The following is a 64,939-nucleotide window of genomic DNA, read 5'->3' as shown; positions in this document are numbered from 1 at the left end:
CCACTCCCATCTATCTTCGTGCTCTAGTTACTTGAAAAATTCTGATCAAATCGTTCAATGGATTGCATCCCTACGCAAGGATGCCACGCATAAATTAAGAAATGGATCAAATTTTTCGAGAGCTGGATAAAAAAAAGTAGTTGTTAGATCGTGTAGATTTTAGAAATATCAAAGACTTAGTTACGGTAAATTACAGAAGATTTAACAGGTAGTAGGGATGAGGTCAGATTCTTTGGGTCAGGATCTTTTGGACCAAGGAGGTCTTGCAAGTTCATCGATGGGGTGAGTTGGATCCTATCTATGTAATAGGTGGGATACAATCCATTTAACTAATGAATGGACAAGGGTTTAGGATTAGTCCGGTAATCCTAGACCAGAGGATCTTTGTCGAGTAGGGCACATCTAGAAATTAGAGAAGAGTGAAATGGACTTTTGGTGTAATTTTACTATTCAATTAGTTTGATTTATCTCCGGATCCAGATGCTTGCAATGATGAAACCATCACAATGGCTAGTAAACAAGCATCGATAAAGCAAAAAGTGAAGCTCTTTACACAATCTTAAATTGTTCACAAAAGGAGCAGAAATTGCAAGGCCCTATCACTTGACTTCTTCCTCTCTTTGCCACAGCTAAAGAAATGTAATGTTTCATCGTTAACCCAAGTTTACAGTGTCTCACATGTGGGTCTTTGTTCAAAGCTTGCCTTCCTCTCTAGGGATAGTGTTTCCTAGCACCGACCCGACTAAACCTATCGACTAGTTTGTGTGTTTTCACAATTAAATATATCAATGTATACACTACTACTTCGACCAGAAGATTTAGCGTCTAAGAGAGCCATAAATTTTCGAGTGTAACTAGCAGAGGCGAACGACCGATTTACCGATCGACTACTTGAAATGTCACTATATATCCGTGATTGATCTTATGTCGATTGTTCACAATTGATCGATAGGGATTGAAAGAGTTAAGTTTCATCATACTATGAACCACTAACTAAAATTCGAGTTCTTTTCTATTTACTTCTTGAAGAGCAAAGGAAGATCTCTTCTTCCTTTTAGAATGGATACGGAGAGTATTAAAAGTTATCACGAGTACAAATGAGGGTCAATCGGATGCTCAGTTGGATTAAAGTCGAGCAGGGTTAATGGGACCACCTCTTTTTGACTGAGCCGACCTGCCAAGGTCGGCCAGGAGAGCCGATCCACCAGTCTACTTGCATGAGCTAACCCACTAGGGCCGGCTGACCTACTAATCTACCTGCATAAGCCGACCCTCTAAAGCCAACTGACAGACTTCCCAGTAAAGGTAGATCTGTCAATCTTCGGCTGGTCCTATCCAGGGCTCAGCTCCCTGATCGGATATACAACTCATGTCCGATCGACTATGCCGATCGAACGATCTAGCTCACCTCCACTCCAATCCGACAATTCTCCCAGGCTCAAATACTCAGATGTTAGAGCATGTGGACTGGTGTGACACATGGAGCAGCATGTTGGATGTAACGTGATCCCAAGAGATCCTCTATAGTACCAAATATGAGTGATACGACCCCTTAATCCAGTAATAGGACATCTTCTTTACCAAGACATAATATCTTGTCAGAAGTACACCATCTCCTCTGACAACCACGAATGTGACACATCACTCCTGCGTGCTATAAAAAGTCTCACACCCGCGGACCAAGGTACGTTGGATGCTTATTACTACATGCACTCATATTTCATTACTCAACTACTGTTCATCTTCCCCATATTTTTATATCTCCGGAGATGTAATTTGAGTATCGGAGTCGAAATCTAGGGCAACCTGGTCTCCATTCTAACGCCCTCTCTCGTTCTTTTACTCTTCGTAGACTCATCCGACAACGAGGATAGTTCACTAACCTCTCTGGCAACCCCACCTTCCTCCTAGTCATGGATACTTGGTCAACACGACCCCGTGGGTCATCCGAGAAGGCATGGGGCGGAAGTTGCTACAATGAGGCCACCGGGTCGAAACTCAGTGGCAACTGGGGAATAAATCCCCTATCCCTGTATCCCACCCGGTCCGTCCCATGTTAGCTCGGGTGCTGCGATTTATCTCCCTCACAATGACCGTGGGTCCGGTCAGTGGGGGCACTGGGGGCAAGGGTTTCGCCTTTTGCTGCAATGGAGACTTGGTCAACACCATCAACACTCCACGGGTAGTCCAACTTTCACCCACCGATTTCAGACTAAATCAAGAACAATTACATAGATAGTGAACAAAGGATTTCTTATTCACCCAAGAGTTTCAAGGCAACAAACAAAAAACACAAACTTTACTCAAAAAGAAAATGTAAATCTCATCTTAGATCACGATCTCAATGTGCCACCGCCGTCGGATTTAGGGATCAAGGTAGCTATTGAAGAATTTATAGAGAACAAACAAAAAAGCAACGAGTTTAACCAAATAAAAAACCTCATCTTGGATCTTGATCTTAGTATGCATCATCGTCGTCAGTGGCGAATCCAGAAATTCAAGCATGGAGGAGTGATTTTTACGTGAAACAATGGACGATATCTTCTATCTCTACCGGGAACCCCATAATATTAGGGGTTCCACTGTCGGCAAGGGGGCCCCAGCTGGATCCACCCCTGATCGTCGGATTTTAGAAGGCTTGCGGTTGCATGATGCTTTGGCTACGCAACAGCAGGAGGCGACTACGAACAATAGAGAAGAGAAGAAGAAAATATTAGAGTTACCTGTCCCTGTACTCATAAGTCTTGATCTCAGAGAGATACCTTGTGAGGGTCGATGCCAATGTCATGGAAGTGGAATATGAGTGGTTGAACACTAGGCAGTGCGCCTTTGCGATGTCATCGGAAGGCACGGGCTGCATGCTAGATATCAAGAGCGACGACGCAGGCCTTATCCTTTAAGAGATACACAAAATAGAGGAGGAGAGATACGTAAAATAGATGTTTCTCTTAATTTTTTTTTTGACTGGATTATAGGCTGGCCTTGTAGCTAGGGATGTAAATGAGCCGAACCGAGCCGAACAGTATTAGACTCGAGCTCAGCTCGTTTAAGTTATATTCGGGCTCGAGCTCGGCTCGATCTCGAATCGAGCTTTTATCACAAGGCTTGAGCTCGGCTCGTTTTAGAATTATCAAGCTTGCGAACAGTTCGAGCTCGGCTCGTTATTAGCTCGATTATCAAAGTTAACGAGCCTAACTCGTTAAGCGAGCTCGGGCTCGTTTTCGAGCTCGTTTTTGACTCGTTTTAGAGCTCGTTTTTCGGCTCATTTTAAGGTTCGTTTTATAGCTCATTTTTTTGGCTCGTTTTAGAGCTTGTTTTTTGGCTCGGTTTAAGGCATGTTTTAAGGCTCATTTTTTTGGCTCGCGAGCCTATAAATGAACATGTCCGTGAGCTCACGAGACGAATATCATTAAGCTCGAGCTCGGCTCGATAAAACCGTCAAGCTCGAAATCAAGTTCGAGCTCGTCTCGATAAGATAAACAAATGAACTCGAACGAGCTTTTTACCGAATCGAGCTTCGAATAACTCGCAAATCATTTGGTTCATTTACATCCCTACTTGTAGCGGGCTTGAAAAAATGGGTTGTCTGAATAGAACGCCAAGAGCGTCTTTCGATTTACCTTAATGCCCGATGGAAAATTTTCATGAAACTGAACTAGTCGTCCCTTGGATTAGTCGGTTGAACTGGATATACTTGGTGTCAACTAAAAAAAATGAGAAAAAAAAGCTGGGTGAATTGCAAGGGTTAGGCCTCTAAGTGCAGATCTCAAGAGTCTTAGGATTGAGCTCAACTATGACAAATTGAAGGAGATTTCCCCTTCAATAAGTAGCGAGACAGAGAAAGCAGGTGGTCATCAAGATAGAACACCACGAGTATCAGAGTCAGTTGGTATACAATCCGTAAGTGCATGATTGTCGTCAAGTAATAAAAATATTGATCTCACATGGACTATTGACTAAGCACTAGTTGATTTCACACAGTGAATTATTTAGACAATCGAAAGGTGGTTCACAAACATTTGAGAGAGATTGAGAAAAGAGAGAGAATGAAAGAGAGAGTACACAGAGAGAGAGAGAGAGAGAGAGAGAGAGAGAGAGAGGGAGCATGATTGAAGGTGAGGTTAGATTTGAAGGTGAGAGATGCTAGGACTTCGATTTCACTATGACGCTAAGTAATATCCCTATGTATTATTCATCTCCTTACTCCATGTCTACACTCTTGTAGCGTTTATAACTAAAGTCCAGCACTCTGTAAAGATTGCGCCGAAGAGTTTATCCAATTTTAAACACTATTAATTAAAGAAGCAACTCTGAAAAGTCTGGTTAAAGGATTACCCTAGGGTCCCCCGGTCATACAATTCTAGAGTTAATTGATTTACTTTCTAATGGTAGATTAGTGCAACTAAGTAGAAGAGGTAACTTAAAATGTCCGATTAAAGGGTTATCCTTTGTCACAAAGCCTGCTAGTCATACAAATCTAGATTACACAAGTCACTTCCTAACATTACCTAACATTAATTTGGGAGAAACTGTTTAAACTTTAATTAGCTTCTCTTGTAAAGAATTTTCCTCCTTTTCAAGGACAATATCCTAGAGAGTAAGAGATATCCTCTTGTTAGGTAGCCCGATGCGGGAGCGTGCTAGAATACATTTCGTAAACATATGCATCAGAAAATAAAAATAATAATAATTTCTAATTATTACATCACATACACCACATGCATACAAGGATACAATATACCAGACATAATCGCATAATTAAAATTTTACGGAAAGAAAATTTACGCTAGGTATACCTGACAGATGATACGTAGAAGATTCCATCAGATGATCTGGAGTTGGAAGGAGATCGACCAAGTGACACACGAGCCTCACCTCTACTTGTATCCACTTTGAGCTATCTTCGAGACGACTTCAATAAGTTCAAGTCATGTCTATGCTTCAGTACTAGCTGAAGGTGGGAGACGGTTTGATCCGAGAGAGGGATCACAGTACGATTTGTACCCAGCAACAAGTGCATTCAAGCGGCACAAATCAACCTATTTGTAGTCGTTGTTCGGAGGCTGAAACCTCACCTCCCTCAAGGAATAGCAGTTCCGATGATAGCAAGATTCCGACAACAACTATTACTGTCTGGAATAGTACTTCCGATAGCGGATCAAGGGCACAACGTGGACAACAACTTCCACTGCTGTTCGACGGTGAATCTCGCTGCTGTCGGCGGTATAGTCGGTGGAAAGAGTGTCCGGGGTCAAGAGGTGACCACCGGGAGGAAGCAGATGGCCGACGTCGATGCTGGCCGGTGACACATTGGCGATGACGCGCACACATAGCAGCAGTTTGTTGTTGTTCGCGCTGTGCGGCGGCTGACCGGTTGGCATCGGATGTTTGTCAGTCTGAGCTGCTCACAAATGGTGATGGAAGCCCTTGAACAGTAGCAGCAAGTCCTGCTTGTCGGCATGCAGTGACGGACAGCAAAGAGGCATCGCCTCTTGCTGTTTGGGCGACAACATATACCTCTATCTGCGTCAGGGCAGCTATTGGCTAGCGGGAGGGCCACTGGCTGGCATCAGACGCTGGCCGACGGAGCTCGTCGACGGCGGCGACACAGAAAAGGGTAAAGCCTTTTCTGTTCGCTTGCGTGAAAATGAAACAGAAGAGGAAAAACGTGATAGGGTTTTTTTCTTTTCTCAAAAAAATCCATCGTTCGTGAGGTAAGAATAATTGACCTAAGGGAGAGATCTAAGGGAAGAATAATTGATCTATAAAAAATAGTTTTAATTTTTAAGGATTACCTCTACTTTTATTTATTTAAGTGAGGTAAGACTCTAATAGTTTTATAATTTTATACACCACTAAAGCGTGGCTCCACCCCTACTTGCGTGTGTAATATAATACATGAACGCGTGCGGGTAATATACTGTGCACCAGACCCATGCAATAGTGCAATGCTAGGGTGACGGTCAAGAATCCCAATAGTAAATTACTGTAACAGATTTTCCCTTATAAAAAATGAATTTAATATCATACTTGATCTTAGCCAAAAAGCTGAGAAAAGTATGCTTTCTAATATCACCGGCTCAAGGTATTTATAAAATCTTCTTAGCTACAGTGTTGCCAATTCTAACATGAAAGACTAAAGAAAACTCTAGATTTCTAATTGATTAATGAGAAAAATTCTCAATAATACGCCGAAGGCTCGAACTCTATATATTGATGCACGTACTTTCATTTCGAGCTTCACTAAACCAAAGTTAGTTAGTAAAAGGTGAAGATTTTTAATAAAATAGTAGAAAAATATGCTTTGTAACATTGCCAACTCAAGGTATTTATAGAAGTTTCTCTACTCATAGTGTTGCCAATTTTAAGATATGAGACTAAAGAAAACTCTAGATTTTTAATTAATTAATGAGAAAAATTCTCAATAATACGCTGCAGTTGAGTTTCGAACTCTAGATCACTGATTGATGTGTTTGTGAAAATTACTAATAAATCTTAGAATTATTTTTGGTGTGAATAACAAAAAAGACATTAACGACTTTTATTTTGGGATTCTTAACAAAATTGTAAGATTCTTAACAAAATTGTAAGTTAGTAAGATACACATATGACAATATATATTTCTATATATATAAATCCTCTTAAATATATATATAAAAATATATATATATTTCTTATTTGTTTGGATCAAATCAAAAAAACCCACAATCCATACCATTAGCCTTAAGTTTAGTTCAAAACCAAACCATGTTTGGTTCAAAACCAAAGAATCCCTTTTAATTAAACCAAATCAATTTGGTTTATAATTAAACCAAAGAGAGTCTAACTCGTCTTCAAAAGACGTGACTCATCCGTGCTTCTATTGCACCATTCTGATTTCATATTTGCCCTTCGTCTGGTCCAACCAGACTTAATCTCTTTCAATCTAAGAATCTAATTCTCAAACTCGTTTTATGTCTTTTAGATAAACTCGTAGTATGTGTGACCTTATAGGTTCCTGGTTATGCCGGTCGTTCATAATTAACCATCAATTATAGAATGATCATGAGTGACACCTAGTAATACATCATGATCTCTAATTAATCAAAAAATTATAGGTTGATCTCGAAACCACTTTCAAACCTTTCAGCAACTATACAGTTAGTCATGCCATGTTCCTTTCACTCGTCTTATACCCATTTAGTTTAGGACGTAGTCTATGTGTCAGTCCCACTAGGCTGACTATGTCACACCTAGCCCAAGTAATACTTTCTCATTCTGCGGATTCAAATTACTTTGACATATGTCTAAGAGTCTCGTACTCTTGACATGTGATGCTTTGACCAAAGGCTTTGAGTAATAATCCTAACAAGTGACCATAGGATATACGTTTACTCGCAAGAAGCGACGAATCCTCTGTGGGCTATCCAAACACCTTCTGACACTTTGACTTATACCCAATCATTCTGGGTCTACACCTCAATGAGATGTTTGCTTAAGATGTCGAAGTATAAATTTCCATGACCAAGATGACTTGTATATCTTAAGTCGAAAGAAACTTGCACTCGAGCTGCAGTAATAACTTCACAAACATTATATATATATATATATATATATATATAGAACCATATGAAGTTTTACAATAGATCACTCCAATGAACTAGTTATCATAACTAGCATCCATGTTTAACTCTTGACATCCCCATGTCTTCAGCTAGTGAGAAACAACTGCTTGGTTAGACCAAAGAGTATAGCCCGTGCTAGTATATCAGAATTGATGATGTCCGAACTCATCAATTCATCGACTAGGGAATATTCCAATACATTTATAATTGCACATGTAGAGATACTCACAAGTTGTGATCCAATCACAAGTTTTCTCATGCTATGAATCGTATTGTGGACATTCAATACGTGAGTTTAAGATCCAATCATACACAAATAATGTGCACCCAAATAGTGAATCTATATTTATCAAATAAATAGAAAAAATCATAAGGCGATTGCTTTAAGACATCCCTAAAAAACTACCTCTGTCACAGGGTCCCAAGTTAAACAAACCAAAGTATCCCCTATACACAGTGACCAAAACTCTACATTTAAATGTATTAACCTCATACACATTTTGTCAAACACATACAAGACACAACACATAAGAACAAGTCTATAAAATATATCATCACATAAGAAAATATCCAAATACTTAGTTTATAAATCAACAACGTATTACAATTACTTCTTACATTCTACATCTGAAGATCTACTTTATTGTGTAGGACATATAACCAAGAGATAAGAAATTAAGCATCCTATAATCCAAAATACGAGATAGAGAAGAGAGGAATGCTTATCTATGCATCACTAATCTTCTTAGATGGTATTCTAGCTCCGGAGGTGGACAGTGTTGGTGCAATCGACCTCTAGGGTTTTGATGTTTGATGATTTACCTTAGTCTGGTCAGTTTAACCAAGGGTTTAATGTTTGAAAGAGAAAATTGACTAGCAAGGGTAAGTCCTAATCAAAGGATAGGCAGGTGAGAAGTCTACTGAGTGACTAGTCCTAATTGGAGGTTAGGTAAGAGGAAGTCCTGGTTGTTGGTGCAATCGACCCAAGTTTGATCGGTACGATCATGGTTTTGATGTGTGTGTCAAAGAGTTTAAGTTAGGCTTTCATATGTGTTTGATATGTGTGTTTGAGTCTTGCAGGACTTGGTGAAACACACATGAGGAGCTTGGTGCAGGTAAGCTTGGGAAGCTCATCCTAGAGCTCAGATCCTTGAGTCGATGAAGGATGGTGTGGAAGGCATCCGAGGGACCGCCGGACGAGGAGTAACGGAGTGGAGCCGAGGGAAGTGGACTTCAAGGAAACGTGAAGGATGGCATGGAGAGGAGCCATGGGCTCGGGTGCATCTGAGGGACGAAGGCCGAGGAAGAGGACTTCAAGGGTGACTCCGGATAGGATAAGTGTGTATGTGCAGTCTTTGTAGTCTTAGCAGTCGACTGCTAGTTTTAGCAGTCGACTGGCTACGAACAGAAACATTCTGTTCGCTCAACAAATAGCTACCAGTTGACTGCTAGTTTTAGCAGTCGACTGATAAATGACCGTTGGCATACCGTTGGTGTTGCAAAGTAGCCGTTGGCTACCTCCAACGGTAACACCAGTCGACTGATAGTTTTGCCAGTCGACTGGTGCCAAGATGAGTTGATATGATGATCAACTCTCTTCTCTTATTTATAGGAAGCTTTGGAGCTTGAAGGAGGTTACTGATTATTATTGAATCACTCCTTAGCAATTGTCCAAAGCTTCCAAGCTATTCTCTTCCTCCCAAACCTAAACTTCATTATTGTAAAGAGAAAGAGAGCCTTGTGAGAGGTTGTACTCCACCGAGAAGGAGTCAACTCTAGCCGGATATTACCGGGGACTGATGCACCGAAGGATCAAGGGTTCATCCACCTCAAGGACATGCCGTGGAGCAGGAGCAAGCAATCTCCGAATCACGTAAAGTAATTGTGTTAGCGTTTGTATTCTTGCCTATCTTTATTGCTTTAGTTTTTGTATTTCCGCTTGCGTAAACTAATCTTGTAGAAAAGAAACGAATTTGGGGGTGACCTAGCTATCCAACCCCCCTTCAAGCCGGCCACCGATTGCCTAACACTGGTGAGTGAAGTCGGACCATAGTGAGTGAAGCTAGGTGGTGGAAGTCCTAGTGAGTGAAGTCGAGCCCTAGTGAGTGAAACTAGGTGGTAGAAGTCCTGGTACATGAAGCCAGGCCCTAGTGAGTGAAGCTAGGTGGTGGAAGTCCTAGTGAGTGAAGTCAGACCCTAGTGAGTGAAGCTAGGTGATGGAAGTCCAGGTGAGTGAAGTCAGACAATGTAAGTCCTAGTGAGTGAAGTTGGCCATCCCTAGCGGGAGGTAACCCTGGTAATATGTGATCGACCGGACCAGCGAAATATTAATAATGTTAACAGTATTTTTCCTTACCATTTTTATATCTATTGTGCTAACTCAATGTTGCAGGCAAGTCATAGTAGATCAGCTTGATCAGATACTAAGCAAGGTCAGAGAAAGTCCAAACAGGTCTGAAGGACCAGATGTTTGGCAGGTAAGTCACTAAAGGAGAGTGACTCGGTGAGGATGAGTTCCCCGTTGAGGGAACTATAAGTGTCGATCCAACTTAGGCCCATTTGAGAAACCTAAGTTGAGATCTTGACTAGATCCTAGTCTCAAGGAGACAAGATCTAATTACTACCCTGTCTGCTATGTTCTGCTAACTCTGTTTTGTAGGATAGATATAATCTTTGATTGTCCGGACTAACCTTTTCTTGTAGGAAGAAGGATGCTGGAGAAAGGACTCTAGAATCCTGGAGCAGGCTTGCCTGAGCGCAGCCGCGTGCACCTAGGTTGTCCGACGCCCGAACTCGGTCCAGGCGCTCGAACCTGAAAACTCATCCACAAACTTACGTGGAGCGTGTCGATTGGCCGAGCCATGTGTTCCAGGTGCCCGGAGGGGTTCCAAGCACCCGAAATAGAGCTATTTAAAAGCCCTCGACCCGGAGCTTCACAACGACAATCACTATAAGTGTTCTTCTTGCTCAGTGCTCCGAAAAGTCTCCTGCAATGCTACTACGCTCCACTGACAACCAGCAACCAAGACTTTTTCATTTTATTGTTATTGTTGGTAACTTTTATTTCCAGTTTTTGTACTTAACTCCTGTAATCTTTTGCGAATTGTTAGTAGATTGCCCAGCAAAAGCACTCGATGAGTGCGGGCCTTGGAGTAGGAGTCGTCAAAGGCTCCGAACCAAGTAAAACTCAATTTGTTAGCATTGGTTCATTTTTTCTTCCGCTGTGTACTTCGATTAATTCGCTATCGATTTTCGTGATCGCTATTCACCCCCTCTAGCGTTCTTTCCGATCCTACAAGTGGTATCAGAGCAGGTACCGCTCTGAATGGGTGCAACCACCAATCATGTAAGGGGTGACTTTCAATTCTTTTTACATATCTCTTTCAAGTTTTGAGTTTTTTTAATCCAAATTGGTACAATTACCTCTTTGGATAAATTTTTCGTTGCAAAATACTTTGAATTGGTGCAACACCAATCAAATTTCTAAATACCTTTATTATCTCCTACACTACTAATCCAAGACCTAGTCTCGAGACATTGCTCTTTTTTTTGTGAGATATTTGAAATGGAGCACAACGAGAGGCTCCGGCGAAATATCAACGAACCACCTCCATATGAGATGTACAAGAAGGACGAATTCCACCTATGGATGATGCAAATGGAAAGCTTCATCATGATGGACGACTTTGACTATGGAATAGCATTGAAAAGATCCACCAAAAATTCAAAAGCAAAACAGAAGGTAATAAACTTTTTTTTTAGAATCATTGCCTAATAAAATTGTGTGCAGAATCAAAGAATTCAAATATCCCTACAACTTTTGGATCTGGCTAAACAAAGTTCACGAGGATCTGTCACAACTGGAAGATCAAGTCAAACTTGAGCTCAGATCTGAATCTAAATCCCTAGAGTCATCCTCAGAATTAAACTTAGGAGAATTAGACCAAACCAGCTTCATGGCATTAATGGCAAAAGAGGAGGTAGAAGAATCTGAATCAGAGTCAGAACAAAAGTCAAAATCTGAATATAAGATGACAGTGAATAAGAAGGAGAATCCTAATGAGGATTCAAAAGGTAAATTTGTAAACTTAAAAATTAAAGATTATATAACATGCTTTAAATATAGTGAAAGAGTGTATTACAAATGTAAGTGCCCCACTTATAAGACTCGAACCACACAACCGAAAGCCAAGGAGAAATCAATGCCAAAAGTCCAGAAAGGGAAGGAGCACATCCAATGTTTCAAGTGTAGACAAATGGGTCACTACAAACATCAATGCCCATAAAGAAGACCCAAGGATCTAGGGCGAGCAAAGCTCAATAAGTTTACAGTACATGAAAATCCTATTTTTTCTACACATGGTAATAACTTAGATAATTATTATTGCTCTAGTCTAGATTTTCCTCAACAATTAGATATGCATGCTCAACCCAATACATTAACTAATAAACACCTAAACAATAATTTAGAAAATAATTCTTTAATATTTAAAAATACATATTTAAGGTTTAGGAAATTAGAAAAACAAAACAATATTTTGAAAAATAAAATTTATAAACTAGAAAAGATAATTGATTATCTCACGAAATCATTAAATCTTGAGTACAATTCTAAGCCAAATCTAAAACCAAGATATAATCAAATATCTTTTTATTATGAAATTAATCAATAACAAATCTAATCTAAATCAGAAACATAAATTCAAATTCATAAAATCTAGATTTAACTTAATTAAAATAATGAAAACTTCAATAAATCTAATAAGATATTTAACAATTTAGGGGGAGATTCCAAATTGATTGGCACCTCTAAAAATAATAGTTTATCCAGCTGGGTAATTATGATTAGGTCAAAAAGGGATAAAAGTTTAACTTGATCAACAGTACTGGTGAAGTTTTGGATGATAGTAGGTTAGGAAAACTCTGTCTATGCATATTTAGGAAGATATGACTTCGACCTGATATATATTTAGCTTAGTAGAACTAACTGAAGCTACCCCTTACGAATCCTAACTAGTTAGACCAAAGTTTTATACTAAGTTCAATGAATAAGACTATTTGGAAAACCTCGAAGGCATGATTATTTTAATTATGTCCAGGTGACTCACCATAGCCCAGAAGTTTATCTAAACAATGTCTACTTGTTGAACCCAAAGCTAAACTTGAATCTAATATAAAGCTAAATCCAACCCTGAAATTAAACTTAACTCATCTCACAAAACTATAGAATTCTCTGATTGAAAACATAGATCGGGTGAGATGATTAAGGATTTCAAATAAAATAAAATAAAATAAAAATTAAATTAAATTAAATAAGGATTAAATTAAACTAAATACCAATATTAATTTAATTAAACACCAAAATCAAAATTGAATTAAACATATTTTAATTAACGTATCATATATAAATTATTTAAAAAAATATTTTTTTAAAAAAAATCTATTTTTAAATTTTTTTTAAAAAAAATATTATTATAAAAATATTTTAAAAATTATTTTTCAAAAATACTTTAAAAATTATTTTAAAAATCTTTTAAAAATTCATTTCAAAATTTATCTCCAAAATCTTTTAAAAATTATTTGAAAAATCCTTAAAAAGCATTTTAAAAATCTTTTTAAAATTATTTTAATATTCTAAAAATCCTTTTAAAACTTAGACACCTAAATTAAAACTTGATTATACAAATAATTAAATCAATTAAAATTTAATTAACTTAAACTTTAAACTCAATTAAGAAATTAATAAATAAATAAATAATTAATTAAAGTTTAATTGTTTAGTCTAACCTTATTAGTACCCTAATTTAATCAAATTAAAACATTAACTTTACTCTAATGCACTTTAAATCAAACTTGAATTTATATGTTGTGGCTTAACTTTTATTTAACTTAATCAACTTTAATTTCAATGTTAATAAAAAATCTTAAATTTACTTTAATTAAATCATAATTTATATTAATTAAAGATTGACTCAAATTGAACCTTAACTTGTTTACTAACTTTAATAAATTTAACTCTGAATTAATTCAAACTTACAGCTTAGTTAATCCTAATTTTAATCAATAATTTGTTTAAGTTAAACCTAATCAAAATTTAAAATTAAAACTAATACTTTCATTCATTAGTCAAGTAACTCAATCACTCAATATGAAATGTAAAGTTATTTTAATTAAATAAATATTAAATTATTGAATTGAGTCATGTAAAAGTTAATCAATAAATCATTGATAATGATTAACTATTATTGACTTAATAACAAATTATTTCATTTAACCTAAAACTTAATTTTAACTTAATACACCTAAATCTAAGGTTTTTTATTAATAATTTAAACTTAACTGAACAATCATAATAAGATGTAAATCAAATATTTGATGAACATTTGTATTACGAATAGTAAATTTCCTAGGCACTAAGATAGAAATTCTTGTTGCTAACAAAAATAACTAGAAGGTGCTAGGTTAAGGGGGAGTAAGGGTCTTGAAAATATGTTCAATTTAATATGTCTAAACTATAGTACAAATTAAGGGGGAGTGTTAAATTCAGGGGAGGACATTTGAAAATTGTTTTTAAAAAATGTAAACATTTAAAACTTTGTTTAATGTATTTTATATCCCGTTTTTAATGTATATGATTGAAAAATTACCTTGAAAAATATTTTAAATACTTGTAAATTACTTAGTCATCAATTTTTTTTTTCAAAACCCTGTTTCAAAATTTTTTATTAGTATTTCAAAAATTACTCCCTAGAAGTCTCCTTGAAAATGGTGTGCAAAAACACTTTGGAAATTATTTGAAAAATATTTTAAAAATTCACCTTCAAACTTTTGATAAAATAAAATTTTCAAAATCCTTATGAAATCTTTCTTTTGAAAATTATTTTGAAAATTCTTTAACAAAAATATTTTAAAAATGCTTTTGAAATTAATTAAAAAAAATATTCTAAAAATACTTAAATATTCTTTTGATGTGGATCAACTCTCAAGACACATAGGAAGTGTTCTTTATAGTTAACAAGAATTCCTAAGGACGTGTCATATTGAGGGGGAGTCTTGATTAAAATATTAAACATAATTTTCTAAACTTCTTCAAACATTAGTTTTATAAATCTTTGAAACTATCCTTAAAAAATATTTTATAAAATTCTATGTTTGAAAATTATGTGCAACATGTCTTTGAAAAATACTACTAAAAGGATTTTTTTAGTCTACTGCACCACCTTGAAAATTTATTTTGAAAAATTATGACTTTCAAATATTATTGTTGGTGCAAAAGCTAATGTAGAGTAACCTTAAGTTTATGTCTTTTTTATGTGTGTCAAAGGGGGGGGGGGAGTGATCATAAGTTAGAAAAGTTAAGATCTTAAGTGAGAAAAAAGTTACGAATATTCCTAATCTTCTAATCTCTCAAACTTTTCGAATCTCTCAAACTTTGAGAATTAACCCGAATTAACCCTAAAGATCCAAGCCTAACTTAAGAAAATTGTCAAACATCAAAAAGGAGGAGATTTGGTGCAATCGACCTCTAGGGTTCCGATGTTTGACAATGTACCTTAGTCTGGTTAGTTTGACCAAGGGTTTAATGCTTGGAAGAGAAAATTGACTAGCAAGGGTAAGTCTTAATCAAAGGATAGGCAGGTGAGAAGTCTACTGAGTGACTAGTCCTAACTGGAGGTTAGGCAAGAGGAAGTCCTGGTGAGTGAAGTCGAACCCTAATGAGTGAAACTAGGTGGTGGGAAGTCCTGGTGGGTGAAGTCGGGCCCTAGTGAGTGAAGCTATGTGGCGGAAGTCCTGGTGAGTGAAGCCGAGCCCTAGTAAGTGAATCTAGGTGGCGGGAAGTTCTGGTGAGTGAAGTCAGACCCTATTGAGTGAAGCTAGGTGGCGGAAGTCCCGGTGAGTGAAGTCGGACCCTAGTGAGTGAAGCTAGGTGGTGGAAGTCCCGGTGAGTGAAGTCGGACCCTAGTGAGTGAAGCTAGGTGGTGGAAGTCCTGGTGAGTGAAGTCTTACCCTAGTGAGTGAAGTTAGGTGATGAAAGTCTTGGTGAGTAAAGCCAGACAATGGAAGTCCTAATGAGTGAAGCTGGGCATCCTAGGAAGAGGTAACCCTAGGTAATATGTGATCGATCGGATCAACAAATTATTAATAATGCTAACACTATTTTTCCTTACCATTTTTATATCTATTGTGCTAACTTAGTGTTGCAGGCAAGTCTTAGTAGATCAGCTTGGTTAGATACTAAACAAGGACATAGAAAGTCCAAACAGGTTTGAAGGACTAGATGTTTGGCAGGTAAGTAAATGTAAGTCACTAAATGAGAGTGACTCGGTGAGGACGCGTTCCCCGTTGAGGGAACTGTAAGCGTTGATCCAACTTAAGCCCATTTGGGAAGTCTAAGTTGAGATATTGACTAGATCCCGGTCTCGAGGAGATAGGATCTAATTACTACCCTATCTATTATGTCGCGCTAACTCTATTTTGTAGGATAGATATAATCTTTGATTATCTGAGCTAACCTTTTCTTGCAGGAAAAAGACTGTTGGAGAAAGGACTCCGGGCGTCCAAAAGGGATCCGGGCGCCTAGAGCAGGCTCGCTCGAGCACAGCCGCGGGCACCCAAGCGGTCTGGGCGCCCGTACCCGAAAACTCATCCGCAAGCTTACGTGGAGCGCGTCGATTGATCGAATCACGTGGTCCAGGCGCCCAGAGGGGTTCCAAGCGCCTAAAATGGACCTATTTAAAGGCCCTCGACCCGGAGCTTCACAATGACAATCACTACAAGTGTTCTTCTTGCTCGGTGCTTCGAAAAAGCTCCCGCAATGCTGCTACGCTCCACTGACAACCGACGACCAAGACTTTTCCATTTTATTATTGTTGTTGTTGGTAACTTTTATTTCCAATTCTTGTACTTAACTCCTGTAATATTTTGTGTACTATTAGTAGATTGTCCAATGAAAGTCCTCGACGAGTGCGGGCCTTGGAGTAGGATTCGTCGAAGGCTCGGAACTAAGTAAATCTTGGTTTGTTAGCATTGATTCATTTTTCCTTCCACTGCTTACTTTGATTAATTCACTATCGATTTTCACGATCGCTATTCACCTCTCTCCCCCCCTCTAGCGTTCTTTCCGATCCTACAGAAAGATCGTCAAAATCAACTGGAGATGGAGGCTCTAGGATTCCTCCAAGGGGGAGAACCCTATATTAGAATACAAGTGTTAAAATTATATGCCCTTAAAACAATTTCTTTAAATATTATTCATGTGTATATTATATTTATGGGTACATTTTAGTGGTATGTGATATCAATTGGATATTACTTGGATATTTTTATTAAATTATACTTATGATTAAGGGTTAGTTTACTTAGGAGAGTGGAAAGCAAACTAAAGAAAAAATTCCGTAGTGGAAAGGTTTCTGTCATTACTTTATTAAAATTTTTAGATGGAAGATAAATGTAATCTATCAACGGATAATTTTTGAGCTAAAATCGATCATCTCAAAATTGGATAGAAAGCAACGAATTGGAAAAAAATAACGCATGTGCCCCTTTTTATTCATAAAATTATGAGCTATGATACGTTCAAGGAAAAATCTCAATAAAATGCTCAAGGATAGACACATAAAATGTGTCTATCCTTGAGCAATTTATTGAGATTCTTTCCTTGAGTATATCATTTTTCTAAATTATATCATATGCCAAAAAAAAAATAACGTATGCACCCTTTTTAACTTATATTACCCTATGTACTAAAAAAAATAATACATGTACCCTAACTTACATTACCTTATGTACTAAAAAAATGACGCATGTACATTTTTTTATTTATAAAATTATATCGCATATATCCATCTTCCCCTCTCAAGATAAACAAGCAAGCAAAGGAAGAGATTTCTTCACCCTTTCTCTTCTCTTCCTCTGAGGATAATTTTCCACCATAAATTTATTTTCCTTTCTTTTATATATATATATATATATATATATATATATATATATATATATATATATATATATATATATACACTTGTTGTGCTCCTATGAGATAGAATGATTTACTTACTCCATCATGAAGGTAGTGATCTTAGCCAAACAAGTGGGTGCAATGTAAGTTGTACATGCATGGATCAATTAAAGAATATATATATAAGTGTTATTGTCAAAAATATATTGACGAAAGAATTTACACATATTATTAATGATAGTATATGATATATATAAATATCATTACAAGTAAAAATAGGAAAAGATATAAATTAGGAAAATAATAAGTATTTTCTAATAATAATTATTCTCTATTAACTAGGAAACAAATAACTATTTTCTAATAATAATTATTCACTAATAACTAAGAAATAAATAACTATTTACTTATAATAATTATTTCCTAATACGCCATTTCAAGATGGTGCCCCAGAAATGACACCAATCTTGTTACAAATAGCAAACAGTCGAGGTCAAGAAAGCGACTTGGTAAGTGCATCAGCCAACTGATTCTCAGCAGAAATATGAGTAACTCGCAATTCGAAGGCCCAAATTATCAGTGAAAGCACAACAGGCGTGGTAACCAGAAGAAGCAGATTTGTCAAAAGTGACTTAATCCATTGGATCTCAGATGTCGCAGAGGCAATGGTGCGATATTCAGCCTCAGTCGAAGAGCACACAACCGTGCATTGTTTGGAAGATGAATCAGGAGTATTTGTGAGAGATAGCCGGCGAGTGATGTCGTTAGCGACAATCATTGTAGAAGGCGACCGATGGGTATTTTTTTAGAGCAAAATCCACCAGTGCGATCAATGAAACGACAATTTGTTGAACTTTGCCTTTGATGAAAGAAGACAACAACTAGAAGGAGATGAGGTGTTGTTGTTTGAAGGCTGGAATCTGATTTGTCATCAGAATAAGAGCAGCAGAGAGAGTAGGGATGTAAACGAGCCGAACCGAGTCGAACAGTATTAGGCTCGAGCTCGGCTCGTTTAAGTTATATTCGGGCTCGAGCTCGGCTCGAGCTCGAATCAAGCTTTTATCACAAAGGCTCGAGCTCGGCTCGTTTTAGAATTATCAAACTCGCGAACAGTTCGAGCTCGGCTCGTTTTAGAATTATCAAACTCGCGAACAGTTCGAGCTCGGCTCGTTATTAGCTCGATTATCAAAGTTAACGAGCCTAACTCGTTAAGCGAGCTCGGGCTCGTTTTCGGGCTTGTTTAGAGCTCGTTTTAGAGCTCATTTTTTGGCTCATTTTAAGGCTCGTTTTAGAGCTCATTTTTTTTGGCTCGTTTTAGAGCTCGTTTTTTGGCTCGGTTTAAGGCTCATTTTTTTGGCTCGCGAGCCTATAAACGAACATGTTCGCGAGCTCAAGACTGAATATCCTTAAGCTCGAGCTCTACTCGATAAAACTGTTGAGCTCGAAATCGAGCTCGAGCTCGGCTCAATAAGATAAATGAACGAACTCGAACGAGCTTTTTACCGAATCGAGCTCCGAATAGCTCGCGAATCGTTTGGTTCATTTACATCCCTAAGAGAGAGAAGACTACATTTTGGTGACTGCATATGCTGGAGCAGATGTAGAAAATCTGCTATTGAACAAAACTTGGAAAAAAAAACTTGCTATTTGGCCTATCAGAAGATGACTAAAATAATACTCACGAAGGAAAGACTGCTATAATGCGGCTGCTGCTTAAAAAAAAAAACAAACAAACAAAGAAGGGGAGGAAGAGAAGGATGAAATTTGATGTCTTTAAACTTAAGAAAAAAGATAATAATATTGCTCTTGCTATGAGAAAAAAAAACAAGAAGAGATAGAGAAAAGAGGAGGAATTGAACCTCGCTATTAATGGACCTTTTGAAAGAATAAAACAAAATTATTATACAGGGGAAAAGAGGAAGTCAGAAAAGAGAATTTTTTTTAGGACAAAAAAAACATAAGAAAGGAAAATGGGGGAGAAAGAAGATTCTAAGAAAGCTAAAGAGATCACAGAAGCGGCCGGACAGAAAGCCCGAGAAAAAGTGACACCGATGAAGGAGGTGTCACAGGATGGACTTGAACCCGTGAAGGAGAAAGCGAAGGAAGCGGTGGAGTAGCTAAATTTGTAGGGAAAGGGGGGCTAGTCATACAAGGACGTTGACGACGGAGGGATAGCAAGAACTTTTTTTTTTTTTGACGGCAATAAGGCTGATGGTGGGCTGCCTTTGGACGACAATGCCTCCTCTGACCGCAGCAACATGTGAACAGTAGAAAAGACGTGACAACGACGAATCCCGTTGACGTCAGTGGCAGAGAAAGGAGAAGAAAGCTAAGGTTTTTTTTAACCGTGAGAAAAGGAAATGCGGAAGAGAGGAGAAAAAGAAAGAAAGAAATTAAAAAAAGATTGATGTTAAGTTTATCGCTCTGATACCATGTTATGATAGAATTTACACATATTATTAATGATAGCATGATATATATAAATACCATTACAAGTGAAAATAAAAAAAATGCATAAATTAAGAAAACAATAAATATTTCATAATAATAATAATTATTCTCTAATAATTAAGAAATAAATAACTATTTTCTAATAATAATTATTCCCTAATAACTAAGAAATAAATAACTATTTACTTATAATAATTATGTCCTAATAAAATATATTCTTTCATAATTTTTTTTTATCGTTAGACCCGAGAGATTTATATATATTTAATTAAAATATGCATGATTTTAATTTATCAATTGTTGATGCTAATTAAAAGCTATATATAGTTTATTGGGTCGTGTATGTGATAATTAAATTATACAAATGCTCAACAAGGAATCCGTCATTCTTCATTAAAGATAAAATATATTCAATTCAATTTTCATTATCGATAAGAGTCAAAGAAAACTGGCCGATGCTATTTTAAATTTTTTATATTTATAGTTATATATACAAATTGTTTCAAAAAAAATTTGGAGTCAAATTCAGTTATGGAAATTATGATTGAATAAATTATATAGGTAAATTCATTTTGACAATAACCCATATGGAATATAGTGTGGTTGGAAGGATAAGATTGTAATTTTGTAGGTAAAGGATTTTATCAATATCTATTTTAATCTACAATACGTTGATGGAAATAATTGTAGGTCGATGGATATTTAATTATAAAATGTAAATAAGTAATAATAGTAATCATGGATATTGATCGATAATCATTTATAATTTGAAATTTAAAATCCCTAAGGAATCGTTATTGTTGTTGCTATTATTGTTGTGTAGATTAGCCATGAGAATTTTATATAACAAAATTATTCACAAAAGTTAGAAAGAGCGTGAATACCTTGGGAGGCAAGACAGTTGAGTTGCTTGAGAAATCAGAAATGTTTGAATACATTATTAACCTTATTCAAATATTCATGATTTATTTTATCATCAAAAATTATAATTTGATGCGATTGATTGAATTAAACTAACAATAATATCAGTCAAAAGGGGGAAAAGCTCCTTTTATAGGCTGGGGTACGATCCTTGTCTGGTCCGTGTCATGATCATGCCCCTAAGCATGGCTAAGGTGTATGTCGCCACTGGATGGGGAAGCACGATTGTGCCTCTCAGGCACAACCCCTACCTAGTTCTTCTCTAGAACTTTGACATTACTTGACTTTGATCGGGCTTTGGAAGGGGGGCACGACCGTGTAGTTTCACACAGCTAACCCCTGGACAGTTGTTAGTGGAGGCACGACCGTGCCTCAAAGCATGACCTGCTCCTGGTTCTTCTTTGGAGAGGAGGCACAACCGTGTGTGCTGGTACAATCTACTCCTGGAGAGACACACGACCATGTCTCATGGCCCTGGTGAAAGACATGACCGTGTCTTATGACCCTGGTAAAAGACACTGACATGTCTCATGACCCTGATGAAGTAGACATGACCTTGGTAAAGTAAACATAGTCGTATCTCATAGAAACATCTTTTAGCCCATCTAAACTTGAGTTTCTCTAGTTGAAGTCTCAAGGAAAGTTATATATCTTGAAATTATCTATATTTTGATATGTGAAACAACTTGTAACTCCAATGGAGCAAAAAGTTATGAGAATTTTACTTTCGGTCCGCAATGTAAAAAAAATCACACGACCGTGTTTAAAAAAAGACACGGTCATGCCTTGGGAAACACTAGATTGTGTCAGATTTTCTCACAGTCGTGCCTCATAAGCATGACCCAGATATTTTGGAAGCTCTATACTCCATTTAAGTTTTATTTTTGCTCCAAATCGTGCCCTGTTAATGAAAACAAAGAAAGAGCAAATCTCTGAATAAAATGAGTGGAAGTATGACATAATAATGAAATATGGTACAATAAACATAAATCATACTTATGAAATACAAGTAAATATGCGTTCAATAATACTTAAAAATATATATATATATCAGTAGCCCTAGGTGGTCAAGATGGGGCCGCATATAAGGCCCTACCTCCGACGGAGTCCATATTTTTTTAATAAAATTGTTAATAATTTTTTTAAATTGAAGGTTAAGTTTATAAAAAAAATTAAATTAAAAAGTGGGCACTTTGTTTTTTTTTTTATTATAATTTTTTATATATTTGTTTAAAGTAAATGCTAAGGTTAGAAAAAAATAAAAAGAATTTAATTATAGAATCTAAAATATTAACGATTTTTAAAAAAGTGAAAAAAAACCTTGAGCAGATTTTTCTTTCTCTTAAATCCTAAAATCCTTAAACATAAATTTAATTTATATGTTCAATTAAATTTTATTATTTTTTATATAAATACAAAGAGCCTATTTTTTTACACAAGATCCTTCAAAATCTATGGTCTATCCTAATGAGTACCTCCCAATTTATCCTGATAGCTAATAAAAAATTTGTGTGACAATGGACCGTTTGAAAAACTAGAAACATGGTGTCAACTACCAAAAAGAAAATAAGGAAAAAAATTAAGAACATTAACCGCTTAGATGAGTTTTTACGAACACATCTCGATTTATCATGATAGATGATGAAAAAATTTTATGACACTAAACTAGTCATTTCCTAGATTAATTGGTTCATTTCCTAGATTAATTGGTTCAACAAGTTAATATCTGAAGTACTTTAAAAAATAAGGAAAAAAAATGATTTTTCAGATTTATCAATAAATGAATCAGGGTGACCATCTATTTCTATCTCCGGAATAATTGTGTAATGATTAGACTTTTCAAGGATAATTAAAAATTTTAAAGTTTTAATTTTTCATTTAGTGAAAAATAAGACTAAGAATGTTAATTTTCTAGATGAGCTTTTATGAACCCTTCATAATTTATTCTAATAATTAATGAAAATATTTATAAATCTATCAACTTTAAAATTAATCTGTTCTAAAAATTAGATATCTATCCATTATAATAAATTATTTATTCTTTTGAAGAATCGGACGAAAGTTGAATATCTGATTTATAAAAAAAAAATGATGGCACATAATGCCCACTAACCAATTTCTTCTTAAAAAAAAACGAAATGAATAGGATAAATAAACATTAACGTTTTCTTTGGACCGCACACCTACCGTACTTTGGCTTTTTCTTTACCACCCTGATTGAAACGTTTGGGTCATCTCAAAGCTTCCTCTTTATTTATTGTTGCCCTTTTTTTCACATCCCACTTCTAGTTTTGGTTTTTCACAAAATCACACCCCGCATTAGTTTGGACAATAATTTAAGGGCAATGGTTAAAAAGTCATCTGAGATGATCAAAATCATTAAAAAATGTTGGATATTGGGGTCTTAAATAGACCAAAAATGATTTTGAGGAAGGAAGCCATCAATTGTTGAAAGTCGTAATTGACTTCAAAATTGAAATCTACGATTTGCGTAGATAGATTTAGACTATTAATTTGCTCAAAACCGATTAAGGGTGAATGAGAAATTAATGTTTAAAGTCGACCCAAAATAACATTTATTATTCATTAATAAAGTGCATGGGAGAATAGTCCCACATCGGAAATTCTCGATGTGTATTCTCTACTTATTAATGAAGATGTGTTAATGGAGTTAACACAAAAAGGACAGGTGCTCCCTTAGCCCAGGGCGAGCGTGAGCCCGCCACATGCGCAATGGGCGCTTTGTAGGTGCACTTTGCACGTATGCATCGTCGCGAGGAGCATTGAGGTAGCGGAGCAATATCGTTTACGGAGATAATGTCGAACACTAGCCTCGACGATCAATTTGCATACTTCAGAAGTTATCCGGGAATAACAAAAAAAAAAAAAAAACAAGGTTGAAAAAATTAAGATAGCATTGTGGTCGTACTAACTGCTGAAATATTTATTTTTTTAAAATAAATTTAATTTGGTAAATAAATAATATGCATAAGTTTATGATACCTTCATAATTATGATCCACTATTGAAGAGTTGGAAAGTTTGAAAAGTTGAGATATGTGGACGGACTGAAGGATGGATTAAGGTCGGGTCGGGTCAGGAAAAACTCGGAAGAAGAATAATATTGTGTTCAGCACTTGATTTCGAATATCGTATGGTACTCTGATGCTCAAGATTCAGATGTACATAAGAACTTAGATCGTTTGGTGTTTGACACCCGTAATTCAAGCCCAAGAGAATTCATGAATATTTAACATGAAGATGAATATTTTTGGAATGGGATGATTAGTAATGAAGGTGATGGTACTGATAAACGCTAGTTGTTACGGAGGAGTAAACGCTGGGACTGTTATAATAATATGATTGAGTTCAGACAGTACTTTTACTGATAGAATCTAATTTGTAGGATTCAAATCTCACCGTACATTAATGGGAGGATGTATGAATGAAAAATAAAAAATGTACAACAATCTTAAATAAGTTATCGGATAATAACCATTATAACAGTTGAAATATATTTTTTTTTAAAAAAAATTCAGGATGTGGTGTATTTTTAATTTTATTTTTTAAAATTTTAATAGTTTTTTTTATTATTATCAAGAGCATTCAAAGGCAGTTCATCCTAAACTTTAATTTGATCAAAACAAATTCTTAAAACTTTTTTTAATTTGTACTAGTTTTAATAATTTGTACTATATATTCAGTTTCGATTAATTCAGAAAGTGATCGATCTTACTCCATGAATAGTTCCCATAGATCTAGTCAGAAAGCACTCATAATTGATGACATTCTTAGGTTAATTCTTAAATGGCTAAAAAAAACCTAAGGCGCATGACTGGACAACCCTTAAATTTTTCTTAGGGTATATTTAATCAAGAGATTGAATGACTTTAATTATTTTTTTTTTAATGATAGACTTTTGTGGAGTTCATAGATTTTTATTGACTTTTATAGAATCTTATATAGTTGTTAAAAGAATTACATGGAGTTCTATATACTTTTTTACAAGACTTTTATATACATTTGTAAATTTTACAAAAACTTATAGATTTAAGGGGTGTATTCAATCTTAGAAAGCCATAGGCGGTCATGATTTCACACGATTTTTATTTTCAAATAAAACCTAAAATACCTAATTAAACTTATTTTTTTAATAAAATAATAAATAATATATTTGTCCATAGAAAACTTTATCAACTTTTTATACTTTTATCTTGTTTTGGCTAAAAATAAAGAAAAGATAACGTCTCACTTTAATAATATAATTTTAAATCCAACAATATTATAATAATTTTAAATATTTTCATTTATATTTTTGATCCAAATTAACTTGAAATGTTGGTCAAACTCTTTAGTTTGGTCAAACTTTTAATAAAATGTTAAATTGATAAATTTGATTAGTAATAATATTATTAAAATAAATATATATAAATATATAAATTTTATTTAGAAATTTTTAAAATTTAATAAATTTTGTAGAATATTTTTAGATAAAATTTTATTAGACTTTATTAAATTATCTATTTATTATATTGAGAATTAATTTGATTTATTAATAGATATTTTATATTAAAAACTACTGTCTCAAGTTTCTCTTCTCTCTTCGCATAGTGTTGCTATCTAAATCGACTTCGACTTAGACCTGCTCGCAAGTAGTCGATAGAAGCATCACCGGCCGCCTCAAATAATTTTTCTATTTGTTTTCTTCCTTTCCGGCGCACCGCAAGCTTCACCAGATGACACTCATTGTTTCCCATCACAAGTAATCGGAGAAAAAAATCTCCACCTGCAACCCACCGCCATGAGTTGCCGCCGAAGAAAAGGCTACAATCGACTGTTGTTCCGTTCCAGCCATTTCGATCTATTCTTTTGCCATTATAACGTCAGAGAACGACATTTCAGAGGGCTCTTAGCTTCGCATGAAATGCATGCTGAGAGGTTGATGCAAGCCGCTAAGAGGTTAAACGAGGACAGGACCTTTAAAATAAAAGAAATAATCAAAATCGAGGAGTGGAAAAGAAAGAACTATTTTATAAAAAATTAAAACGATTTCAAGTCTATAGAAATCTCAAGGATGAGGAGAAGTCTTTTTATTTTATTTTTAAAATTGTACCAAGTGTTTTGAAGAGTTCTTATTGGTTAAAATTTATATCCAAGGATTTCTAAAAGAATCCATGAAAATCTATTGAAACTTTGGATACCAAAAGATTTTCATAGAATTTTAAAAAGTAAAGTTTGAATACCACATGATTTTTTAAAACTCTATAAAAATCTAATTTGGATACCACTAGATTTCTATAAAGTTTATAAAAATTTAGATTGAATACATCTAGACTTTTAAAATACACAAAAGTCATTTAAATAATTAAAAGTCCAACATTGAATACACCCACCCCCTTAGATGATGACATAGCTAGAATTATATGATTGATTTTGGGAGATTCAATTCTATCAGTGATACAACACATTGTGAGTGACTCCAAAGGTAATATGGAGTCGATAGTCAAGATGATGTGGTGGTCAAAGTTAAGATGAAATGACAGTCAAAGTCTGGGTACATATATCCAAATGAACCACCTCTCAGATGTAGGGGTTCCAACATAAATCCAAGCGGCCCTAGAGCCGACCGAGCATATGAGACTTAACTCTCCACTTCTCCTATGTAAATTTTTCATCATACAACCGGTCGGACCTTAGAGCTAGTCGGGCACATAAGGTTTAGCTCCCTACTTCTCTTGTATAAATCTCTCAGCATACAACTGGTCGGGCCACAGAGCCAGTCGGACTTACGAGGCCTAGCTCTCCACTTCTCATGAACAAGACTCCCAGCATAAACTCGAGCGGCCCTAGAATCAACCGGGCATATGGGCCTTAGCTCCCCACTTCTCCTATGCAAGTCTCTCGACATACAGTCAATTGGACCTTAGAGTCGGCTGGGCATACGGGGCTTACCTCCCAACTTCTCCTGTGTAAGCCTCTTAACATGCAGTCGTCAGACCCTATAGTCGGTCGGACATATAGGGCTTAGCTCCTCACTTCACTACTCAAGTCTCTCAGCATACAACCGGTCGAGCCCTAGAGCCAATCGGACATAAGGGTCTTAGCTTCCCTGCCTTTTTTCTGTGCAAGCCTTTTAGCATACAACTAATTGGGCCCTAGAGCCGACCGGACATATGGAGCTTAACTACCCACTCTTCCAATGCAAGATTCTCAGTATAAACTTGAGCGATCCTAGAGCGACCCTAGAGCCGGTCGAACATATGGGCTAAACTCCCCACTCATGAACAGGACCTCTAGACTTAGTTTCTCGTCTCTTCAGGGCGCGACTCCTAGCCTATATCCGCTCGATTTTAGAGTCGATCGAATCTCCTCTAGAAGACAACATTATTAAAAAATTATAATAGCTTATCAAATAATAACAGCTATTCATCCGAGAATATTCCTTTATTCTAGTATGAGGAAAACTATCGTATGTTCTCCACCACCGGACATATTCTGACACAAGTCATTTTTATCGTCTCATTACTATAAAAGTTATGAGAAATGGTATAAAATGAAAATCCTCGTCGTTGACCTCAAATGCTCACACGTACACATACATTCATACTACCGTTCTATTATTCATCTTCTAATTTTCAGTCCACTACTATTTTGACATGAATTTCAGAGTATCTCTGGGAGAGACCCCTCCTTGATTCTCAATCTAACATTTCTATTGGTTTTGTGCACAGATCCACAGATTCTAGCTCTAAGTCCGCGCAGCTCCCTGCTCAAAATGTTTCCTCCGTCAACATTCATTTAGTCAGTGCGTCTTCTCCCCGCGATAGGATCAAACAATTTATTTACAGTTGGGAGAATCTCACGAGATCGATGCAAGAAGAAAACATCCTTTTCCTTCCAGCAATTCTGAGGTCGATCTGATCGAGACGATGTTCTGGTGAAGAAAAAAGACGACGGATACGATACGAGAGCATAATCAAAGAAAGAACACCCTGCTAAGACCGATTTGTGGGCTTTGGGATCGCTCGCTTGAATGCGACGGTGGGAGCGATGCGGCAACTCCTTCTCCGGTGCTCCAGCACGAGCTCCCCGGCGAACCAGTCGAGCTTCTCCATATTCGTCTCCTGCTTCACTCTCTTCCCGGCGAACAGCACAGATTCCACGTTCTTCTGTCTCAGCATTTCTTCAGATGCCTGCGACAGCGCCTTGACGTCGCAGAAGTCCGCGTCGACGCTGATTCTCCGGCCATTACCCTGCCGAAGCATCCAAAAGCGTGGCTACAGATCAGATTTCAGAGGCGGAAGCGAGATTTGGCGCGCGCCTACCTGCACGCGAACGTAGTTGGAGCTCCGGCACTGGCCGAAGGCGAGCGCGACGGACTGGTCCACGAGGTCTGCGGCGCCGCCGGCCGCGATGCGCGAGACAGGGACAGTCCACTCCCTGGCCCCTCGCCGGCCATCGACGGCGTCCCCGCATCCGAGGGAAAGCACCATCAGGTCCTCCACCCCGCGCACGAAGGGGAACTCGTACTTGTTGTGGAGCACGTGCGTGATCGCCGCCGCCGTAGGGTTGCTCATCGTCAGTCCGCCGTCGACGCCGACGCAGGCGGTGGTCCCGTCCACGGAGCTGATCTCTGCGGGAGCGAACAGCCCCGGCTCGGCCCACGTCGCGCGGCAGACCTCCCATAGCCGGAAGTTGAAGCCCTCGCTCTCCACGGCGTCGGCGCGCGAGAACACGAGCGGAGCGGAGGTCAGCAGGTCGTAGCAGGGGATCAGCACCGGCTTCACCGTGTCCCGAAGGGTCAGGTCCTTGCCGAACGCCTCCTTCATCGCCCTGTCCACGCCCGCCGTCGTCGACGCGCCGCCGCGGAGCGAGAGGCAGCGGAGGAACGCGCTGCGCGAAGACGATGCCTTCCGCAAGAGATTCTTGCCCTTGTCGGCGAGGAAGCGCCAGGTGTCGTCGGCCTCGAAAAGCGGGCGGACGCCGTCGCGGCTAGCGAAGAGCATGGCGACAAAGACACCCCCGACGCCGGTGCCAGCGGCGAGGTCGAAATAATCAGAGATTCGCGCGTCGGGGTCGCCGGACTTGGCCTTGAGAGCCTGCTCCAGGTAAGAAACGGCTTTCCCAGGGAGAATACCCCGCATGCCGCCTCCCCCGCCGCCGTCGATGCAGAGAACGCAAACCTTGCCCCTCTGGTTCCCGAAGGAGGACGACTGCATCGCCTCCTCCGGCGCAGGCGGGGCGGAGTCAGCCACAGACGGAGCGGCGGAAAGCCAGAGCTTGTTGTGGTCGTCGTAATCAAAAAGGAATTTGCTTTCTAAAATAGAGAAGATCTCGTAGCTCAACTTGTCGGCGTCGATGCTAGGCTCCTCCGCCACGGCGGCGACTGTGGCTTCCTCATCAGCGCAGCGATGCATCTCCTCCTCCTCCTCCACCTCAGTTGACTCCATCCGGCTCTCCATTTTCCTTCCCATATGGGCGAAGGAGAGCAGCCCTAACAAGTACCAAAACCGCAACTACGGAACTGCTACAACGACCCAGCTCAAGAGGGCGATGTCCGTTTCCACTCCACGCACTCGGACTCGGTCGCTGTGGCTCTGCCTCCTCACCTTCGCCATTTTCTTGTTCCTTTCCAAAAACAGTTCTAGCATAGAAAAAGACTGCAACTTGGTCGGAAGGGAAGGGAAGGGACACCTGTCGGAATCATACATTAATTTTGTATTTTGGAGGTTGATGATTTTTCTTTCTAATAAATTTATTTTAATTATTAATAAATATTTATTTCATTTGAAAAAAATAATTTTTTAGTTTTTTATTATCTAGATCTTTAAATTTCATTCTATGAAATTTAATCCAACAATCTTTTCCTTATGCATGGATAAGGATAGTTTGATGTACGAAATTCTCATCATACAAGATTTCGAGGAAGAATTTATTATATACAGTCTTATTCTATTTTTTGTAAGAGGTTATTTTCAGTGTCTAGTTGCGTACAATGAATCTTTTCCCAGAATCTTGTACGACGAAAGATTCGTGCACCGAGTTACCCTATGATCTTCTCCTATACATATTTAAATGTTGATTTTTAAAATATTCATCCATATTAAAATTCAAATATACTATGTTTTTTTTTCCTCGAAACTTTAGGATACTAAAATGATATATATTTCACATTGCTATCTACTTATAAGATTTTGTATGAAGTTTCTAGGTCTTCAAAAAAATATCTGAACAGATTGGAAACCTATTGAAGTATTTACCAATAGAACGAGGTCGAGTGTAGAGTGGAAACAAGAACGGATTAAAAAAAAAAGATATGAAACAAAAGAACACAATCACAACCACTAATTGAACAATCCATGATTAATAACTATGGCTTTGGTGGTTCCACTTTGATTAATAATTATTGATTTAACCTAATGTATTTAGATCCTAATTATTGATATGCTTTATCTTTCTTAAAAAAAAAAGAAGTGATATTGATTCGGTTGAAAAGTCATTTTCATTTTGATGAGAAATATACCTGAGCAATAAATTTCTTAAATTCTGTTATTTTCTCTATTTACTGATAAAGTATTCAGAGGAATAATAAAAGGATTTGGGATTAGTTAATATCCAAATGAATCAAATTGTAGGTCTAACTACGAAGATAGAATCTTTCGAAGTGAATCTTGAAAATCACCAAGACAAATTTATACGACCATTACAAGCAATGCATTTGCCTTCTTTCCAATACAAAATATATGCAAATGTCAAAGAAGATGGAGGTTGTTGGCTTCTTTTAATGGATTATTCTCTCATGCACTTAACCTTCTCAGCAACATCAATTCCCTTGCACAGACTGAGGCCTTTGTGGCTAGTCTATGGATTCCTTCACCTGTTTCTGTCACTTGATGGAGAGTCTCTGATAATGCCCATCTCCTTTTAAAAGGGATTTATGCAGGGCAATATTATGGAACGAATATTTCCTTCTAAAATGCCATTTCAGATGCTTCAGAGCACTCAGGTTTAAGCATAAAGTGGGCAGCAAATTGTTTGATTTTCACTCTATTATATGATCGACTGTTGTTATTGTTATATGTGCTGCTTTAGTTTATATGCATCGGAAGCATACAACTTTGAGATGAACTCAAGCAGTGCACAGTTTTTGTTGAATGCCACAAACTTTCAGTAAAATATGCTTTTCTCTGTCTGGTTTTTTGGAGGCAATAATGGAAGACACAAAGATGAGCTCCAGTTTATGATTTACAATCTCCTTGTAAGAATCGTTTAGATCTCGAGATATTTAATTATTGTATCAACAGTGGGATCAAGTGGATAACTTTGTCTTCCAAAGTTATCTTCTTCTTTTTTCTTCTAAACAACACAATCCAATGCTTTAGTGGCTAGAAAAAATCTCCAAAAATACAGATTGAGGAAGAGATCGAGTGTTTGATCAGTAAGAAATGATGTTTTCTCCAAACAAAAGAAGATTTTTAAGGAGTAATCCATGTATCAGTTCTCCCATACAACAACATATATATAAAAATATATATGTAGGAAAAAAAAGGGATTTTGAGTGACAACAAAAAATTCCCTCACAGTTGTAGTTTCTCCAAAATGCAGCTAAAAATGTGATTTTTATTCGAGTTTCTTGCATTTTTCCCGGCAGGGGAAGTGGTGGCGAGAATGGCGTTGTCAGTCCTGGAAGCCGATCTTCTCCCAAATGGCGTTGCGGACGCGGCTGAGTTCGCGGCCTTTGAGGGTTCGCCCGACCCCCTCGTGCACCGAAAACGGCGATGTCTGGCTTTGGCACGCCAGCTCGTGCGGGGGGATCACCGGCCCCGGCGAACCGCCGCCGCCCCCTTCTTCCTCCCACCATCCCCTGTTCCTGCCGCTGTTTCCGCCGGCGTAGTGGCTCCCGAGTATCTTCGACCAGTCCGGTATGTTCACCGGCAACGAAGAAGACGCCCTCCTTCCTCCGCCAGGGCGATCCCCACGCTTGCCGTCTCCCGCCTGGCCCCGCGGATTGGGAAGCTCGGCGACGCGGCGCGGCTCGACGGCGCACCCCCAGACGTCGGACTCCTCGAACTCTTCGATGTCGTAGCCCCCGTCGGAGATGGAGGCCGGCGCCGCGAACAGGCGGTGCGCTCTGTGCTGCTTCCGCCCGGCCATCATCGGCGTGTTCCGCCTCTGCTATTCTTTCGATAAACACCTCCCTTACAAATTAATTTCACAAATAAGCCCTCGGTTTCAGCTACTACGCGAGGCTTGAAGGCGCTATATCAAAAAAGGAAGTTTAAAGAGGGTGATAAAGAGAAAAAAAACAAGAAAAAGTTAGATCCTTTCTCTTCTCCGGCTGTTGATAATGATTTCAATAAGGGAAAGGGATTCATTTATAGAGAGAGGTAGTTCGCTGTGGATAAGGTTCAACTTTCTCTCTCCTACTCTGACTATTCTACCCTTATTGGACGTTTATATTGACAAAGATGACATTGAATCTAACCGTTGGATTGAAATTCGTAGGGCTGGATGAAGAAGATTCGATAGGGGTAGTAAAGTAATTGTACAGTTACGTGGCGACAATGCGCTGCGCGTGGGTTGGCGGGGTTGTGTCGCAAAACGGAGGGCGGGACACGCGTCGAGCAGGCAGTGGCAGCGCGCTTTGCGCTATGCGAGCTCGGAGGGAGCACGCGGAGTGGGAGCTCCTCTTCTTCTCACCAGCCACGAACCTGATTGGATGTGAGAGGATAGGAATGTGGGACCAGAGGTGGTCCACCAATGAATGGGAGAAGATCGATGGCGTGTGTGGGTGAAAGAGAAAGGGATACGTGGCGCGGCGTCACTGGTTAGCGTACGTGGACGAGAACCTCGAAATCTACCAATATCTTTTAAATAATGTTAGTAATTTAATGGGGATAGCACCGAGTGCTCCGATCATTTTCGATTTCTTTTTCATATGTTGAAAGATCGAACCACGCTAACTTAAATAAATAAAATCAAACTTAAACAACGATTTTATGTGTTGTCTAATTTTGAAAAATTTCGACCTCGTTTGCTTAATCTGCAGTCCCGATATTAACATGTAAGATTTTAGGATATATCTTTGTATTTCACTATTTACATCACCATATCACCTGGAAGCGAGTTTTTTTTTTTTAAAATTTATTATATAATTAATAAAATTAAATATAATTAATTTGTAATTATTATTTTCTTTATATTTATTTATAAAATATTTAAATGTTATTATTATTTATTATAAATTTATAGAATATTTAAATGTAATTATTATTTATTATAAATTTAGATTAAGTATATTTAGTAACATATTTAAATTTTATTATATATATTTGTAAAGATTTAATTAATTAAAACTATTAATTTTTTTAATATATTAGTTAGATGGTGAATTTTAAAAAAGTTAACCTATCAAATATTATCGAAGTATTAATTTTAAATACAATAATTACTATATAAAAATATTAATAAATTTAAACGTAGGTGGATAATATGAATAAAAAAATAAAATATTTCTTTTTGGTATAATACGATATGAAATAGGAATTGAAATAATGTTTGATGTGAAAACTATAAAATACGATGTTAAAGATTAGAGATGGTCTAACACAATGTATGCTTACAAAGGAAATCAAAGAATATAGATGATACCGGTGAAAACTTTTCATAGAATAAGACCGATTGAAGATTAACTTCAAACGATTCAAAAAATTAAATATTTGATATTAATTTTAAAAAATTATAAATTTTGCTCTATGACAATCATAATTAAAAAAAATAATGATTGATGAAAAAAAATTGCTAATTGCTCACGGAATAAAAAATGTAAAGAAATTCTTAAAATTAAAACTCTTATTTCATCCCTATAAATATTTAACTGGCACTCTCATTCAAACACATTTTAAAATTTCAAATTATTCTTGATAAAATAATATCAACTACAGCAACCAAGCAATAAGTATTAAGAGAATAAATGATGCAGTGATGCACCCAATTTATATCATTACCTTGCCAAATTACACATGAAAAGGAGTTGCTTTCTTTGATTGCCATTTAGTGAGAAATTTGCTCGTCGATTATGACAGAGACAGCAACGAACCCAGAGTACAGGACGGCAGAGGCTGTAAGCAGTGATACCGCCACTGATCGTCTGGCTCATCAACTACAGTAGCAACTCCGGGCAATAGGATCAGTGGCGTGTGGAAAAGGAGTTTTTTAAGTAGTATCCTTTAATTTCTGCACTTCAAACATTATTGGCAATTCTGACTCTATAAGGAAAACCAATACACTAGAAAATTAAGGCCAAACCCTGCATCGTTTGGACAATATTTCATTGTTGTTGCACGAACTTGTCGAGTGCTGATGTTTCCAGAGCAAAGAACTCTTTAACAGCCGCTTGAACTGCGAGCCCCAGCTTCACAGCATCTTCCTTGCTAGGTGCCTACAGAAAAAAGGAAAAAAAAGGGGGGGGGGGTTCAATTATGAGGATGAAGTGAAATATTTTGGATATAGACTGCATGTAATAACCTCAATGTTGAGAGGGAGAACTGGATCATGGAGTGACAGCCTTAGGAGAAACCATCCACCATGTCCTGATACTCTGACCTGTTCCATAAGCATGAACAAAACATCAGTTAGATTTTACATTATTACAAGTCCCCCATCTGATTTGCAAGAGGAATTTTACTTGTATTTGAACAGTAGGATAATCGAATTCAGAAATTGGAATGTAAATAGCTAAATAAGTAAAATAGGATAATGGTGTATTCTAAAGACTGATCTGAAATCAACCAAGAGGTTGGTAACTGCTTTTAAGAAAAACCACAAGAAGAACAAGCTCCTGATATGAAACTAGGTCAGCTTCTAAGAATTCAGCAATAACAACAAATATATAGGTCAACTAATCAGTCTTGAGATTTACACTGGCCAGCTCTATCATGAAATGCATTCCTGAGTTGAATCTTCAGGTTCACTCGTTTTTTTTTTTAAAAAAAAATAAATAATCACCCTTCAATATAATATTTCAAGGGACACCATAGAGATGCAACTAATTTTGTTATGTTTCCTAAGCTAAATGGCCAAAGTCCATAACCACAGAAATTCAAGGTGCCTCCTGAATCCACAATGCATTTCCGTAGACCATTAAAAGCTAGAACCATCACATAGAAAGTTGACTGAATATGCCAAAATCAATAAAAAAGAGTAACTCATCTCATAATAATTTCTTGGGCAAAAAAGGGGTAACGTACTCCTTCATAATTGACAGGTGCTTTCTTCAAGTTTGGGTCCAAAGTTATTATATTCTCCAAATGCTTCAAAACTGCTTCTCCATAATCATGGAATGATCTGGAACCAGAAATATAGAGGAAATCAACTTATTAATGTATCTGCTACATCAAAATGTCAAAAGAAATCAGAAATCAACAATTAGTTAAGAGAACAAAGCTTTTCATCAAAGATCACAACCTAATCGTTTTCCATTCATTCATTTCACATTGCTTCCACTGAAAGGATATAGTTCCCCATGCTTTCCAGAGAACTTAAATTCAACTCTTCAATATATGCATCATTCATCTTTTACTATGCATGATCTTGTTAGTCTTGCCTACTTTACACTCTTGATTATGGAACAGAGAAATCATGAGGTAACTTTCCGAACAATAATTATCATGTTCCTCAGTCAAGTGTTGTCTACCAGATTACTTATCTCTAGTTAAAATTGAAAAGTAGAACGAAAAAACTAACATCCTAATTGACCCTCTAAATCAAATATGGCAATAATAATAAGTTTCTTTGGTACAATAGATTGATGGGGATGGCAGCAGGTGGGCTCAAAATAAGAACGTAAGTAAACATTTTTAAGTGACTCCCATAAAGATCATCTGGCAAAGACATACCCTCTAAGATCTGGATGGTTCAGATCAATCTTCAACCTTAATTCAGCTGCGACAGAAGGTTCTTCCAAACCCTCAACCAAATCAGTCAACACTTTGCTACCACTACTTGAACCTGAAGCTTTCTCAGAAGCAAGTTTGTTTAAGAGCTTGACCTGCATGCAGTATAGAACTTTGAGAGATAGATTAGAAAACTAGAAACAAGTATCAAAATTGTCCCTTTTCATCAAATTAATCATGTCTTGAGATCTAGGTGCTATACCAATCTAGGTGCACACTGGAACTCTGACTCACATACTTTGTCTTAGACTCTTTAGACATAAGTAATTTAGCTGATCAGGCTGGGTATAAGCTTCAACAGATGCTTCTACAGGTTTCTCTCAGCAGAACTAGTTATCTCTCAGTAGGACTAGTTAAGTCAGCTAAAACAGAAAGGATCCAATCCATTTAAAGAACTCGACCTTGAGCTCTCGATCATGATGTGTTTGCATTGGTTGGGACCATGGTGGAAAAGAGAACAGGATGCAGAAGACGTAAATTCTTATCACACTAATAAAGTTACCCTATGGTAAGCTTTTTAAAAAAATGTAGATCCGCTACATTAACGGCTCCCCTAATGCCGACCCCATGGATATGGAGGGAGGTATATAGGCACCGGACACATAGTGGGGTAAACTCCAGATCGTTAGTTACTGAGAATCGACCTCTAGCCATTACGCCAGAGATGCCATGTGTCCACCGTCTGTGCTATGCCCTAGGGGCATGGTAAGCTTTTTAAAATTTACACCTAATAGTGGCCTAGTATGGTATGCCAAAGACAGCAGTCTAAATAATAACTATGCTAACTTCATACCAGCAAACTATTTGACAACTATTTTTTTAGAAAAGATAACTATGAGAACCCTCAAGCACTCACATGAGCAAAGGTGGATTTTGAACCAGATTAGCAACGACCTCCAAGACCCTTACCAACTAAGCTAGTTGACACTTTCATATATGATTAAGATTGTTGTTGTTATCGTCTTGTATTGAATTCTGTAGCATGTATAGGAAGGAAATGAAATTATATAAGTCAGATAATGGATGGAAGAAGCTAAATGAGGAAGAAAAGAATGCTGGCCCAAGTTTTATAATCATGATTCCTACTAAATGAATAATCCTCACATGGAGAAATTGTGCATATAATGAACCTTCAGAAACAATGATTTGACCACAAGAAGATTGCCATAATTGATTAAAGAATCATAAACAGAAGATTACTATCTCATACTTTTGATTTTGCAACCAAAAAGTAAATGAAACTTTTACAGATTAGTAATTAGCAATGGAGATACTGTTCCCATCATATTCTTAGGTGTGGCAAAGGGTTACAGAGAGATAATACATATGCCTACCATGAGGAATGCTCCATCGTCAAGCCAGTGATTCTCCTTTAAAGCTCCATGGCCACTTGTTTCGATCGCTAAATGTGATTCTTCACCAACAGAATTCTGCAATGATTCCTTTCAGTGTCAGATTCAGCAACATGAACCAAGCATTTGAAAAACAACAATCCATTAAGATGGCAATTCACAGAGAAATCAGATCAAGACCTTCATTTTTTTCATAATGTGGATCAAGAAAATTGTGCAAAAAGAAATTGAAATCAGAAGGTAACAAGAATACTCTGTAGGAGACTGAAGTAGTATTTGATGCACCTCTATACACTCAATTTCAGTGACCTTAAATTCTAAAGCTTAAGTACAGTAAACCTACAAAATTCTAGTTCAATACAATTATTTTTATCATGTAGATAATATGAGAAAAGACCACGAAATTTAGTCTATCAGATGCAAGAATCATGCTTGTTGGAACTTTACCAAGCGAATTGCCTCATCAATTACATTTTTGTAGCCTCGCTTGAACCTGTGATGTTTTCCACCTACAAGCAACAAGAACAATGTTACTCAAAATGCTTCTGGAGTAAAAGCATGTACAAAAGTCATTACCAAGTTTCTTCTCAATGAAGGTTGTTAAGCCATCTGAGGTAACACTGTCTGTTACTATAGTAGTCCCTGGATGCTACAATTAAAAAAAAATGACGAAAATAAACATACAAATCAAGCTTCAAAGATATGAAAGATGTTTTTCATCTTCTCCATCTTACTTCCTTGAGAACTATTGCAGACAGCAAAGCAATCAGTCGATTCCGGTTAAACTCCCGCCCATTTGAGTCTACAGCAGCAGACCTGAAAACAAATATGCCATAAGAGACTAATTTGGATGCATACTTTCACGTTCATTTATGAATCAATGCCACCTGTCAACATCTGTATCAAATATGATACCCAAGTCTGCCTTATTCTCAGCAACTGCCTTGGTTATTGCTTTCATAGCATTTTTGTCTTCAGGGTTGGGAATATGATTTGGGAAGTAACCTGGTGTCAAAATAAAGGTAGGATAATGGAACAAGTGCAACAGGTTTTCTTCACATGAAGCTATTTTTTAACAAGTACACATGAATGCTACCATCAGGCTCCAAGAACTGGCTACCAGTAGTAATAGCGCCTAAAGGTTCAAGCACTTTTCCCTGAAAAAACACTACCACGAGTTAATAGAATAAGAATGAATAAACAAGTCATAGTCCCAAGAGGGACAGGATATCAATAGTGAAGGGTTCTGGAAATATTTATATGTGCATGATTTCTATTTGAAGGGGTGAGATTACAGCAAAAAAGCCACCAGCGCCATTCCCTGCATCAACAACAATGTGAAATCCCTCCAAAGGCTTCTCTGGAAATAACAGAAAAACAACTTTAGTGCACATGAAACTTGAAACAAGAGAGGGATGCGCCAAACTTGAAAACCATCAAGTTTTTTTCTTTCTTAAGGCAATGTATTATTTGGTTGCAAGGAAGAAGATGGAAAAGAACATAAAAGTTAGTAGACTTTACAGGAATAGTTAGTAGACTTTACAGGAATAAAATTAGAACTACCAAATCCTTGCATGTTTGCAATATGAAGACAATAGGTACATGACTGAACATATCCGGAAGCATTATGATTAGAGTTCATAGCAACAAATAAAGAGATTGAATCATGACAATGATAACTCTAAATTAGTATAATCTACCTTATACGGGATGCAGATGCACATGGACAAATGGTCACATATGTAGTAAGTTGGATCGTGCTCTTATCAACAAACATTGGTTAGAAGCTAAGTTACGAAGTTGCAGAGTTCACCCCACCTGGATGCCTTTTAGATCATTCAGCCTGTTTGGTTTCTATTTTGGATGAAGGCATTCGTGTTCTTAAGCCCTTCAAGTTCTTTAACATGTGGGCTACACATGATACTTTTTCGCACTTGGTAGCTTCTAAATGGTCAGCATATAAGCAACAAGTTCAACATGGCACCAGGCAAATCCACCTTGAGCAAATTTTGAAGTTGCTGAAAAGTGGTTTGAAGGAGTTGAATACTATGCATTTCCAGCACATCTCAGCAAGAGCGGCTGCTGCTCGTCAACGTCTGGAAGAAGCACAGGAAGCTGGACTAACAAATGGCACCATGGCACAAAGAATTACAGCATGCCGCAACTCGTCTTAATGCCACAGAACACAGTTTTTGTATGCAGCGAGCAAAGCTGGGGTATTTCAAACAAGTTGACCGCAAATCCTCCATCTTACATGCTCTTGTTAAGAGGAATAACAAGCAAAACAAAATCAAAGTTGTGGAGACACTTGATGGCACTCTTACGACGTCATTTAAGGAGGTTGTACAAGGATTCACAGCCCACTTTCAAGGTCATCTAGGTACTGCTACTGACCGGACAGCTTTCCCACACGTGTACACAGTTTGGCCGACATATTTCAGTAGATCATCATGCTCAGCTATTCCGTATTCCAACAGCAGACGAGATCAAGACGATGCTCTTTCACATCGGTGATCAACGGGCGCCGGGCTCGGATGGATATGGATCTAAATTTTTCATGTAAACTTGGGACACCGTAGGGGCAGATTTTATTTTAGCAGTCATGGAGTTCTTCAATAGTGGCAAATTGTTAAGAAAATGGAATCATACTTTGATAGCTCTTGTTCCAAAATCAGCACATGCTAGTAAGCTGACAGATTCTCGGACTATCTCATACTATCTGGTATTCTACAAGGTGATTTCTAAGCTTTTGGCTGGGCGTATTGCTGATAAATTGGATAGCGTCCTTCATCAGTCTCAGGCAGCTTTTGTGCAAGGTCGGCTCATTACATATAACATTCACTTAGTACAAGAGCTATTTCGAAAATATAACAGGAAGCATATCTCTCCCAGATGCATTATGAAGATTGATCTCCAGCAGGCGTTTGATTCAGTGCATTGGAATCTTTTGCATGAGGCTCTTATTGGACTGCATTTTCATGAGCAGTTTATTTCATAGATTATGGAGTATGTGACTACCAATCATCAATAGCGAGAATTTTGGACAATTTCAGAGGGGCTAGAGGACTACGTCAAGGGACCACTATTGCCCTATTTATTTGGTATCTGTGTTAAGGTATTTGGGAGACGGATACAACAAAGTACACTAAGATAGGGTTTCAATTTCCACCCTTAATCTGCTCACCTCAGATTAGTACACCTAGCTTACGTAGATGATCTACTTCTCTTTTGCAGAGGTGATATAGATTCGGTTATATTGTCTTCTTGTATACAAGGGTTTGGGGCAACAACAACTTTAAGTGAATAGACTTAAGTTGAACATTTATCTAGCTGGAGTTGATGACATAACCGGCAGAAAACTTCTTTCCATTACTGGTTTTCAAGAGGGTTCTATGCCTTTATGATATTTGGGAATTTCGCTAGCTGCTACGCGTATTTAGATTTATGATTACAACCCCCTACTTGAATCTTTGATTCAAATGATCAACGCTTGACCACAACGGACGCTATCCTATACTGGCAAGGCACAACTCATCACTTCCGTATTGCAGGGAGTGAAGTGTTTTTGGTTGCCCATTTTGCCAATACCCTAGGGTGTCATTGATTGCATTTACAACATCTACCAGTCTTTCATGTGGACATCTAAGCATCCTCCACTGTCATGGGTGGATATGTGCAGACCTAAGGATGAAGGTGGCATGACATTTCGTGACTTGCGAGCTTGGAACCTAGCCCTCTGAGCTAAGGTCCTTTGGCAGATATAGGAAAAGGAGGACACCCTTTGGATCAAATGGGTTCATCATATTTACGGCAAGCTAACATATGGATGGACGTGGGAGTCATCCCACTTAGATTCACCTCTGATTAAGTGATTGCTGTAGCTACGGGGTCTTATATTATCAGTTGTTGGATCCCGGAGGCGGTTGGCAGAGGTTAGCAGATTGGTTTACTCAAGTTGGGGGATGGCTCGGGCATAGTTTATAGGATGGTGATCCTACACAGAATCGATTTGGAGTCAGAATCAGATCGGTTGAGATCATATCCTATAATCGTATGATCCTATCAAAAACCCTTTGAATTTAATTTAGTATTTGATAGGATGATCAAATTGATCAATGAACACTAAATCAATTTGATATTCAATTAAAATTTCTTTTAAAATAAATTAAATTTAAAATAATAATAATATATTAATGGTAATAATAGGTTGAAAATATATATAATTTATTTATAATTTTTAAATTTTAAAATAAATAAATAAATAAATAAATAAATAAATATATATATATATATATATATATATATATATATATATATATATATATGCACACGGTCGCGCATCGCCGCTGCTCTCGACTGACGGCTTCTCCACTTCGTCCCCAACACCCCCCCGCAAGCCACTAGCGCGCCTCCTCGCGTCACCTCTATTGTCGCTGACTCGCTGTCTGCCGGATGCTAGATTCCGATGCCGAATAGTTAGTAACGTTAAGATCGCGCCAATTCTATTTGATACAGTACGATTTCAACGATTCCATTTCGATTTCGCTTCAAAACCAATTCTCGATCGATCCGGATCGATTTCTTACTTCCAGATCGTAGGATATGATCCTACGATCTAGATATGGATCTCGATTTTACAAACCTAGGGCTCGGGCATATAACTTCCTTAGGTATCCTAGTACAAAGAAGCCATGGACCCGAATAGTATGGAAGATATAGTCTAGTCATGTAGTTATCTTTTGGATGCTAGCACAGAGGCATCTTCCCACCGAGGGACAGACAGGATTACTTGGAGGATCGACGCTGCACTGTATGTGGACGTGCTAGAGACAGAGAGCATCTATTCTTTGGATATCCCTCTATTGCTTGATTATGGAGGAGGATTAGAAATTGGTTGCTTATGACATCGGAGATGTCCACCTATTGAAGAGCAATGAGTCTTCGCTAGACACTACTATGGGAGTAGCGTGTTTACAAAGGCTCATTATTTAGCCTTGTCATATGTTATTTATTATGTATGACGAACTAGAAACTCTAGTCTCTTTGGTGAAGGGCGGTTAGACATTGAGAGGATTTTCAGGAGTGTACAACTTCATGTATACCGGTCATTGGGAGTTTACTTTAATCAGATACTTTGTCAGACACGAGTAACTCCTAAGGACTAGCTCTTGTACTCTTGGTTCATGCTATACAATTTTTTACTTATTCAAAAAAAAATAGTAACACAGATAAATGGCTCACCCTTGTTTCCCACAGCCTTACGAACTGCAGCTACCAGATCTGAAGTATAAACAGACATGTAATCTACCCTTTTCACATTGCTAATAGCAGTTTGAATTGATTCCTTCACGCCAGCAACTGAGAACTTCTCATATAAAATGGCAGAACGAACCAAAATGTCTTTAATGTCAGCTTTTCCAAGTCCGCCAGCATTAGTGAAAAATTTGAAGCCATTGCGATTATAGGGAAGATGACTTGCTGTATGGAACAATAACCTCTTAGGATATCACTATTAGTTAATAGATATTGAATAAACAGAATGGCATCGAATATTGGAAAATGAACAAAACTGTAAGCATGAACATATTAAACTTATGCTTTCAATCTTACCATCAAGATTGAGAACAAAAATCATATTATTCCATTTTAAAAATGACACAAATTTCCTAGAAATACTTCTTTTTTTGAGGGAAGGCAATCTGAATACTGGGAATATAGTAAAGTAGAAATTGCTTAGAAATAGTTGAGAATCTAGTATAGTAAAATTGATTGTACATCACTGCCTGCCCATCAGCCACCATCCACCATGTAGCACTTATAGTCACTTTATAATAGAAGCATTTAATAATGCCATCAGAAAGTTCTGACCACAGATAGTAAAGTTTTAAAACACCCTTAAGCTACTCGTCTCAAAATCACATGGCACAATCTTGGGAGCATAATAGTTGTGTATTTTTGAGATTTACCTGTTATCATTATGGACCCATCAACTGGACAGAGATAACTTTCATCTTCTGTAAGTGTGCTGTTGAACATTGCTGGTGTAGATGCCAATCTGCATGAGGAACAGACATATGATTCATTCTCAACTGCAATGGACCAAGTATTAGATGCAACTTGTCAACAAACATTGTGAGGCTATTGTTGACCACTCAAGCTTCAAGGCTTATCCAATTATTTCTGATGCAGGCAAATCAACACAAGTGCATAGGAGAGATATAAAGAAAGATCATTTGGTGATTTTAAAGGCAATTCTAGTGAACCATGCTTAGGAAAGGTCATACACTTTGACAAGTTCATCAAGTAAAGATAAAATGATAGATAGCAAAATTTGAACTAATCTAGCATATGACTGGATTGATGAGAATAAAAACCACCAGAAAGACTTCAGAGTCTGTGGAATGGAGTATCTAACTGAAATAGGCCACTCTCTCGTTGGACATAAGCTCTAAGCTCTAACTTACCCATATTGGATGACGTCTACACCAGCATCAGCAAGTCCACGAGAAATTGCATCCTGAGGTTACCAACTCTAAAATGATCAGATATTAAGCTCAAAGATCACCAAAATTTATAAAATAAAGTTTAAACTTAGAAACAATTGCTGTTTACTATTGATTTATTATGATGTTAAAATAGAACTTAAAAGAAATATCAAAACCCTGCTAGATTTTGATTGAGAGTGGTATAAAAATTTCTCAGCTTCAACTGTTTTCACTAGAACTGAACTAAGACCAGCAAATTTGTTTTTTGACAGTCATTATAGAAAACATCTTAGGTAATGCAGAAAAGCTCATTTAAAAATCAAGAACTAATATCATGTCCAACCAGACCTGCATTTTCTGAGCAGATATTCGTGAATCATGACCAATGGAGACTCTCAATCGTCTTGATTCATTTGGTTTCTTCCTTTCCAACAACCATGCAGCAAAAGCAGCACCTATAGCTTCTGAAACCGGTTCAGTTAGATTCACCGGCTCACCCTCAACATCAGTAACAGCAACACCTCGGATATCGCTGCACAATGAAATAACAAAATCATCTGTTCATGTTAGCAGAATTGTTCAAATTAGAAACTAATATCATATAAACAAAGAACCGAGGGAAAAAGAAAATAATTTACAAGTACAAAGTGCAGCACAATTATGTAATCAGGAACTCATAAAAAGTTTGAAGCCAAGGAGTTAGTACTTATAACTAATCTAGAGAGTGCGTCAGATAGTCAGTCAGAGTTAAAGAGAAGTCCGAGAGTAATGGACAGTCTGAACCCCAGATCCTCATTGAGGTTAAAAGAACCTTCCTTTTAATCAAACAAAAGGGATAGAATCATTCCTGAGGTGCCTAGGTACTATTGACAAAAGAAAAAATGATTTCCCAATAACTTTTGAGGCATTTCAGTTCAAGCATAAAACATTTCTATGTTCTCCTCGAATAGCTACGAGTCTAGTGACAAACAAAAGGTAAAAAACCACAAGAAAACATACACTAAAACAATTCACAGAATATCCAAATTTTCAAAATTGCAGCATTAAAATAGATGCCACTGAGCACTCTCAAAAACTCACTAGAACAGTGCATAGTTCAAGAACTATTATGGCAGGATCATGTCACATCTCAGCCAATTTTTGGTTAAACAGATAACAACAGCAAAAATCCATCTGTAAAGAAATACTTCATGTGTTCATAAGGTGTTGGGTGCACGAATTAAGATCATTACCATTAGTGTCTAGGATATCCTACCAATGCCATGTCTTTTAGTCTTAGTGCTAGAGTTGTATAAAACACCTAAAGCATAACACTCTAAATGGAATCCATGAATGAGCTATCATGAGCCACGTAATAATATGAGAAAAGCAGTGTAGTAAAACAAGATGCAGCCAAAAAGCACAAAAGAGATTGTGCAAAAGACAATACATGTCTTCCTAATCGCTAGGTTTGGATCATAATCACTTGATTGAATACTACTATTTGTTCAATGTACACAAGCATGCTGAAAATCTCTATCAGTGCAGCATGGATTGCTTTTCCTTGACACTCTTACAGCTGTCTGTATCCACAAGATAAGAAGACCCCAACCATATTTTTAAGAGAGAAGCATGAAGAACTACATCTCTTTGGAGAATGGCAATATGTGTCAACATTGAAAGCATGGAATTTGAAACTCATATGGTATCCCAGGAACAGTTGTAACAATAAACTTATGGCGTGAACAGAATATGAAATTCAATTAAACAAATTAATTAGCACACTTGTGTGTATTATCCTTGACACTCTTACAGCTGTCTGTATCCACAAGATAAGAAGACCCCAACCATATTTTTAAGAGAGAAGCATGAAGAACTACATCTCTTTGGAGAATGGCAATATGTGTCAACATTGAAAGCATGGAATTTGAAACTCATATGGTATCCCAGGAACAGTTGTAACAATAAACTTATGGCGTGAACAGAATATGAAATTCAATTAAACAAATTAATTAGCACACTTGTGTGTATTATCCTTAGGCCTGAGGCCATGATGTAGCAAGATAAATTAAATCAAATTTGCACCTTCCATTTTGAAGCTTGAGAAAATCAACCTTCTCATGAGATGAAACAGCACTTGTACCTTGAGCCGCTGTAAGAAAATACATAGGCATCTAATTACAAGAGACCAAAATTCATAACAAGACAATCATGATAATAAATATGAAAAGTTGAAAACAAACTCCTACAAAATTGAAACAGGAAACCAAAATGATGAGCATTTACAAACTATATTAGCAAGGACCAAAAATGGTATGCTGAAATATAGCTCTATCAGACTATGCAAACAAGATGCATATTTGTACAGTCTCCTCAGAATCACATCATATACTTGTAACGACTCTAAATAGTGGGAGTCTGAAGCAGACCATTGCATGAAATACTTATTCGTTTCCTCACACTGGTGTCTGGTGTTGGTAAAAAATGTGAATGGATGGATGACATGCCAGTCCATTCTAACTTCAACCCTGGCAAAGGATATGTTCTGCGTGTACCAAGACCAAAAGATACACACAGATTTGTGGTGTTCGACTGCCAAGTTTGTTGGCAGTGTTGTGCCAGAAACAATTTGTACATAGGCTTCCCTGACGTTACTGCACCAAATTGGAAAATCTATTAGATCTATAATTTAAACCTCGACTAGACAAGTAACGTTAATATTCATGAATGAAAAATAGGCTTGTTAAAGATGTAGAGTTAGATTCCCATGAATTTCAAATAGTAGAAAAGTTTGTTAGGTTACTTTTAACATATGACTTCAAAGTAAATTAGTCCAAACAGATTTCAAGTTAATACAATTATATTTAGGATCCAAGAAATTAGCTATATTATGCGGCTAGATCAAAAATAAATAAATGGATAAATCTGGATCTGTTTTTTCTTTTAACTAACAAACTTACTGAAGACAATGTTGCCTAAAAAATGATGAAAGGGAAAGTTAAAGTAAATTTTCATAAAATCTAAAATTGCATCAGTTTGATCTTTTTATAACTTATTTGATGTTTTACCTAGTGGACTTTCAGTCTTTCACTATCTAGGAGTGAAGTTTTCTCATGTTCTAACAATTTTTAAACAGATGTTGGAATGTAGGTGAGTTATCAAGCAGAACCTAACGCCCTACTGCTCTTAGTAGATAGAAGAATATTTTAAAAGTCAAACTTCCACTGAAACCAAAGCCAACATGGGATGTTTTGCGACGTACAAATTAACTGTCATGGAAACTAGATGAGTAACAGACTGAAAAAACACACAACAAGGAAAAAGATATCTTAACCTCTACCTATTCTTACTATTTCACTTTCCCATACAAAGACATGCTAGATGATAGAGGATTCAACCATGAAATTATTATGGGTATTGTAGCATCTCAAGGGGCTAAGATTCATCTCTAGCATGTTAGTTAAATTCTATTTTATTATGTTCAAGCATTAAATGTATTTCCAACTTGGATGCTACATCACCTAGGGAAAACCTCAGTCACATATCCAAAAAATTTCTAGCAGTCACTAGACAGGTGGTCAGGTATAATGAAACTTGAAGCATATAGAAGTTACAACACTAATAGAGTTCTATAAATAAGTTTAAATCCACTACAGATAGCAATTTCTACTTGGAAGTCAAATCTGTTATCCTTGTGGAATAGTACAGGTACAAGCCAGTACCAAACAGACCAAAATGAATACATAGATTTTGAAGAACAATAAAAAAACGTGAAGAGTTCACAGTGCAACTGAGCAACTGACGTAAGTATTGGAGAATCTATTAAGGAGATAACAGATTAAAGTGACCCTCAATAACTCTATCACTAGAATATTCACAAATTTCTAAGAATCAAGAGGAAACAAAATGAACTAGAAAAAAGATTCTAGAACTGTAAAAGGCAATTGATTTGTTAATTATATTTGCATGCAGAAAAACCAGAACAATTATACTGCTAGCTAATAACATCCGAACAGCAAGAAAGAATCTAGATGAAATGAAAATAGAAAGAATTCAAGCGTAGAATGTCTGCCAATCATCATATGGAGCTAAAATTAAATTGGTAAAAAATTACTAAGTTGGTGAAGCAAAAGACTATGCATTATAGGTATGATATCTAGTTTACATATCTTAACTTGTAAATGACTGCTGTTGTTTACATATTTCTTTGGTAGTAAGCTCGTTGCTTGCTTCCATATACCTTGATCCTTGTAAACAATAAGCAACTAACTTGTGTGATATGTATGGATTTGAATCAATTAAGTTTAACTATATTCATTTTTTTTTTCATCTCCTTTCTTGCACACTCAAACAACAATTATAATCAAAGCCCAGCAATTTGATCGAACAGAAAAGGTTTTCCAGGGCAATAGCTTGTATTTATGTATTGTAACTTTAATATGTTGTTTCCCCATTGTTCTTTATTTTCAGTAGCCCTTGAGTCAACAAGATTGTCATCACAATAGCAAGTGAGTCTTTTCTTCCTCTTGTAGCAGCTAATTTGGCATTGTTCTGATGAATCACAGCATATATCGGTAGGTTTGACGCAACACAAGTCTCATAGAGATCATTGAGAATAGGAATTTTCATTAAATTAAAATATGATAAACATGGGAGAATTAGACTTTTTCAAGACCTTAACTAAAACAAATTAGAAAATAAAAACGAAAACAATCTTAAAACTCTCCCTTAAAACAAATTATCGTCCTAAATAGAAGAACTTACCAAAATGAATCCTTCCAATTAAAACTTCAAATAAAACAAATTCATATTTTGCATCATTCACTCCCACCAAAAAGAGCCCTCACCATGAAAACTCAACCCTATCAAATAAGGAGATGAAATAGTCCAAATCAGACTTTACAACACCAAGCATAGGTACAAAGTGGATGATTAGGAGGTGCCTCTAGAAAAGATGATTCTAGCACTTGTTGCATAGCATCAAACATCTCAGCAATAATTTGCCAATGTTCATTTTTGGTAGTATAAGAATCATCTATATAAGGAATTCCCTTCCAATGAGCATAATAGATATGGGAGTCTGGGTACTTCTATGGGAAGCACAGTCTGTGTATTAAGTATGCTCTCAATTTTAGGATCATGTCAGACTTATATTCAACACCCCTTGACATGCTACAAAATATGTCAAGATGAACTGAAACAATTTTTATTATTTTTAACCTGTGTTTCTACAATATGGTATCAAAAGTACACCATTCCAAATGGTGCACAAAGTCAGAACTTAGATATATAGTTGTATTCTCTTCTTCTTCTTCTTCTTCTTCTTCTTCTTCTTTTAATCTCTTTGCTCCTTCCCCTCCAATTTTCCATCGGCGCCTAATGTCAAAACGCCGTCATGGTACCGAAATAGTATCATTCTAGTCAAAATTCATAATTGTGATGCAGCTCGAGATTTTGAACCTTGGAAATATCTATGTAATTTTAGTTTTTTACTTAATGGATTCTTTGTTGTGTTATTTAATGAATGTGGTTGTAAATATTAAATTTTATTTTGGACTTGTATTTTTGATGCATGGTGATTTTTCGTCTTTATAGGTGCCAAAAGAGATTGTTGCACGACTATCTTGGGTTCCATGTGATACCAACAGTCATGAGGACCAACTTGGGGAGTGGCATTGGCAGTATCCTGGCACAGTTGAGGGTGCCTAATTGCAGTAGCAATTCTGGCTTGCTAAAAAATTGTTTGATCCATTTGAAAATAAACTTTTTGACAGTTCTGTCACATTATTCTTAACTTTTGATTCCACAATACCAGCCTATTCTTCAACTGGAAACTAAAACATAAATAAATAAATAAGTTGGGCAGTTTATAGGCATGACATATACAACTCCCATATTGATGACTCAGTATCACTAACGACCTAAATTCTGGAAGCTTGATTTCTGGAAGATAAATAAAGGGGCGCCTCCAGGATTTGACCTAGTGAACTATGCTCGCACATCATTCTAAATTGTTTGCTAATTGCTGAACGCGCAGAACGGCTAAATCCGTCACTTCTATTATTAAATGCGGAAGGGCGGCGAATCTAAGAGAAACAGCACGACGATAACGTAACAGCACTCTGAAGCATCAGATAGAATTCGCCGTCCAATTTTTGTAAATACTGCTCACAAATCAGCGTCCATCCGGAAGGAGGCTTCCATGGATAAACAGGTCGACCAGAGGGCAATTTAGGTACAACCAGAGGCATCAATTCAACCAGGGAAAATTCGACAACGATCGGAACTGAGATGCTAGAAGAGACTGATAGATCGCAAACCTGCCATCGGAGGAGCGGAGGGCGAGACAATCACTTGCGGAAGCGGCGACGAGGAGGAAGAGCAGCTGATTGGAAGCCGAACTGAGCGAGGTACGGCAACCGGTAAGTAACGGGAATAAAATGGCGTGTGTAGGTTGATGCACTTTACATACGAAGAGGGTCCATGCTAGCGGCTCCGGCCCGCTGCCTAAGAATAACCAATGTAATATATATTCAGGCATCTCAGCCATCCAATTAGTCTCGAAGAGGGACGGTCGGATCATATAGCGCACTGTAATTAGGATAGGGATGGTAGTTTTTTCTACCTCTTCAGGACCTGTGAAAGAAAACTCAAAATATGGATAGGTTCAGAGATTTTTTAAATCCCCGTATTTAAATTGGGACACATATGGGAATAGCATCTCTATCCTTAACTCATCTTATTAATAATAATAATAATAATAATAATATTTAAACTCTAAACTCTAAAGATCCTTGCTCCTCTCGCATGATCGTATTGATCTCTGCTAGTCCGACATTACTCCCTTTGATCTTCAGCCTTCGCTCGCATTGATCTCTGTCGGCGCCACTCTTTTCAATCTTTGCCTACACCTATCTAGTCTCCCGTCAGCTTACACATCCTCATATGACATCGATCTTTGGACTATGCATCTCTTATTTGTCATCTCTTGTCCCTATCAGCAATCTACAGCTTCTATCGATTCTTACCTACAACTTACGTATGTTCTTTTGTTTTTCTTTTCCTTGTGATTTGATTGTTCTTTTCGGTTGACCTAAAGTTATTTTAGGAAATTAAATATTAACTTTCCTTAAAAGGTTTTGTCTAGTCGGTGGTGGCTGCTCCCATATCCAAGAAGGCCATGTGCCTCGCCACGTCAGTACTGGGAACCAATTTTGGAAATTAATATTTAATGGAATTAATAACTTAGGTGATTTGGATCAAACGTGTTAAGTTCCGCAGGAGATCCAAGTCAAAACCTAAAAGAACAAATAGATTAAGTTTTGGATCAAATGTGTTAAGTTCCGCAGGTGATCCAAAATTTAATTTAAAAGAACACATGGTAGCTAAGAAAAGGTTCAGACCTTTGTACAAAATTTTTGTACAGTGGAACCTTTAGGTCTTCTGAGTAGCAACCAACAATTGGTATCAGAGCTAGGGTTTTGCCTCTGTGTATTTGGTATTAGTTTAATTATGCACATGTCATACATAATTTAGGAAGGATAATAGTAGGATGCGCTAACTTTGTGGATGCAGGATCCAACTATTATGACTTATAGTTATTATGTGTGTGATTGGACCCTTGGACATGTCAAGGGCATTTATTGTGTGTGCATGATTGTATTATAAAATACAGCAGGAGATGTATTTAGTTTTATTAGGATTTTATTTTTTGATCTAGTTTACATGTACATTCCTTCGAGGAATATAGGATCGAAAAATGTAAAATTCTATTTATGTCGCGGATCGAATCTTGCAAGGCGTGGAACTTTTTAGAGGACCAGAGGCGCAGCGGAACAAGGAGCAACAAGCTAGACCCGGTGGCGGTGGCCAAAGATGGCAGCAGCTAGGGTTGGCGACACACGGAGGACAGCAATAGATAAAATCCATAATAGTTGAAAATTAGTTTTTCTATTTATTGCTTTTTATGCTGTGTTGTGTGTGTTTGTTAGTATGCATGTTAGGTAGACTAGCATAGTCAAAATTCCTCACTTTAAATAACTAAGTGGGAGAGGGATTTATTTTAAATAAATTTCACGGTCTCCATTACTGGTTTATAAGTGATGTAACAAGTTTGCGCGTTGGCTCTGAGTGCCTTCCTCCATATCGGATGAGCTTGTTTGCAGATCACTAGATTAAACTTCCATTTTGGATGACTATAGGAAGTTAATTAAGAGCATGTGATCTTCCCCATCGGAAAGGGCATAATCTTATTAATGGACTTAGTGTCAAGTAATGGTATACACTTAGGCACGTCTAATAGTATCCTTCCCATCGGAGTCACTGCTATTATTTGTGTGACCGAAGAAAACCAACTATTAATTTGTCAAATAAATAGGTTGACAAGATAATAAAATTAAAAACCCCTCTTACGAATATTTGATTTTGTATACGTCCACACTATCGTGGCATACAAAATTCACGGTGTTTGAGGTAATTTTATTTGTCATAAAGATTTATTGACAAGGTAATTAATGGGTAAACCCCTCCTCTTACAAATGGTTAATTTTTTATACGTCCACACTATCGTGGCATGCAAAATTCACGGTGTTTGAGGTGTTGGTGAATTTAAATAATATTGTTTGAGGAATCAATGTTATTTTAAATTCAAAAAGTTTTGACCAAATATTTGATCAAAGACAGATCAACTATTAATTTTATTCGTCATAAAGTAAAGTTAACGAGATAATAAAATTAATGAATAAAATCTCCTCTTCGATTTTGTATACGTTCACACTATCGTGGCATACAAAATTCATGGGGATTTTAAGGAGTTGATCTTGACCAAATATTTTTGTGATTCTTAGGATTTAAAATGTTTATCAATTTCCTAGTAGTCATACTATAGAAAAGACTTAGTAGTCCCAATTGTAATGATTGGAAATAGGACTTGGACATTAAGGTAGACCGTCTTCTTAGAATTAAGAACAATAAAGGTGTATTTAATTCATTAGTTGAAACATGTTTAGTGGTGTTATCTACCAGAACCTGGAGTGTAGATACAGATGCAATTAATCATGTCCGCAATTCATTGCAGGGTTCTAGGAAACCTGGCAACTAAATGAAAATTAAAACACCGTCCACATAGGCACTACTGTAAAAATGGTAGTTGTTGCAGTGGGAGATGTTTATCTTTTGATAAGAATAAAACATGGATTTTTGAGTAATTGTCTTTACGCACCAAGTTTAGAAATAACTAGTTTTCAGTTTCTAAACTATTCAAAGAACTTGATATTCTATCTCTTTTAATAACAAAGTTGTTATTAAGAAAAAGAGGGAAGTTATCTGTTCTAGTACGTTGGTTGGCAATTTATAAATCCAATAACTCTCATGATGCAACAAATGGAAATTAGTAACACATCTTCTAACTTTAAGAGAAAAAACCTTCGGAAATGAACCAATTATATCTTTGGCATCTAAGGCTAGGTTATATTAACTTGAGTAGGATTCATTGGTAGCTGATGAACTTTTGGGTTCATTAGTAGTGGAAATCTTTCCAACCTGCGAGTCTTACTTGGAAGGAAAAATAACCAAAAAGCTTTTAAGTCTAAGGGGTATGGAGTCAAAGATATGTTGAAATTGGTTCATTCTGATTTGTGTGATCCTATGACTATCCAGACAAGAGGTAGTATTGAATATTTTGTCTATTTTATAGACAACTATTCAAGATACAAATAAATTTACTTAATGTACCGCAAGACTAAGTACTTTGATTAGTTCAAAGAGTACAAGGCTGATGCGGAGAAATGTTAAAGTAAAAGTCACTATGGTAAGATCGTAGTGGCAAGTACCTTTTTGGGAGAATTTAGGAGTCACTTATCAGAAGTAGGGATTCAATCCCAAATAACTACACCTGGTATACCCCAACAGAATGGTGTAGAAAAAGGAAGGTATAGGACTCTTATGGAAATAAGTAGATTGATGATGTGCTATTTAGAAAATTACCAAATTCATTTTAAGGATATACTCTAGAAACGGAAGTGAACATAGTACCTTCCAAAGTCAGAACTCTCTACTCATATAGAATTGCTGAATAGGCGTAAGCCTATTTTGAAGCATATTCGGATTCGGGTAGTCCAGCACATATGCTGAAGAGAGACAATGATAAGTTGGACAGGAATTCACTTGTTTGTGAGTTATCTTAGAGAAAAGAAAATAGGTTTATAGTCTTAAAAATCAGAAGGTCATTGTTAGCATCTATGACCGATTTTTAGAAAAAGACTATATAATAAACCACGTGCCCATAAGTACATTTGTTCTTAAGGAAATAATAAAGGACATGTCTAATCTAGTACCAACTGTACAAGATGAAATATCACAAGGAAACTGCAACACGTATCACAAATGATACACAATTGCAGAAAGTGCCTCGTCGTAGTGAGAGGGTTGTTAGGCAACCTAAAAAGATTCATGTTTTGGGAGAGTTTTTGGACTCGATCCCTGGAAGACATGAACCTAATCTCCGGACATATGACAAAGCACTCCAAGATAAAGATGCAGCATCTTGGCAAAAAGTAATGAATAATAGAATTAGAATATATGTATTCTAATAAAATCTGGAATCTTGTAGAACCACCAAATGGTGTAAAAGCCTTTGGGTGTAAAAAGGTCTATAATAGGAAAAGAGGGATAGATAGGAAGGTAGAAACTTTCAAAGCAAGGCTTGATGAAAAAGGAAACTTTTTCACTGGTAGCCATGCTTAAGTCTATCCGGATTCTTTTATCTATTTGGCAAGTGGATGTCAAGACAGCATTCTTTAATGGAAGTCTTGAAGAAAGCATCCATATAAAGCAACCAGAAGGATTCATTGCAAAGGGCTAAGAGCATCTTGAGTGCAAGCTCAATCAGTCTATGGACTGAGGCAAAGCTTCAAGGTCTTGGAACATCCGGTTTATCAAAGTAATCCAAACCTATGGATTTATTTAGTAACCGGATAAGTCTTGTGTATACAAAAGGTGTGATGGAAACGTGGTGGTATTTCTTGTACTATACGTAGATAACATTTTTGGTAGTTGGAAACAATATCAAAATGTTGTCAGAAGTAAGGGTATGGTTGTCCAAACAATTCGATATAAAGGACTTGGGAGAATGTATATATTCTTAAGATCAAAGTAATAAGGGATCGCAAGAAAAGAATATTTTACTTATCCCAAGCTTCATACATCGGAAAAATCCTTGCTCGTTTTAAGCATGCAAAACTCCAAGAAAGGTTTCTTACCTTTTTAGCATGGAATAACTTTATCTAAAGATAGGTCTCTGTAGACATCAAAGGAGATAAAGGAAATAAAGGCAGTTCTTTATGCTTCGGCTGTCGGAAGCCTAATGTATGCTATGCACGAGATCAGAAATCTATTTTGCCAAGGGCATAGTTAACAGATATCAAAGTAACCCTAGACAAGGACAGTGAACTGCAGTAAAACATATATTAAAGTACCTTAGAGGCACTAGAGATTATATGCTAGCTTACAAGGCAGTTAATTTGGTCCCTGTGGGTTGCACGAATTTTGACTTCCAATCGGATAGGGACAATAATAAGTCAACCTTGGGGTTTTGTGTTTACTTTAGGAGGTAAAGTCATAACTATGGAAGAGTGATAAGCATAGGTGTTTTTTCTGGACTCCACCATAGAAGCTTAGTATATGGCAAGCCTCTGAGGTAGCCATAAAAGCTGAATGACTCAATAACCTCAAGATAGACTTAGATATGATTTCTAGTTTGTCCAAAGATTATTACAATTTATTGTAATAATATTGGTGCAGTAGCAAACTCGAAGAAACCATAAGTCTATAAGGCAAGTAAACACAATAGAGCACAAGTACCACCCAATACGAGAAATCGTATAAACGAGGAGAAGTTGTTGCCACCTAGATTGCATCAGGTGATGACCTATAGATCCTTTCACTAAGGTCCTTAAGGCAAGAGCTTTTGATGGGCATGTTGAAGGGTTGGGAATCAGATGTATGGTAGCAGATATGGCTGCTTAGTCTTTTAGTATAAGTGGGAGATTGTTAGGATGTATACTAAAAGCCTAGCTTTTGGTATAAACATTTATCTAGAAATAAGAATCACATTGGTCAAATGTCTACATTTATGATAAATGTAGTTGCTCAATTAATTTATATTGTAGATAACATGGTGTGTGGTGTCACACACAGAAGATCATGTTATCGGTTCCTTATAAATTATAAACAGTAGCTCACGACCAAGATGGAAAGGAACAAACCATTGGAAGGTCGTAGTGTAATTAGGTATTAGTTTATCTTAACTATATAATTACACTAGTATACTTAGAGTGTATTGAGTAGGACCATTTGAGGTCGTTCTTTTTATACTGAATTTATGAAGAAACAAATACCTCAGTTATTATGGAAGTGTGTGCTCTTAATCCTAATATAATAACAAGCACATATATTTGATATTTATTTCTTTAATTTATCAATGGGTGAGATTTAGTTCGATGAATCAATAAGCCCGATAAGTTGGGAAATGATATCACTTATAGTGTGTGCTGTTGATTATAGAAGGAAACTGTGTCGTAGTGATCTAGGTTGAGAATGTCCCAGAGAGGAGCTCATAAGGATTGTCATGTTAAACCCTGCAAGTGGACTTAGTCCGACATGACGATGAAGTTGAGTGGTACTACTCTTGGAGCTAGATATTAATTGAGTTGTCAGTAACTTACTTAATTAGTGGACGTTTGTTATCTTAAACACAGAGAGACTAACACACTCATAATAAGAAGGAGCCCAAAATGTAATTTGGGATTGGTGCGGTAGTTCAATAATAGTTCTCTAGTGGAATGAATTATTATTGATAAAATTAAGTTGTGTGTTCGGGGCGAACACGGGATGCTTAATTTTATCGGGAGACCAAAACCAATTCCTCCTCTCGGTCCCTATCGTAGCCTCTTAATTATAGAGTACTGTACCCACCTATACCCACCTTCTTACCCATCCTATAGGGGTCGGCCAAGCTAGCTTGAAGACCAAGCTAAGGCCGGCCAATGTATGGTTTATGGGTGCTTCAAGGTGGCCGGCCCTAGCTTGGGTTCAAGCTTGGTGTGGCCAGCCCAAATTAAAATAAAAGGATTTTTATTTTTAAAAATTTTCTTATGTGAATAACATGTTTTAAAAGAGAGTTTAAAAATTTAAATCTTTCCTTTTATAAGATTCTACAAAAGATTAAGAGAAGAGCTAAATCTCTTTCCTTATTTGTAGATTAAAAGGTTGATTTTAATTTTGGTAAAAACTTTCCTTTTTAACCATGTTCATGATTTAAAAGAAAGTTTAAAAAATTAATAATTCTCTTTTATTAGTTTCTACAAAAGATTAAGAAAAGATTTGATATCTTTCCTTATTTGTAGATTAAAAGAGATTTTAATTTTTAGAGATAATTTTCTTTTTATCCATATGTTTAAAAGAAAGATTTTAATTTATTAAATTTCCTTTTTATAAACCAATCATGAAGGGATTAAATTATTGGAGAAATTTTTATAAATTTCCGGAAACAAATTAGAAAGGTTTTAATTCTTGATTGAATTAAATTTCCTTTGATTGGAGATTTGTTGTGTGGCCGGCCATGTTGATTAAGAAGAGGAATTTAATTTTAATTAATTAAATTTTCTTTTTCATGACAAAGGAATTAAGGAAGTTTTTTTATTAAAGTTTCCTTATTTGCCAAAACCAAGGATTATAAAAGAGGAGGTAGAGGAGCCTTCATGTGAAAAACCTTTATTCTTTTCCTTCCTCTCCTCTTTGGTTTTGGTTGCCGGCCCTATTTCTCTCCTCTCCTCTTGTTGGCCGAAACTCATCTCTTGGTGGAGCTTTTGTTTGTGGCCGGATCAAGGAAGGAGAAGAAGGAGAGAAAGCAAGCTTCGTCTCTAGCATCCCTTGAAGCATTGATGGTGGCCGAAATTCTTCATCCTTGGAGGAGTTTATTGTGGCCGAAATCTAGAAGAAAGAAGGAAGGTGGAAAGGTGGTTCTCATCTCGGAAGATCGTTGCCCACACAACGTCCGAGGTTAGAAGAGGAATACGGTAGAAGATCAAGAGGTCTTTTTAAAAGGTATAACTAGTAATTTTTCTTTCCGCATCATACTAGTTATTTTTGGAAATAATACTAAATACAAGAGGCATACGATTCTAGTGTTTCGAATTTGTTTTCGATATAGTGTTCTTTTGTTTTTCTTTTCCTTGTGATTTGATTGTTCTTTTCGGTTGACCTAAAGTTATTTTAGGAAATTAAATATTAGCTTTCCTTAAAAGGTTTTGTCTAGTCGGTGGTGGTTGCTCCCATATCCAAGAAGGCCATGTGTCTCACCACGTCAGTACTGGGAACCAATTTTGGAAATTAATATTTAATGGAATTAATAACTTAGGTGATTTGGATCAAACGTGTTAAGTTCCGCAGGAGATCCAAGTCAAAACCTAAAAAAACAAATAGATTAAGTTTTGGATCAAACGTGTTAAGTTCTGCAGGTGATCCAAAATTTAATTTAAAAGAACACATGGTAACTAGGAAAAGGTTCAGACCTTTATACAAAATTTTTGTACAGTGGAACCTCTAGGTCTTCCGAGTAGCAACCAACACAAGAGGCTACGATAGGGATCGAAAGGAGGAATTGGTTTTGGTCTCCTGATGAAATTAAGCTTCCCGTGTTCGCCCCAAACACACAACTTAATTCCATCAATAATAATTCATTCCACTAAAGAACTATTATTGAACTACCGCACCAATCCCAAATTATATTTTGGGCTCCTTTTTATTATGAGTGTGTTAGTCTCCCTGTGTTTAAGATGTCGAATGCCCACTAATTAAATGAGTTACTGACAACTCACTTAATTAATATCTTAGTCCAAGAGTAGTACCACTCAACCTTATCGTCATGTCGGACTAAGTCCACCTGCAGGGTTTAACATGACAATCCTTATGAGCTCCTCTTGGGGACATTATCAACCTAGATCACTAGGACACAGTTTCCTTCTATAATCAACAACACACACTATAAGTAATATCATTTCCCAACTTATCGGGCTTATTGATTTATTGAACTAAATCTCACCCATTGATAAATTAAAGAAATAAATATCAAATATATGTGCTTGTTATTATATTAGGATTAAGAGCACACACTTCCATAATAACTGAGATCTTTGTTTCTTTATAAAGTCAGTATAAAAGAAACGACCTCTAATGGTCCTACTCAATACACTCTAAGTGTACTAGTGTAATTATATATTTAAGATAAACTAATACCTAATTACACTACGACCTTCCAATGGTTCGTTTCTTTCCATCTTGGTTGTGAGCTACTGTTTATAATTTATAAGGTACTGATAACATGATCCTCTGTGTGCGACACCACACACCATGTTATCTACAATATAAATTAATTGAACAACTACATTTATCATAAATGTAGACATTTGACCAATGTGATTCTTATTTCTAGATAAATGTTTATACCAAAAGCTAGGCTTTTAGTATACCTCCTAACAATCTCCCACTTATACTAAAAGACTAAGCTGCCATTTCTACTGCCATATATCTGATTCCCAACCCTTCAACATGCCCATCAAAAGCTCTTGCCTTAAGGACCTTAGTGAAAAGATTTATAGGTCATCACCTGATGCAATCTAAGCGGCAACAACTTCTCCTCATTATACGATTTCTCGTATTGGGTAGTACTTGGCTCTATTGTGTTTACTTGCCTTATGGACTTATGGTTTCTTCGAGTTTGCTAATGCACCAAATTATTTTGGGCAAACCAGAAATCATATCTAAGTCTATCTTGAAGTATCTGAGTCATACAGCTTTTTATGGCTACCTCAGAGGCTGCCATATACTCAGCTTCTATGGGGGAGTCCGAAAAAGCACCTATGCTTATCACTCTTCCATAGTTATGACTTCACCTCCTAAAGTAAACACAAAACCCCGAGGTCGACTTACTATTGTCCCTATCTGATTGGAAGTTAAAATTCATGCAACCCATAGGGACCAAATTAACTGCCTTGTAAGCTAGCATATAATCTCAAGTGCCTCTAAGGTACTTCAATATATGCTTTACCACAGTCCATTGTCCTTATTCAGGGTTACTTTGATATCTGCTAACTATGCCCTTGGCAAAACAGATTCCTGATCTCGTGCATAGCATACATTAGGCTTCCGATAGCCGAAGCATAAGGAACTGCCTTCATTTACTTTATCTCCTTTGATGTCTTCGGAGACATCTCTTTAGATAAAGCTACTCCATGCTGAAAAGGTAAGAAAGCTTTCTTGGAATTTTGCATGCTTAAAACGAGCAAGTATTGTATGAAGCTCGGGATAGACACAACATTCTTTTCTTGCGATCCCTTATGTCTTTGACCCCAAGAATGTGTGCATATTCTCCTAAGTTCTTCATATCGAATTGTTTGGACAACCATACCCTTACTTCCGATAACACTTTGATATTGTTTCCAACTACCCAAAATGTCATCTACGTATAGTACAAGAAATACCACCACGTTTCTGTTGGACCCCGTGGTAGTTTTGATGTGATCAACCAAGTTAGTTAGGTCCTGCTGTGTTTGATCCCTGTGTCTGAGTGTGCAGGAGCTTAGGAATACAGGAAGTCGAGCGGAAGGCGCAGCTAGCGAGAAGGACGGCACGGGAAGGGAGTCGACGGGCTCGGTGTGTCCGAAGGACGAGAAAGCTGCGGAAGAGTACTCCGGTGGGCGTGAAGAGCGTGTGCGGCGTTCGAGTGACGTTAAGCCGGGACGGAAGGCTGCTCGAGGAGAAGGCCGGGAATTGGGTTCGGATGAGCCCTATTCCGGTTGGCCGCAATCACATAAAAGAACGGAGCTTCGGAAGCCAAAGTGAAGAAGAAAAGGAGTCAAAAGAGGCTGGAAATTACTGTAGCAAGAAGTTACTGTAGCTTGAAGGCGCCTTAAACAAGCATTGAAGGCGCCTTGAACATTGAAGGCGCCTTGAACATTGAAGGCGCCTTCATTGCTTGTTGAAGGCGCCTTGAGCCAGGTCAGAATGACTGTTCGAGCACCGGATAGAATTCTATCCACTCACCGAGCTGGAGGCGCCTTAGACCTTGTTGGAGGCGCCTTGACCCTTGGGATAGAATTTCCAGGAGCTATAAAAAGGCCCCTGGAGCTAGGAATTCAACAACAACTCAAGCAATCAATCTGTAAGCAATTCCTAGCAGTAGTTCTGAGCAATTAGAGTGTAAAAGGCTTCTCCGCCTTCAGCAAAGGAGATTTTTCTACTGAGCTTTTTCTTACTGCCCTGGATTAACAACCTCCTTGGTTGTAACCAGGTTAAAACCTGTCTACTACTTAATTTCTATTTCTTTGCTTGTTTTAATTTTACTATTGCTTTTCTGAGTTGAAATCCGAGGAGGGTATTGTTTATTTTTGTTTTTAGCAATTCACCCCCTCTTGCCGGCCTCCGCTGCACCTACAATTGGTATCAGAGCCTGATCGCCTCAGAAGGACTAACCGCCAACTGAAGCACTACGATCAAGACGATGGCCGGAGCGAACATCCATCCCCCGAAGTTCGACAGAGACTTCGCCACATGGAAGCGCAAAATGGAGGTATTTTTTAAAATCGAATTTGACATTCTTTTAATAATGAAATATGGCTATGCAGTTCCAAAAGATAAGGAGGAAAATACCTGGACGAAAAAGGAGCAAGCAGATTTCGTCGCCAACGGAAAGGCTGAGTTCCACCTACTCAGCGTTCTACCGCCGCAGGAGGTAAATCGGTTCGGAAGCTACAACTGAGCGAAAGATCTCTGGGAAAAATTCCTGGAGCTTTACGAAGGTACTTCTGAAGCAAAGCTAGCGAACCGCGACATCCTCCGGAACCAGTTAACGAACCTCCGAATGAACCAAGGCGAGAAGGTAGCGCAACTCCAAGCGAGAATCAAGGAGCTGATAACGCAACTAACGAACCTTGGAGAAGAGGTAACCAACCGGGATTCTATCCGATACGCGCTCAATGCCTTCCCGAGAACTCCAGAGTGGGCTTCCTTAGTAGATGCGTACTACATCTCTAAGGACCTCGAGGTAAGTACGTTAGAACAATTATTTTCGACTTTTGAACTTCACGAATCTCGAGTTTCAGAGCCAAATGGAGTAGAGAAGACAAGTCAGAACATTGCCTTAAAGGCAAAGATGAACAGTTCTGACTCCGAAGCCTCAGTCGACGAATCCGAAGCGGCACTACTGGTAAGACGCTTCAATAAGTTTTTTAGTACTAACAAATTTAAATCACAGAGGCATCATCAAAAGAAGAGGACGGTTCGTTGCTACAACTGCAACGAAGAGGGGCACATCAAAGATGACTGCCCAAAGCTAAAGAGAAAGGAGAAAGAAAGGGAAAAATCAAAATACAAGAAACCAGAACCCTCCAAACACAAGAATCTAAAGGCCACGTGGGATGATTCGTCATCCTTCGAATCAGAAGTCGAAGAATTCTCGGGACTAGCACTGATGGCCAACCATCAGCTAGAAGAAACGTCCAGCTCAGAGATGAGCATCGATGAAGGGGGAGGAACGTCAGAAGAAGAAAGCAGCAGTGAAGGGGGAGCGTCACCTGATCAGGTAAGTAAGGTACGCAATCTAACCCCGTCTCAGTCATTTCGATTTATTAAATTGCTTTCTAAAGATTTATTCGAATTAGAAAAAGAAAATAAAGAATTAAAAATGAAATTAGCAAAAGCATGTCCACTTGAAATGTACGATAGTATGAAATCAGAAAATGAAAATTTAAAATTAGAAATTGAAAAATTGAAAAATGATGCATGCTTAAAGAAATTTCCAAAGTCAAAAATTAGAAGTTATGGTAAATTAAATTGATATATAAGGAAACATCAAGGACAACTTAGGAAAATACCAAGAAACTATGTACCCCCTAGATTTTTTAATAATCCTGTAGGAAGGAACCTCTATTGGGTTCCAAAATCTGTGCTTAATTAATCTTTCAAAAATTAAAAGCTTACAGTGAGAAAATTAAACATTGAAATTCTTTATGGAAGCTTTGTCTAAGGAAGTGGTTGTTGCTCCAATAACTAAGAAGGCCTAGTGCCTCGCCACGACCTGGAAGCTAAAATATTGAAAGAAAATATTTAATTAACTTTATGAAAAAGCATTAAATAAGAATTAAATAATGCTTTGAAAGTTTATCAAATATTTGTTAAAATAAACAAAAAAAAAATTCCTTAGAAATTTTCTCTTGAAAAATTCTAACTTATTTTTTTTGGTTAGAAATTTTTTTTCTGAAAAACTTCATTTGACTTAACTGTTTTTTGGGAACATTTAAAAAATTTACTTAGGATTTTTTTATTGACTTAGAATTTTTTTTTAAAAAAATCAATTTAACTTCGAAATTTTTTCAAAAATTCATTTTTACTTAGAAATTTCTTTTAAAGATTTAATCTTACTTGAAAATATTTTACTTAAGACCCTATTTTTGCTGTGATCAAAGGGGGAGAGAAAAGTATAAGTTTAGGGGGAGTTAGAAAAATTTAAAATTTCTGTTATTATTTTTATAAAAAGTGTTGCAATTTTATTAATTGTAAAAATTATGTTTAACTTGTTAGTTTAGTAATTTTTTCTTTAAAATTACTCTTTATATCTATTTTAACTCTAACTTGAACTTGGGTTGATGCACATCAAAAAGGGGGAGATTGTTGGACCCCGTGGTAGTTTTGATGTGATCAACCAAGTTAGTTAGGTCCTGCTGTGTTTGATCCCTGTGTCTGAGTGTGCAGGAGCTTAGGAACACAGGAAGTCGAGCGAAAGATGCAGCTAGCGAGAAGGACGGCACGGGAAGGGAGCCGACGGGCTCGGTGCGTCCGAAGGACGAGAAAGCTGCGGAAGAGTACTCCGGTGGGCGTGAAGAGCGTGCACGGCGTTCGAGGGATGATAAGCCGGTACGGAAGGCTGCTCGAGGAGAAGGCCAGGAATTGGGTTCGGGTGAGCCCTATTCCGGTTGGCCGCAATCACCCAAAAGAACAGAGCTTCGGAAGCCAAAGCGAAGAAGAAAAGGAGTCAAAAGAGGCGGGAAATTACTATAGCAGGAAGTTACTGTAGCTTGAAGGCGCCTTAAACAAGCATTGAAGGCGCCTTGAACATTGAAGGCGCCTTCATTGCTTGTTGAAGGCGCCTTGAGCCAGGTCAGAATGACTGTTCGAGCACCGGATAGAATTCTATCCACTCACCGAGCTGGAGGCGCCTTGGACCTTGTTGGAGGCGCCTTGGACCCTCAGGATAGAATTTCCAGGAGCTATAAAAAGGCCCCTGGAGCTAGGAATTCAACAACAACTCAAGCAATCAATCTGTAAGCAATTCTTAGCAGTAGTTCTGAGCAATTAGAGTGTAAAAGGCTTCTCCGCCTTCAGCAAAGGAGATTTTTCTACTGAGCTTTTTCTTACTGCCCTGGATTAACAACCTCCTTGGTTGTAACCAGGTTAAAACCTGTCTACTACTTAATTTCTATTTCTTTGCTTATTTTAATTTTACTATTGTTTTTCTGAGTTGAAATCCGAGGAGGGTATTGTTTATTTTTGTTTTCAGCAATTCACCCCCCTCTTGCCAGCCTCCGCTGCACGTACAGTTTCCATCACACTTCTTGTATACACAAAACTCATTCGGTTATAAAATAAATCCATAGGTCTGGATTACTTTATTAAACCGAATGTACCAAGACCTTGAAGCTTTACTTCAGTCCATAGACTGTTTGAGCTTACACACAAGACGCTCTTTGCTCTTTGCAATGAACCCTTCTGGTTGCTTTATATGGATGTTTTCTTCAAGACTTCCATTAAGGAAAGCTGTCTTGACATCCACTTGCTAAATCTCATAGATAAAAGAATCCGGGTAGACTTAAGCATGACTACCGGTAAAAAAGTTTCCTTTTTCAACAATCCTTGCTTTGAAAGTTTCTACCTTCCTGTCTATCCCTCTTTTCCTATTGTAGACTTATTCTTACCCAATGACTTTTACACCATTTGGTGATTTTATATGCTTCCAGACTCTATTAGAATACATATATTCTAATTCTGTATTCTTTGCAAAGATGCTGCATCTTTATCTTGGAGTGTTTCGTCATATGTCCGGAGATCAGGTTCATGTCCTCCAGGGATCGAGTCCAAAGACTCTCCCAAAACATGAATCCTTTTAGGTTGCCTAACAACCCTCCTAC

General features: G+C 37.2%; 3 protein-coding genes and 1 pseudogene across 4 annotated transcripts; all 4 read right to left on the bottom strand.

Moving 5' to 3' along the window:
* Positions 1-5,917: 5,917 nt before the first annotated feature.
* LOC122013055 lies at positions 5,918-6,061 on the bottom strand (annotated as a pseudogene).
* Positions 6,062-27,479: 21,418 nt separating this feature from the next.
* On the bottom strand, positions 27,480-29,578 carry LOC122007924 (patatin-like protein 6). Its single transcript, XM_042563463.1, has 2 exons — positions 28,256-29,578; positions 27,480-28,183 (listed from the first exon to the last, which is right to left on the bottom strand). The coding sequence occupies exons 1-2, from the start codon at positions 29,402-29,404 to the stop codon at positions 27,926-27,928; spliced, it is 1,407 nt and encodes a 468-aa protein (XP_042419397.1). The 5' UTR covers positions 29,405-29,578; the 3' UTR covers positions 27,480-27,925.
* A 2,005-nt stretch (positions 29,579-31,583) lies between these two features.
* On the bottom strand, positions 31,584-32,291 carry LOC122010460. The gene has a single exon (XM_042567002.1). The coding sequence runs from the start codon at positions 32,085-32,087 to the stop codon at positions 31,608-31,610; it is 480 nt and encodes a 159-aa protein (XP_042422936.1). The 5' UTR covers positions 32,088-32,291; the 3' UTR covers positions 31,584-31,607.
* Positions 32,292-33,829: 1,538 nt separating this feature from the next.
* Positions 33,830-50,175, bottom strand: LOC122007923 (phosphoglucomutase-like). Of its 2 annotated transcripts, XM_042563461.1 has the most exons (18): positions 50,021-50,175; positions 46,130-46,354; positions 45,786-45,852; positions 44,070-44,253; positions 43,701-43,753; positions 43,203-43,291; positions 42,478-42,714; positions 38,532-38,596; positions 38,333-38,393; positions 38,124-38,241; positions 37,971-38,052; positions 37,813-37,885; positions 37,684-37,745; positions 37,219-37,314; positions 35,828-35,979; positions 35,180-35,276; positions 34,458-34,535; positions 33,830-34,371 (listed from the first exon to the last, which is right to left on the bottom strand). In XM_042563461.1, exons 1-18 carry the CDS (start codon positions 50,025-50,027, stop codon positions 34,261-34,263), a joined length of 1,857 nt encoding a protein of 618 aa, XP_042419395.1. In that variant the 5' UTR covers positions 50,028-50,175; the 3' UTR covers positions 33,830-34,260. The 2 variants fall into 2 exon arrangements, with proteins under 2 accessions (XP_042419395.1, XP_042419396.1); XM_042563462.1 differs by lacking the exon at positions 46,130-46,354.
* Between the last annotated feature and the right edge of the window lie 14,764 nt (positions 50,176-64,939).

Source organism: Zingiber officinale, chromosome 8A (genome assembly GCF_018446385.1).
Source record: "Zingiber officinale cultivar Zhangliang chromosome 8A, Zo_v1.1, whole genome shotgun sequence".
Classification (NCBI taxonomy): domain Eukaryota; kingdom Viridiplantae; phylum Streptophyta; class Magnoliopsida; order Zingiberales; family Zingiberaceae; genus Zingiber; species Zingiber officinale.
This window is presented reverse-complemented; position numbering and strand designations above follow the sequence as displayed.

Excerpts from the sequence above, each read along its gene's own strand:
- LOC122007924 (XM_042563463.1), bottom strand. The coding sequence starts at position 29,404 with ATGGGAAGGAAAATGGAGAGCCGGATGGAGTCAACTGAGGTGGAGGAG. Across the intron at positions 28,184-28,255 it reads CCAACTACGTTCGCGTGCAG|GGTAATGGCCGGAGAATCAG; the intron begins GTAGGCGCGCGC and ends ATGCTTCGGCAG.
- LOC122010460 (XM_042567002.1), bottom strand. The coding sequence starts at position 32,087 with ATGATGGCCGGGCGGAAGCAGCACAGAGCGCACCGCCTGTTCGCGGCG.
- LOC122007923 (XM_042563461.1), bottom strand. Across the intron at positions 42,715-43,202 it reads TGGGTCCATAATGATAACAG|CAAGTCATCTTCCCTATAAT; the intron begins GTAAATCTCAAA and ends TGTTCCATACAG. Across the intron at positions 35,277-35,827 it reads AACCATCCAGATCTTAGAGG|ATCATTCCATGATTATGGAG; the intron begins GTATGTCTTTGC and ends TTCTGGTTCCAG.